The sequence below is a fragment of the Mustela nivalis genome (assembly GCF_964662115.1).
Source record: "Mustela nivalis genome assembly, chromosome: Y".
NCBI lineage: Eukaryota > Metazoa > Chordata > Mammalia > Carnivora > Mustelidae > Mustela > Mustela nivalis.
This window is the reverse complement of record NC_139041.1, coordinates 36,091-108,179: the sequence shown is the minus strand read 5'-3', so window position 1 is coordinate 108,179 and position 72,089 is coordinate 36,091. Positions and strand designations below refer to the sequence as shown.

At 41.7% G+C, this 72,089-nt stretch overlaps 1 protein-coding gene across 1 annotated transcript; it reads right to left on the bottom strand.

Annotated features, from left to right (window-relative positions):
- Positions 1 to 31,415: 31,415 nt before the first annotated feature.
- Positions 31,416 to 33,938, bottom strand: LOC309856970 (disintegrin and metalloproteinase domain-containing protein 21-like). Its single transcript, XM_082718807.1, has one exon. It carries the CDS (start codon positions 33,779 to 33,781, stop codon positions 31,571 to 31,573), a length of 2,211 nt encoding a protein of 736 aa, XP_082574933.1. The 5' UTR covers positions 33,782 to 33,938; the 3' UTR covers positions 31,416 to 31,570.
- Positions 33,939 to 72,089: the final 38,151 nt, after the last annotated feature.

Below are 72,089 nucleotides of genomic sequence, written 5' to 3'. Positions count from 1 at the left end.
GAGTCTGGAAATTTTCCTTCTGCTTCAATTTTTTGAAACAGCTTCAGGAGAATAGATGTTATTTCTTCTTTGAAAGTTTGGTAGGATTCCCAGGGAATCTGTCATGTCCGGGACTCTTGTTTTTTGGGAGGTTTTTGATTACAGCTTCAAGCTCATTACTAGATATCGGTCTATTCAGGTTGTCGATTTCTTCCTGTTTCAATTTTGAGAGTTTATAGTTTTCCAGGAATCAATCCATTTTATCTAGGTTGCTATGGTTATTGGCATATAACTGTTAATAATAACTTCTGATGATTGTTTCTCCTTCCCTGGTGTTAGTTGTAATCTCTCCCTTTTCATTCATAATTTTATGAATTTGAGCTTTCTCTCTTTTCTTTTGGTTTAATGTGGCCAGTGGCTTATTGATCTTATTGATTCTTTCTAAACACCATCTTCTAGTTTCATTGACATGTTCTGGTGTATCTGTGGTTTCTATCTCCTTGATCTCAGCTCTCATCTTGATGATTTCCCTTGTTATGTGTGGAGTTGGTTTGATTTGTTGTTGATTCTCCAGTTCTTTAAGGTAAAGAGAAAGCTGCTGTGTTCTGGACTTTTCAATTTTTTTTTTTTTGAGGGAGGCTTGCATGGCTGTGTATTTCCCCCTTAGGACCACCTTTGCTTTATCCCATAGGTTTTGGACTGAAGTGTCTTCATTCTCATTGCTTTCCATGAATTGTTTCAGTTCTTATTTGATCTCCTGGTTGATCCAAGCATTCTTAAGCAAGGTGGTCTTTAGCTTCCAGGTGTTTGAGTTCCTTCTGAACTTTTCCTTGTGATTGAGCTCCAGTGTAAAAGCATTGTAATCTCAGAATATGCAGGGAATAATCTCAGTCTTTTGGTATCAGTTGAGTTCCAATTTGTGACCCAGTATGTGGTCTATTCTGGAGAAGGTTCTGTGTGCACTTGAGAAGAATGATTATTCTGTTTTTTTTTTTTTTTTTTTTTTTTTTTTTAGGGTGGAATGTTCTGTATAAATCTATGAGGTCTATCTGTTCCAACGTGTCATTCAATGCTCTTGTTTCTTTATTGATTTTCTGCTTTGATGATATGTCTAATTCTGAGAGAGGCATGTTAATATCTTCTACAATTAGTGTATTCATATCAATATGAATCATTATCTTGATTAACAGTTTTCTTATGTAATTGGCTCCTCCCATAATGGGGGCATAGATATTTACAATTGTTAGATTATCATGATTGATAATGTTAGGGTCAAGAAGACCTCAACCTAGGGAGGCACAGGGGAACAACAGTAAGGCTGATCTTCCTGCAACAGCACGGGCTTTATTTTCCAGCATGCTGGGGCTCTGGAACATACCCGAAGATCAGGCAGAGGCTGTGAGCCCCGATCCAAGGGAGTATGGGGTTTTTATGCATTTTTTAGACAAAGGCTTGTCACAAAGCCATAATCATAGTGACCTCATAGTTACAATTCCTGGTATGCTCTGCACAGTTTACATTTTTCAGTTAGCCATATCTTATTGTCCGTGTGTAGCTGGGTGTCTGTGAAACTAGGACAAAACAGTTCTCTTCTTTGTTAACCACAAGTATAATTCAAGGACATCTCTTAAGCAGGGAACGTGCTCAGGATTTGGGACATCGTGGGAATGGAGGGGAACACAAAGGGAAGACCATGCTCCTAATTCTCAAGGTTCAACCCACAAAGCAGCAGAGCAGTTACAGAAAAGCAAGTTAGCAGAAGCTCTACACAATTTAACTCTTTCGGCTCTGGATCTCTTCATTCCCCACTTCTTCTTGTAGGTATCTCTAACATTAGAGATTGTGAAAATCATCCGAGTGTAATGCTTCTTACTGTTGCCTTATTACCATTAACTTGATCTGTCCTATTCTATCTTGCACAAAGACTATCAACTTATTAAAAATACAGGATCCTATGTATCTTCCATATGACCTGGCCCATAGGATTCGAAATCTCCCATGCCATTTGTTGGGGCGCATGGGGATTGCTATAAATCATTCTAACTTGGCTGCACAGAGTTAGTGCTGCCAGAAGCGAAAGGACTGGCCCGAGAAGCAGAGTCATGTTATGGGATTCTTATGGGCCAGCTTGATGTGGAGGGGGATGGTTGGGTGCTGATGGGCAATCTACCATTTTCTGCCATTGGATTAGAGCCTGTATACTGGTGAAGGTCGTTGGTGCCACCTGGTTGCCCAAGTCTGTTAGTCTCTGGAGGGGACAGGAGTCTGCCGCTCCAGTGTCGATCAGCAGGAGCAGGTCTGAGCTGACTAGCATGGATCCAGGCCGCGATGCCATCGACCTTGACAGCAGTTGGCGTGGAAAACAAGATCAAGTAGGGTCTCTTCCACCGAGGCTCAAGGTTGCGTACCTGGTGTCGGCGGAAGCAGACCCAATCACTTACAGAATAAGAGTGGGGAGTAACAGTACCCGGTCGGTAGGCCTCTGATAGGCCCTTCCAGATATATTTCTGGATAGCCTCCAGAGCCTTAATTCTGGTTATCAGCATGGCAGAGGAAGTAGCATATGTCACATATCCATGTTCAGTCATGCGTTTTAAAGGAGGGGGTCCCCCATAGAGGATTTCAAATGGGGTCAGTTTCTTCCTAGAGGGGAAAGGGGTATTACATGCACAGAAGAGGGCATAAGGAAGGACCACAGTCCAATCTTTCAAGCCAGTCTTTATAGCTAATTTGGCTAAGGTCTCTTTTATAGTTTTATGCATTCTTCCTACCTGCCCTGAACTCTGGGGTCTATAAGCACAATGCAATTTCCAATTAAACCCCAAGACCCTGGCCAATCCCTGACTTACGAGGGCCATGAATGCAGGTCCAATATCAGATCCCATTACCTTAGGCAGCCCAAATTGGGGAAAGATCTCTTCTAGGATCTTCTTGGCCATGACCGTAGCTGTTTCCTTCTTAGTAAGGAAGGCATCAACCTATCCTGAAAAAGTGTCTATAAAGACTAGCAGATACTTATTTCCATATGTTGCTGGTGTTACCTCGGTAAAGGCTACTTCCCAGAAGATTCCAGGCCGGTTTCCCCAGTCCCTGGTTCCGGGGGAGCCATCTGCTCATTGCACGTTTGTCACTGTGCAGGCTTCGCAGGAGGAAACAATGTCTTGAGCCAGTTCCTTTGCCCTACCCAGAGGTAGGGACGGTAGATTTTGGTCCTTCAATAATTCCAGCAGCACTCTGGTACCTAGATGGGTGAGGCGGTGGGTGAAAAGTAAAAATTAATTTACCTTTTCTGTTGGGGTCTCCAGCTTAGTGACTTCTTCCAATGTAGTCAGGATGTTTGCTACTAGGGGGTCACGCAGGGCGGCCGCTCCTGATTCTTCATCTGCGCGACGGTTGTCCTGGGCAACTAGGTCTTCACCTTTTTGATGTCCAGGGCAGTGTATGATGGCTATCTACTTTGGGAGGTTGATAGCCTCAAGGAAATCTATAATCTAGTTTGTTATTGATTTCTTTCCCAGTGGAGGTGAGAAGCCCCCGCTGCCGGTAGGTGTCACCATGTACATGAGGAGTGGCAAAGGCATAGCGGCTGTCTGTGTAGATATTAGTCCGCTGACCCATCGCCAGGCGCAAGGCTTGGGTTAGAGCAATAAGTTTTGCTTTCTGAGCATAAGTTCCAGGAGTTAAGGGTGCCGACCAAACCACAGTTCGAGGCCCAGGGGCAGGGGTCTGTCCTTGAGGTCTGGCCTCGCGCCTGTTTCTTCAGCCAGGATATCCTGGCAGGAATGGATTACTGGGTCATCCGTCTCCTCTGGCAGCAGGGTGGCGGGATTAAGGAGCACAGGATTGCCAAAAGAAATGTGGCCTTTATCTAACAGGAGGCTCTGATAAAGGGTTATGCGAGCATTGGAGAGCCAGCGGTCTGGGGGTTGCCGGATCACACTTTCCAAAGTGTGAGGGGCAGTAAGAGTGATTTTCAGTCCCAAAGTCAATTTTTCAGCATCCCTGACAAGTAAAGCTGTGGCAGTGATGACTTTCAGGCACCTTGGCCATCCGACAGCAACAGGATCCAATCTTTTGGATAGATAGGCTACAGGGCGCTTCCAGGGGCCCAAGAATTGGGTCAGTACTCCTCTTGACATTCCGTTTCTTTCTTCCCAGTACAGGGTGAATGGTTTTTCTACATCTGGTAAGGCCAAGGGGGGAGCTGAAAGCAGTGCCCACTTTATCCCATCAAAAGCCTCTTGTTGTTCCTTCCCCCATTCATAGGGGGCCTCATTTTTGGCGAGGGGATAAAGCGGGGCAGCTAAGGAAGCAAAGCCAGGTATCCATAAGCAACATAAGCCTGCCATCCTTAGGAACTTCTTTAGTTGTCTTCTAGTCTGAGGATGCGGTATTTGAGTAACAGTCTTTTTCCTTGCGTCCGTGAGCCACCATTTACCTTCCTTGATCTTATAGCCTAGAAATGTCACTTCTAACTGGCAGAGTTGAGCCTTTTAGGCAGAGGCTCAATATCCCAGGGTAGCCAGAGCCCTTAACAGGGCCTTAGTCCCATGGAGATATTCCAGTTGGGTCTCAGCAGCCAGTAGGAGGTCATCCACATACTGCAAGAGAGTCAACGTGGGATGTGTCTTCTTGAAGGATTTCAAGTCCTTATGCAAGGCTTCATCAAACAAGGTGGGAGAATTTCTAAAACCCTAGCAAAGCCGTGTCCAGGTAAGTTTACCCGAAATTCCAGCATTGGAATCGGTCCACTCAAAAGCAAAAATGTGCTGGCTGTCAGGATGCAGCCACAAACAGAAGAAGGCATCTTTTAATTCTAGCATAGTGTACCATACCCGGGAGGGACATAGCACGCTGAGGAGATTATATGGGTTTGGCACCGTAGGGTGTATTATCTCCACCTGAACATTCACTTCTTTTAGGTTTGGACAGTGCGATAGTCATTTGTTCCAGGTTTCTTTACAGGGAGTAAGGGAGTGTTCCAGGCTGACTTGCAGGGCACTAAGAGTCCTTGTTGAAGGAGCTTGGTGATGTGAGGGCAGATGCCCTCTCGAGCTTCCTTATTCATTGGATATTGTTTTACCTGGATAGGGGTGGCAGGAGGTCTTAACTGCCACCACTACAGGGGGTTGGGCAGTTGCTAAGCCCAATCCCACAGTTTCAGCTCAAGCCTCAGGGAAGTCCTGTAGCCATCCTTCCAGATCCAGGAGGTGGTTAATAGGGTTGGGCCCTTCAAACAGCTTGTACTCAACTTCTAGGTTGACGGTCAGGGTATTGACTACAGGCGGAGTTGTGGAGAGGAAAGATCCTTATCAGAATGGCATAGGCCCACAATGGAGTTAAAAATATCTATCAAAGACCCTGAATCAGTGAAGGTAATCCTGTCTCACAATTTGGTCAGCAAGTCTTTTCCCAACATTGGGGCAGGGCAGTCAGGGAGCACCAAAAAGGAGCAGTGAACCGTCCCGTTCCCTAAATTCCGGACCTAAATCCCATCTGCTTGGTGGTCCAGGGGTGGTACCTGCTCCCGTTCTCCCCCCCTGACAAGGACCCTTTGGATGAGAGGAGCCCTAGGGCCTGCTGCAAGACTGAATAAACAGCTCCAGTATTGACCTCAAATTCTAAAGGAGTCCCCTCCACCAGAAATTTTATCCTGAGCTCGGGGAGGGGGTCCGAGCCCCATCCCCCCTAATCATCATCTTCAAGAGCCAGGAGGTTGGTAGTGTGGGGTGGTGGCTTGTTCTTCTTTTTAGCCCAGTGTCCATGCTCTTTATAGTAGGCACACTGGTCTGAGGCCAAGTTCAGGCGTCGCCTAGGTGAGTGGCCCAGGGTCTTATCTTTCCTGAAGTCTTAGTACCTGATTTTCTACCAGTTTCTACCACTGCGGCCAGGATCTTAGTCAACTCTTTGTTCCTTCTTTTTTCCCATTCTTTTTCCTTTTCCTCTTCTCTCTCTCCTCCTCTGTTTCCCTTTTATTAAAAATTTTGTTAGCTTCTCTGACCAAATATCTAATAGCTAATTCTTGTAATCCCTCCAGCCTCCACAGCTTCCTTCTTATGTCTATGGCAGATTGCCCAATGAAATCCATGGCTATTGATGCCTGCTGTTCCTCCGACTGATGGTCAAAGGGAGTATACCTCCGGTAGGCATCAAGAAGCATTTCTATAAATAGAGAGGGGCTTTCAGTAGGGACCTGGATTACACCAATTACCATAGCCAAATTAGTGGGCTTTTGACCTGCTGCCCTGAGACCCACCGCTAGAGTCTGGAGATAGATTTTGAGGTGTCTCCTACTTTCAGGCAGATTAGAATCCAGTCAGGGTGCATCAGAGGTGAATATTCATCAATCAGATTAGGAAGCTGGGTAGGTTGACCGCTGGGGCCAGGCACATTCTTTTGGGCATTCAGGAGGCTGATTTCATGGGTGATCAGAGTTCTTTGGTAGGTAATCATCTCACTTTTTGGTAATAGTTGAAAAGGTACCTCCTCCTACTTCCCCGCCATCTTGTCCCCTTCCAGTAGTAGATATTAATTAAATAAATTATTCTTGAGTTTCACTGTGGTGCCACTTGGGTTGGACTTAACACCACAACTGCCCTCTTAGCTTATCCTTGTCCACAGCTCTTGGGAAACCTGTTCAGATCCAGCCTTCCATGACCTGCCTCTGTGCAGTCATCTGGACCTGGTTGGTTCACAGGGTGCTGCTAGATACTCAGGAAACATGGACAAGTATCAGCTGGCCTTCCCATAAACCTCTCATTCCTTTGTAGCAAACAAGCCCAAGCTTGAGGGTGCCCTTTTACTATGTGCTCTTCACCTTGTCTTCATCATCCATGTATATCAATACTTGCTTTTGAAAGGAATTTTCAGACGAATGGAAAATTCATTGGTGGTTCAGACTAAAAATATTTAGCAACAACGTAGGCACAATATCAGATTTTATGTTCATGCAAAGGGGACCTTTGCTTTCACTCTCTAAAAACGGATCAGAGATTAATACCAGAGATTTATACCACAGGGTCTCAAGAAAAATTCATTTCAGGAGAAGCAGTTGACCCTCACCTTACTGAGAAGCTACATTTCCTATACAATTGAACCTATGACTTTAAAGCACCTTGAGGGAGAGAAATCAGAGTCTTGAGGACACCACACTAATGGAAGGGACATTCTCATTATTCCTCACATGAGGCCCATCCTGTGCCACTTCCACTGAGTCTCATCATGGTAAGCCTTGAGGGTGGTCATTGGTACTGGTATAACATTCCAGAACCCAGGTTGTAGGGTTTCACCCATCCTCCACAGAATGGAGTCCTAGATTATCCAATCAAGTCTGCAATAAACCAGGTCCACCCTAGGCCCAGGAACCCTCATCCAAATGCAGTGACTCCTTTACATATATTCCCCTGTTATTACCTGCAAAATCTCTTTGCACCTCATGTTTTGAGTTTGCTTATATGTATATCTCGGGTTCATTTAGATTCTCAGAACCAGAAGGAGTCATGGAAATTATAAAAAAAAAAAAAAAGTGTCTGCACTTGGTGGTGAGTTTTTCACCCTCTGATTTGAAATATGTCCCCTTCCAAATTTGTGGGATCTTTAGTGACCCTTATCTGCAGGCCCAAGATGGACAGAACATGAGTGCCCTTATCTGCCTCAGATTCAGACCCAGACTCATACACATGGTAGTAATATCAAGATCTCTATATTACTTAAATGTGACAAAGTCTCCTTCACACTTAAGATATCATTCAGAGGTTCAGGAATGACTCATGATCACAGTGCACACTCAAACCTGTCAATAGTCACCTCAATCCAACATAACAGTAACCTTTACACACAGAAACATCCACCCAAAATGCCAAAGCCTTAAACATTAAATTAAGTGCAAAAATCACCTAGATATCATTCACCTTTAAAGCCACAAATCTGAACTCATAGCTCTAACAGAGTGAGACAGTGTGTTCTTCCATCCAGGGTAAAAAGCTCTTAATCAATACACCTGTGATAGCACACTATAATATTTCTTTCAATAACATACTACTGCAAGTATATGATGGCATGTACTGACATTTCTGCTCCAAAGGAGATAAACTGTAATTTAAATTGGGGTCGCCAAACAATTTGTCCATCTTGGCAAACTTCAGTAAGTTTCAGAGCCTCATAATGTTACTTCTTAGACTTCAGCTTCTGGACTTGTTGTTCGTCTGGAATCAGCCCTTCTTTTTTGTTGGAAGCTGCTACATGTTTGAATATGAGCACTTTATCAGCCTGCTTTCTGTCAATGGAATTTGTGAGTCCAGAAATCTTTCATTTCTTTTCTGTGCTATTAAATAAGAAATTATTCTGACACTTGGAACATAATGAGAAAATTTTGATGCAATATCTCTGCAGACCTCTGAATATAGAAACTTATAGATGAGTATTTTAAGACAAGGAGCATACTGAGGGGACAAAGATGGGGAATAGGTAAGAGGAGACATCTTCTGAAAAGAAGGGTCTGTAGTGTTCATGATGGGAGGGTCTCTTTTTGCATGTGGTATAAATGGGGAAGGGAGAAAATGCATCCCTGTATCTCTGCAGAGCTCTGTGACAACAGCAGGTAAACTGGAAGCATCAGAGGATGCTCCCTACCACCAGGGGTTTCAGAAGTTATGGATCTAATGATCCAGGACAAAAGGATGGTTGAGGGCTTGTCTCTTCTCAAGGGTTTTCAGCTCCATGCTCTGAAAACCTCTTCCTGACACAAACAGAGTATAAAGTTTGGAAAAAACTGTCAATATACAGAAGAGTTTTCCTTTCTTGAAATTAATAATCATGCTTTAATACACAAAGTTGTGAAGTGCTGGGTAGTGAGAAAAGTTTAACTTTTGTGATCATGGCAATAACTTGAGATTAAAAGAATGCTGATCTCCATTTCATGGGAGAGGTAATTTCCCTAAATAACAGCATTCGTTCTTATCTTAGGTGTTCTGAGTTTCATTGTTTACTAATGATTTCACTATTTTACTTTTACTGAGGCTTTCCATGGATGCACACAGAGAGATCATGTGTAAATGCTGATCATGTTGAAAATGTACAACATCTCCAACAGTCCCATGACTCTCTCTCTCTAGGATTCTCAGTATCTCTAAGTTCATGCTTCACTCTATTCAGGAATCTTGAAGCTCAGGAAGGATGCAAATCTCACTACATGTAGCCAACTCTGACCTGAAGGTGGTTCAGGGAAGCAGGCAGGTCCCATAGTGGGGAGCATACGTCCAATATGGGTTAACTTTAAACTTATATGTGCTCTTGGACACTCAGAAAGCCCTTCTGTTATGCAGTGTGGAAGTATTCACCTGAACAATGGTGGTAAATTGAAACCTACATCACGACTGGGATGCATACGTGGAAAAAAGGAATCAAATGTGTGCTAAGCAATGATACCAGCAAAATCAGATAATAATAAAGAACAATTTCTGGAGGATATCATGACTACAAAATTCTGCCACGACCATCACACTTGCTCTGAGTGAGTGCGATTTTGAGGTACTGCCTGCCATATTCGCTATGTACTCAGAAGAGGTGCAAAAACCAGTGCAGCACAGATCTTTCAGCTAAGAGAGGAGCCCCAGCCCTGGGATGACAAGGTGTTCTTATTTATTGATCACCATAAAAAAACCTACTTACCATGGTGTCTGTGGTTGGCTGGGTTTTCTTTGTTCCTCTTTTATTTTTTTAAAAGATTATATTTATTTATTTCACAGGCAGATATCACAAGAAGGCAGAAAGGCAGGCAGAGAGAAAGAAGGTAGGAAGTTCCCCCCTGAGCAGAGAGCCCAATGCGGGGCTCAATCCCAGGACCCTGGCACCATGACCCAAGCCGAAGGCAGAGGTTTTAACCCACTGAGCCACCCAGGCGCCCCATTTGTTCCTTTTTTAAAAGGTCATTTGTGAAGAACAAAATACATTGAGTATGAGGGCGGATAAGAGTAAGAGAAACAGTGGATGTGTGGGAGTTTCCTGACCAGGATGTCTTGTGTCTGCAAGTGTACAGTATGAGGTGCAGCTGGTGGAGTCTGGGGGAGACTTGGTGGAGCCTGAGAGTGGTCGTTGAAACTCTCCTGTGAGCATTTGGATTCACCTTCAGTAGTTACTAGATGAGCTGGGTCCACGAAGCTCGAGGGAAGGGGCCTCAGTGGGTCACATATGTTAGCAGTAATGGAAACACATACTACACAAACTCTGTGAAGGGCTGATTCACCGTCTCCAGGGACAGTGGCAAGAACATGCTGTATCTGCAGACAAACAGCCTGAGAGCTGAGAACACAGCTGTGTATTGTTGTGTAATGGACACAGTGAGGGGGATTTGCTATGATCTCAGAAACAAACCTCGCTATAGAAAGGGATCCAGACCACCAGGAGCTGCACACCACTCACCAATTCTGTCTTTAAGTCTCAGGAGCAGATGATATGGGCAGGTCTCCTGTCAGGATCTTTGGCTTTTGCTCCATAATGTCTTTTTACCCAAGGGAGCCTCTATGGACACATGATTCTGTGCTTCCACTTCAGCCTCTGACTTAGAAACTTAGGAAAACAACTATAGTAATAAGCACAAAAGGCAGTGTCACTTACTCTTGCTTTTTTCCATCCCTAAATACCAATGAACTACAAATATCTCCATGTATGTTATCTGAAACTTATAGGAGTCTCATTTACACTCTCTGTCCATCAGAGGACCACACAGCTCGGTGTTCAAGCTTGTTAGAAGCAGCTTAAAGTACACACTGGATATGAGATTAAGGGCCCAGAGAACACCTGGTGAGTATGACTACCCTAGACCTGAATGTCGGGATTAACTCCTCCCCTCTTCAGTCCCAGAGCAGGTCAGTCCACTCTTATGGACCTAATACAGGGTCCAGATGTGTCCTCATAAGTAGGTCTTCCTTTGGATGGTATCCAATCCCACCATCAAGGATAGTCTATTTATTATTTAATTCACACCAACAATTTAAAGAAACCCAGGAGCCAGTGGAGCAGCTCTGACTTACCAGAATCAGTGGAATAACCAGCTTTGACAAATTTCAACATAATTTGTAGAATGTAGCTACTCTCCTCAAAACTACATACCCAGGTCTTGGATCAAAAGAAGATGGAGGAGAAGGTGGTGCAAAGAGGTCCCCAAACAGTGTGGGTCCTCTGGACTTGTAGTGTGGGCTAATTAGTGTCTAACTTGCAAATTACAGTTGGTATTAAATTGTAATGTTTTATGCTTTTGTTTCTCCAGTAGGCGATCACACCCTATCTTTGGAAACCGGTGCTGTAGAAAATGTGACCCTCTTGGCTCCATTGAAAAGCTGGGGTTGACTGGGTAGCAGTAATGTAGTGTGTGTCTGCTGTGGCCAAGAAAGACTTCAGCAGTTGCCTAAGTTTCCTGATCAGAACAGTGATATCATTGAACTCTTCCATGTAGAGTCTACTTCCACTCTTCCCAGTACACTCCACTGCTCTACTTAGTTGTCAATCGTTAATGTGGTGGAAGGAGTGGGACCACAAGGTTGATATATATATATTTTTTTTCACCGTAACAGTATTCATTATTTTTTTAAATTTATTTTTTATTTAATTTTAGCATAACAGTACTCATTATTTTTTCACCACACCCAGTGCTCCATGCAATCTGTGCCCTCTCTAATACCCACCACATGGTTCCCAACCTTCCACCCCCACCCCTTCGAAACCCTCAGATTGTTTTTCAGAGTCCATAGTCTCTCATAATTAACCTCCCCTTCCAATTTCCCCAACTCCCTTCTTCTCTCTAATACCCCTTGTCCTCCATGCTATTTTTTATGCTCCACAAATAAATGAAACCATATGATAATTGACTCTCTGTGCTTGAGTTATTTCACTCAGCATAATCTCTTCCAGTCCCGTCCATGTTGCTACAAAAGTTGGGTATTTGTCCTTTCTGATGGAGGCATAATACTCCATAGTGTATATGGACCATATCGTCCTTATCCATTCGTCTGTTGAAGGACATCTTGGTTCTTTTTAACAGGTGGGCACCCATGGTCATTGCTGATATAAACATTGGGGTACAGATGGCCTTTCTTTTCACGACATCTGGATCTTTGGGGTAAATACCCAGGAGTGCAAGTGCAGGGTCATAAGGAAGTTCTATTTTTAATTTCTTGAGGAATATCCACACTGTTCCCCAAAGAGGCTGAACCAATTTGCATTCCCACCAACAGTGTAAGAGGGTTCCCCTTTCTTCACATCCCCTTCAACACATGTTGTTTCTTGTCTTGCTAATTTTGGCGATTCTAACTGGTATAAGGTGATAACTCAATGTGGTTTTCATTTGAATCTCCCTGAGGGATAGTGATGATGAACATTTTTTCATTTGTCTATTAGCCATTTGTATGTCTTCATTAGGGAATATCTGTTCATATATTCTGCCAATTTTTTGATATAATTGTCTGTTTTGTGTGTGTTGAGTTTGAGGAGTTTATTATACATCCTGGATATTAACCTTTTGTCTGTACTGTCATTTGCAAATATCTTCTCCCATTCCGTGGGTTGCCTCTTTGTTTTCTTGACTGTTCACTTTGCTGTGCAGAAGCTTTTGATTTTGATGAAGTCCCATAAGTTCATTTTCACTTTTGTTTTTTGCTTTTGGAGACATATCTTGAAAGAAGTCGCTGTGGCTAATATTGAAGAGATTACTGCCTATGTTCTCCTCTAGGAGTCTGATGGATTCATGTCTCACGTTGAGGTCTTTAATTCATTTTGAGTTTATTTTTGTATACAGTGTAAGAGAATGGTCAAATTTCATTCTTCTCCATATAGCTATCCAGTTTTCCCAGCACCATTTATTTAAGAGACTGTCTTTTTTCCACTGTATATTTTTTCCTGTTTTGTCGAAGATTATTTAACTATAGTGTTGAGAGTCCATATCTAGGCTCTCTACTCTGTTCCACTTGTCTATGTGTCTGTTTTTATGCCAGTACCATGCTGTCTTGGTGACCATATCTTTGTCATAAAGTTTGAAATCAGGTAACATGATGTCCCCAGTTTTATTTTTGTTTTTCAACATTTCCTTAGCGATTCGGGGTCTCTTCTGATTCTACACAAATTTCTGGATTATTTCCTCCAGCTTTTTGAAGAATACCAGTGGAATTTTTATCTGAATAGCATTAAAAGTATAGATTGTGCTAGGCAGTATTGACATTTTAACAATGTTTATTCTTCCCATCCAAGAGCATGGGATGGTCTTCCATCTTTTTGTGTCTCTTCAATTTATTTCATGAGTGTTCTGTAGTTCCTCAAGTACAGATCCTTTACCCCTTTGGTTAGGTTAATTCCCAGTTATCTTATGGTTCTTGGTGCTGTAGTAAATGGAATCGATTCTCATTTTCCTTTCTGTATTTTTATTGTTAGTGTATAAAGCCACTGATTTCTGCACATTGACGTTGTATCGTGCCACGTTTCTGAATTGCTGTATGAGGTCTAGTAGTTTGAGGTTGGGGTTTTGGGTTTTCCATATAAAAAATCATGTCATCTGCGAAGAGAGTTTGACTTCTTCATTACTAATTTGTATACCTTTTATTTTTCTTTGTTGTCTGATTGCTTTTGCTAGGACTTCTAATACTATGTTGAATAAAGAGTGGAGAGAGTGGACATCCTTGTCGTGTTCCTGATTTCAACGGGAAGGCTGCAAGCTTTTTCCCATTGAGGATGACCTTTGCTGTGGGTCTTTCATAGATAGATTTGATGAATTTCAGGAATGTTCCCTCTATCCCTATACTTTGAAGCGTTTTAATCAGGAATGGATGCTGGATTTTGTCAAATGCTTTTTCTACATCAATTGAGAGGACCATGTGGTTCTTCTCTCTTCTCATATTAATTTGTTCTATCACATTGATTGATTTGTGAATGTTGAACCATCCTTGTAGCCCAGGGATGAATCCCACCTGATCATGGTGGATAATCTTTTTAATGTGCTGTTGGATCCTGTTTGCTAGGATATTGTTGAGAATCCTAGCATCCATATTCATCAGTGAAATTGGTCTGAAATTCTCCTTTTTGGTAGGGTGTTTGCCTGTTTGGGGATCAGGGTAATGCTGACTTCATAGAAAGAGGCAGGATGTTATCCTTCTGCTTCAATTTTTTGAAACAACTTTAGGAGAATAGATGATATTTATTCTTTGAAAGTTTGGCAGAATTCCCCAGGGAATCCATCAGGTCCTGGGCTCTTGTTTTCTGGGAGATTTTTGATCACTGCTTCAATCTCATTACTAGATATTGGTCTATTCATGTTGTCAATTTCTTTCTGGTTCAATTTTGGGAGTTTATAGTTTTCCAGGAATCCATCCATTTCATCTAGGTTGCTAAGGTTATTGGCATATAACTGTTGATTATAACTTATCATGACTGTTTCTATTTCTTTGGTGTTCATTGCAATCTCTCCCTTTTTATTCATAATTTTATGAATATGAGCTTTCTCTCTTTTCTTTTTGATTGGTCGTCAATGGTTTATCAATCTTATTGATTCTTTCAAAAAACAAGCTTCCAGTTTCATTGATACGTTCTAGTGTTTCTCGGGTTTCTACCTCATCGATCTCAGCTCTTATCTTGATAATTTCCCTTCTTATGTGCGGAGTTAGTTTGATTTCTTGTTGATTCTCCAGTTCTTTAAAGTATAGAGACAGCTGGTGTATTCTAGATTTTTAAATTTTTTTGAGGGATGCTTGGATGGCTGTGTATTTCCCCCTTAGGAATGCCTTTCCCATATCCCATAGGTTTTGAACCAAAGTGTCTTCATTCTCATTGTTTTCCATGAATTGTTTCAGTTCTTATTTGATCTCCTGGTTGATCCAAGCATTCTTAAGCAAGGTAGTCTTTATCCTCCAGGTGTTTGAGTTCCTTCTAAACTTTTCCTTGTGATTGAGCTCCAGTTTCAAAGCATTGTGATCTGAGAATGTTCAGGGAATAATCTCAGTCTTTTGGTATCAGTTGAGTCCTGATATGTGACCCAGTATGTGTCTATTCTGGAGAAGGTTCTATGTGCACTTGAGAAGAATGAGTATTCTGTTGTTTTAGGGTGGAATGTTCTGTATATATATGAAGTCCATCTGGTCCAATGTGTCATACAATGCTCTTGTTTTTTATTGATTTTCTGCTTTGATGATCTGCCTATTTCTTAGATGTGTGTTAAGATCTCCACATATTAGTGTATTCATATCAATATGACTCTTTATCTTGATTAACAGGTTTCTATGTGATTGGCAGCTCCCATATTGGGGACATAGATGTTTACAATTGTTAGATCATCCTGGTGGATAGTCCCTTTAAGAATGATGTAGTGTCCTTCTGTATCTCTGACTACAGTCTTTAGTATAATGTCTAATTTATCTGATATGAAAATCACTACCCCAGTCTTCTTTTGAGGCCCATTGGCATGAAAGATGCTTCTGCATCCCTCACTTTCAGTCTGGGTGAATATTTAGGATCAAAATGTAGTGTTTTTTTAGACAACATATAGATTGGTCCTTCGTTATATACAATCTGCAACCCTGTGCTGTTTTATGGGCACATTTAGGCCATTTACATTGAGAGTGATTATTGATAGATACGTTTTTATTGACATCGAGTTACCTTTGAAGTCTTTCTGTCTGTAGATTGTCTTTATATTTATGTTGAATGCTATTCTTAGGATTTTCCTCTTTTATAGAACCCCCCTTAATATTTTCTGCAGTGTCGGCTTCGTGGTTGTATAATCTTTACACCTTGCCGGTACTGAAAACTCTTTATCTCTCCATCCATTTTGAATGTCATTCTTGCTGGATAAAGTATTCTTGGCTGCCTTTCTTCTCATTCAGTGTCCTGAATATGTCTTGCAAGCCCTTTCTGGCTTTCCAGGTCTCTGTTGTGTGTTCTGACGTTATTCTGATGGGCTTTCCTCTGAACGTAAGGATCTCATTTTCCCTAGCTGCTTTCAAGAGGTTCTACCTACATTTATAAATTTTTATTCTTACTCTTAGGTGTCTTGAGGATTTTTGAGAATCTGTAATCTTGGGGGTAAACCGTTCGGCCTCTAGTACATGAACGCTGGTTCCATTCACAAGATTCAAAGAATTTTCATGAAGAACTAGTTCCAGTATATCTCCTAGACTTCTTTCTTTCTCCTCCCCTTCAGGGATTCCAATAATTCTGATGCTGAAAGATTTCATGGCATCATTTATTTCCCTGATTCTGTTTTCGTGGCTTCTAGGCTGTTTGTTCCAGGCTTCCTCCTGATCCTTTCTCTCTATTTGTCCTCCAAATCACTAATTATATCTTCTTTCTCCGTTACTGTAGCTTTGGGAGAATTTAGATTAGATTGGAACTCATTGAGAGCATTGTGAAGCTCATCCCTGGTAGCTTTCAGCTTTTCCCTAATATTGAAAACATGATCTCTGGTTGTTTTCTGTTCAGCCCTAATCAGTTCTGTTTGGTCACCCATGGCTTTCTCCAACCTAGCGATTGATTGAATAATTGTTAGCCTGAATTCTCTTTCTGACTCATTGTCTATGTTGATAGCCATTAACTCTGGTGAAGAAGGTCCATCCTCTGTATATTTCTTCTGTTGGGCATTCCTCCTTCTCGTCATTTTGGTGAGAGATGGCTGAATGAGTGAAGCTGGATGTATTGACTGTTGTGCAGTCAAGGTGCACCCTTGAACACTTCTGAGCAATCAGGGCTCCCCACCCAAATGAGAAGAAAAAAAAAAAGGAGAGAGAGAGAGAGAGAGACAGAAACAAAAGGTGACATAAAAAAGAAGGTTCAGCTCAAATAGGCCCCAAGGTAAGATTTATGAAGTATACAAACAAAAAAAGACAAACAAAAGGACTGATAAAAGTACATGACAAGAGGGGACAAGATGGTGGGGATTTAGGAGGAGGCGTCTTTTCAACTTGTACCCCAAAGTGAAATGATTACCTACCAAAGAACTCTGATCACACATGAAATCAGCCTGAGATCAGATTGGGGATTGGGAACCTTGACTGATATCAGAAAATAAACAAAAGGGGGAAGGAGCCACCATAGGCAACCAGTTGGAAAGTAATACCCCATTACGAGTGAAAGTGCCCTGCCTCTGAGGACCAGCATTAACTTGGAGACTGGTTGAAAGCACTCCAAAAGAGCAAAGTATCTCAGGAATAAATTGTGGGAATCCAGAAGACTAGAGACAGGAGCTTAAGTCCCCAGTCCCAGGACAGCCTCCCCTGGCGCTGAGGCAGAGAAAGTGCGGCAGAGAAACCAGCTCTTGGTCCTGAAGCCACCAGCCTGCAGAGAATGCATGGGATCCATTTCCTGTGAGGGTATGGGAGCCAAGCTGGGTGGCAGCCCTACTATAGAGCCTGAGATACTCCCCTGAGAGAGGTATAAAGGCCCATCTGGTGCCTTTTGATATGCGCTATTGTTACAGAGCCTGCACCAAACTCTCCTTCCAGAGAGGTGCTTGAAGGCCCAGCCTGGTGCTCTCAGACCTGTGCCCCATTCTCAAAGCCTGAGTCCTGCAAGCGAACCTCAGTCTCCCCTGAAATTGGTGCGTGCAAGCTGGGCGCTCTTGGACACAGAAAGACCAGGCACCCCCAGCCAGGGCCAGCGAGAAAATCTCAGTGTGTGATTGCTGCTTGGAACCTCCAAGGCAGTCTGGAGGCATCAAGACAGCTGCCACTGCCTTGGCTTTGGGTACAAGCAAAAGATCCTGCATCCCCAGGGACTGCAACTTGGAACCTGCTCTGCCAGTGGCCAAGGCGGAACTTATTTAGGCTCTTCAGCCATACTGAGGTTTCTCTCTGAGAGGGAGATCAGGGTGTGGTTTGTTTTCCTCTAAAACTAGAAAAACCATCAAAAGAGGTCAAAGTGAGAAAAAAAAATGAACAAACATAAAAACCGCCAGAGAACAAAAGCCTCAACAACAAGAAGAAAAAGAGTTTCCTCAGAGCCCACCCCCTTGAGGGGGGCGAGAAGACTTAAGTCAGGGAACATTATTGACTGAAAAACTATGGTGTCAGGCCCCTCCTCCAGAAAACAAATCAAAAAAGGAAAAAAAAGAGGAAAAAAAAAGGACTACAAGAGAAAAACCACTACTTCATAGAAAATCTTTTATTTTTCATTCATTCCCACTACTCTGGTTCATAATTTTTTTATATATAGGTAATTTTTTTAACGCAATAACCATTACAGAGAGCTGTCCAGTATATCAAATTCCGTAATAACCTCTAACCTGAACTTTTTGATACATACACCTATGTTTTTCTTTTGCATTTTCATTTTCTGAATTCCTTCTTTTTTTGTTTAAATTTTAGTTTAGTTTAGTCTAGTTTAATCCTTTTTTTATTTATCTTCTAATATTCATATAGAGCTAACCTTCAAAGTAATCCCCTTTCCCCAATCAATACTACCCATATAGGTAAACTAATTTTTAATCCCTCTTTATCTTAGGAAAGTTGAGTCCTTTAACAAAGATATCAAGAGACATCCAGGAACAATCAAAACAAACTTCCTTGCACACACTGAGAATTTATAACCACTCTCCCATCCTTTTCTTCCACCAGTGTTTCTATGATTTTGTGTTAGTCCTGATAGCATATAAATCTAACACCTCATCTTTTTGATGAGGTTCTTCCTTTATTTGCATATATATATATATATATATATATTTTTTTTTTTTCTCTTCTCATATACTTTTATCAGTCTTTTTGCTTGTCCGTTTTTGTTTGTCTACTTCATAAATCTTACCTTGGGGCCCATTTGGGCTGAACCTTTTCTTTAATCTTCCCTTTATTTCCTGTCTCTCTCTCTCTTTCTCTCTCTCTTTTTTTCTTTTCTTTTGTCTCTCATTTGGGTGGAGAATTCTGATTGCTCAGAAGTGTTCCAGGGTGCACCTTGATTGCACCATGATTAATACATCCAGCTACGTCTGTTCAGTCATCTCTCACCAAAATGCTAGGAGGAGGAATGCCCAACAGAAGAAAAATAAAGGATGAACCTTCTGCAAAGAGCAAACAGCTATCAACATAGACAATATGTCAGAAAGAGAATTCAGGCTAACAATTACCCAAGCAATAGCTAAGTTGGAGAAATCCATGGATGACCAAATAGAATTGATTAGGGCCGAGCTGAAAGCGACAAGACAGGAAGTTCACAATGTTAGGGCGGAGCTTAAAGCTACCAGGGAGGAGGTTCACAATGCTCTCAACGAGTTCCAATCCAATCTAAACTCTCTCAAAGCTAGGGTAACTGAGACAGAAGATAGAATTATGATCTGGAAGACAAACAAATAGGGAGAAAGGATCAGGAGGAAGCCTGTAACAAACAGCTTTGAAACCATGAAAACAGAATCAAGGAAATAAATAATGCCATGAATCGTTCCAACGTCAGAATTATTGGAATCCCTGAAGGTGAGGAGAAAGAAAGAAGTCTAGAAGATATAGTGGAACAAGTCCTTCATAAAAATTTTCCCAATCTCTCGAATGGAACCAGCGTTCATGTACTAGAGGCTGAACGGTCTCCACGCGAGATTATACATTCAAAATAAAAATCACAACACCTGATAGTCATATTGAGGAATTGAATTTTTAAGTAAAATCTCTTGAAAGCCAGTAGGGCAAAAAGGCTCATTACCTACAGAGGAAATCCCATCAGAATAGCATCAGGCGAGTTCACAAAGACCTGTCAGCCAGAAAAGATGGCAAGATATATTCAGGGCACTAAATGAGAAGAACATGCAGCCAAGAATACTTTATCCAGCAAGACTGATATTCAAAATGGATGTAGAGGTAAAGAGTTTCCAAGACCAGCAAAGCTTAAAATACTATGCAACTACCAAGCCGACACTACAGGATATATTAAGAAGGTTCTATAAAAGAGAAAAAATCCCAAGAATAGCACTGAATAGAAATATAGAGACAATCTACATAAAGAAAGACTTCAAAGGTAGCTCGATGTCAATAAAAACGTATCTATCAGTAATCAGTCTCAATATGAATGGCCTAAATACACCCACAAAATGGCACTGGGTTGCAGATTGGATAAAATGACAGGACCCATCCATATGTTGTCTACAAGAGACCCATTTTGAACCTAAAGATACACCCAGACTGAAAGTAGGATGGAGAAGCATCTTTCATGCCAATGGGCCTCAAAAGAAGGCTGGGGTAGCAATTCTCATATCAGATAAATTAGATTTTAAACTAAAGACTGTAGTCAGAGATACAGAAAAACACTACATCCTTCTTAAAGGAACTATCCACCAAGATGATCTATCAATTGAAAATATCTATGCTTCCAATATTGGAGCAGCCAATTACATAAGAAAACTATTAAACAAGATAAAGAGTCATATTGATATGAATACACTAATCTGTGGAGATCTTAACATGCCTCTCTCAGAAATAGACGAAGCAGAAAATCAATAAAGAAACAAGAGCTTTGAATGACACATTGGACCAGATGGACCTCATATATATACAGAACATTCCACCCTAAAAACAACAGAATACTCATTCTTGTCAAGTGCACATGGAACTTTCTCAAGAATAGACCACATACTTGGTCACAAATAAGGACTCAACTAATACCAAAAGACTGAGATTATTCCTTGCATATTCTCCGATCACAATGCTTTGACACTGGAGCTTAATAACAAAGAAAAGTTCAGAAGGAACTCAAACACTTGGAAGCTAAAGACCACCTTGCTTAGAATGCTTGATCAACCAGGAGATCAAAGAAGAACTGAAACAATTCATGGAGAACAATGAGAATGAAGACACTTCAGTCCAAAACCTATGGCATACAGCAAAGTCGGCCCTAAGGGGAAAATACATAGGCATCCAAGACTCACTCAAAAAAGTTGAAAAATCCAGAATACACCAGATTTCTCTACACCTTAAAGAACTGGAGAATAAACAACTAATCAAACCAACTCCACACATAAGAAGGGAAATCATCAAGATTAGAGCTGAGATCAATGAGGTAGAAACCAAAGATATACTAGAACGTGTCAATGAAACAAGAAGTTGTTTTTTTGAAAGAATCAATAAGATCAATAAACCATTGACCACACTCATCCAAAAGAAAAGAGAGAAAGCCCCAAATCATAAAATTATGAATGAAAAGGGAGAGATCATAACGAACACCAAGGAAGTAGAAATAATTATGAGAAGTTATTATCAGCACTTATATGCCAATAAGGTTAGCAACCTTGATGAAATGGATGGATTCCTGTAAAACTATAAACTTCCAAAATTGAACCAGGAAGAAATTGACAACCTGAGTAGACCGATATCTAGTAACGAGACTGAAGCAGTAATCAAAAACCTCCCAAAAAACAAGAGCCCTGGACCTGACGGATTCCCTGGGGAATGCTACCAAACTTTCAAAGAAGAAATAACACCTATTCTTCTGAAGCGGTTTCAAAAAATTAAAGCAGAAGGAAAGCTTCCAGACTCTTTCTATGAAGTCAGCCTTACCCTGATCCCCAACCAGGCAAACACCCTACCAAAAAGAAGAAATTCAGAAGAATATCACTGATGAATATGGATGCTAAGATTCTCAACAAGATCCTAGAAAACAAGATCCAACCGCTCATAAAAAGATTATCCACCATGACCGGGTGGGATTCATCCCTGGGCGACAAGGATGGTTCAACATTCACAAATCAATGAGTGTGATAGAACAAATTAATATGAGAAGAGAGAAGAACCACAATGTCCTCTCAATTGATGCAGAAAAAAAGCATTTGACAATATCCAGCATCTGTTCCTGATTAAAATGCTTCAAAGTATAGGGATAGAGGAAACATTCCTATAAATGTAGTAAAAAGAAGGGCCATCTGTTCCCCAATGTTTATAGCAGCAATGGCCACAGTCGCCAAACTGTGGAAAGAACCAAGATGCCCTTCAAATGATGAATGGATAAGGAAGATGTGGTCCATATACACTATGGAGTATTATGCCTCCGTCAGAAAGGGTGAATACCCAACTTTTGTAGCCACATGGACGGGACTGGAAGAGATTATGCTGAGTGAAGTAAGTCAAGCAGAGAGAATCAATTATCATATGGTTTCAGTTATTTGTGGAGCATAACAAATAGCATGGAACACATGGGGAGTTAGAAAGGAGAAGGGAGTTGGGGGCAATTGGAAGGGGAGGTGAACTATGAGAGACTATGGACTCTGAAAAACAATCTGAGGGTTTTGAAGGGGCAGGTGTGGGAGTTCAGGGTACCAGGTGGTTGGTGTTAGAGAGGGCAAGGATTGCATGGAGCACTGGGTGTGGTGCAAAAATAATTAATACTGTTATGGTGAAAAATAAATAAATTTAATTAATAAAAAGAAATTTAAAAATATATATCTACTACCAGCTAGTAATCAAATGGGTAAATGGAAAAAGTATAATCTCATTACCTTAGATCCCCAAATTCATGACCTTTCTAGGTGTAATTTCTCCCTTTCTGCCTGAATTTCAGCAAAATATTAAAATTATGTTGAAAATTAAATATATATATGTATATATATATTTACATTTACAAATATATGATGGGAGATTTACTATGCCACTTGATCAAAATGCTTATTTTAATTATTTCATTTCAGAAAAAACACACCACATTGTATGCATCATCTTAATATTTGTTACGTGTAAAGCACAGAAATCTTCAGCATGTGCACTGCATGATTTTACCCTGAGCCACTTTCAATGTAGCTTTATTTATTCCAGGGAATATGACATGTGGATCAGCACTTCTGTGTTAGTGCCTCAGGATTGGACTTTAGTTCTGTCCTCCACAGGACAGTCTCTGCACGTGTGGGAGCTTCTTGGCACTACTGATGTAATTGAGCAGAGTTGAGGCAAATTTAACACTTACTTTTAAAATGCTCAATTTTTCCCTCACATGAAAACAAATAAACAGAATACCAATTAAGCATCAGTTAAAAATAAATCAAATGAGAAGTCAAAAATACATGAGTAAAGTAGTCTGCATTGTGATGAACACCAAGTGTTATGTGCAACTAATGAATCATTAAACACTGCATCAAAAATAAAATACTCTATGGTGGCTAACTGACATAAAAATAAAAACAAAAAGTAAATATCTGGCAAATAGTGTTTTGAAGGGAAAACATAGTCTATCTGCTGGTGGGGAGAGTTATGGTGGTGGTTGGTTAATGTATTCTAAGCTTGTCTCCATTGTCTAACAAAGCTGAGTATTTATCAAATAATTCTGAATACCTGATAAATCAATTGGACGTCTGAGAAAACAAAACCTGCAAGTCTACCATTAGAGAACAATCAGTTTTGGAAGGTAGGAGGTGCAGAAAGTTGACTTATGGAGATATAGATGTAGACAGAGCATGGGGAAGAAGACTGCATATAAATGTTATCACAAAGTATAAGAGGCCAAAATCTGAAATTTTAGAAGTTGGCTACCATTGGCTATCGTGTCTGGTTTAAAGGAACTCAGGTCGTGAACAAGGCAACATGCCAGGAGTGAGGGTGTGTTCTGAGAATCCCCTGGCTTTCAAGAAGAACAGGTGGTGCAGCATGCTGCATGGTTTTCAGGCATATGTTCAGGCAACCCAGCTGAGAACAGTGATCTATGGCCCAACTTTCCATGTTGCCATAAACTGTGAAATGTTATGGGGTCCTGTGACCCCTTTCCAGGGACTTGCCAGCAAGGGGGAAAAAGTGGTGATACCCTATCTTGGAGGAGCAGTAGGTGACTGTGCTGTGAAAATCTCTAAAATTTGGAGTTTTGCAATAATCACCATCTGAGATAGAAGTGTTCAGACACAGGCAGGTGAATGTGGGGTTCTCTGAAAACTGAGAAGTAAAAAGTGATTGATTACTCCTCTGTGAATTCTCCCTTAAAAGTATAGGGTACGATAATCAAGAACGGATGCTGGATTTTGTCAAATAATTTTTCTGCATCAATTGAGAGGACAATGTGCTTCTTCTCTCTTCTTTTTTTGATTTGTTCTATCATATTGATTAATTTGGAAATGTTGAACCATCCTTGTAGCCCAGGGATGAATCTCACCTGGTCATGGTGGATAATCTTATTAATATGCTCTTGGATGCTATTTGCTAGGATCTTGTTGAGAATCTTAGCATCCATATTCATCAGTGACACTGGTCTGAAATTCTCCTTTTTGGTGGGGTCTTTGCCTGCTTTGGGGATCAGGTAATGCTGGCTTCATAAAAATGGTGGAGGCTCTCCTTCTGTTTCAATTTTTTTCAAACAGCTTCAGAAGAATAAGTGTTATTTCTTCTTTGAAAGTTTGGTAGAATTCCCCCAGGAAATCAGTTAGGTCCCGGCTCTTGTGTTTTCGGAGGTTTTTGATCGCTGCTTCATTCTTAAAACTAGATATCGGTCTATTCAGGTTGCCATTTTTTTTTTTCTGGTTCAATTTTGGGAGTTCATAGTTTTTCAGGAATGCATCCTTGTCACCTATGTTCTAACTTATTCTGTTGATAATCACTTCTTTTTTAAAAGATTTATTTGACAGAGAGAGAAATCACAAGTAGGCAGAGAGGCAGGTAGAGAGAGGAAGGGAAGTGGCATCCCTGCTGATCAAAGAGCCAGATGCAGGGCTCCATCCCAGAACCCTGAGACCATGACCTGAGCCAAAGGCAGAGACTTTAACCCACTGAGCCATCCAGACCCCCCTTGATAATAACTTCTGATGATTGTTTTCTACTTCCTTACTGTCAATTGTGATCTCTCAATTTTCATTCATAATTTTAATAATTGGAACCTTCTCTATTTTTTTTTTTTAGATTAGTGTGGTCAGTGGTTTATTGATTCTTTAAAAAAAAACTTCCATTTTTATTGATACATTCTACTATATCTCTAGTTCCTATCTCATTGATCTCTGCTCTAATCTGGATTATTTTCCTTCTTGTGTTTTGGAGTTGGCTTACTTTGTTGTAGATTCTCCAGTTCTTTAAGGTGTAGAGAAAGCTGGTGTATTCTGGATTTTTCAAATTTTTTTTGAGGGAGGCTTGGATGGCTATGCATTTCCCCTTAGGACTACCTTTGATGAATCCCATAGGTTTTGGGCCAAAGTGTCTTCATTCTCATTGGTTTTCATAAATTGTTTCAGTTTTTCTTTGATCCAAGCATTATTAAGCAAGGTGGTCTTTAGCTTCCAGGTGTTTGAGTTCCTTCTGAACTTTTTCTTGTGATTGAGCTCCAGTTTCAAGCATTGTGATATGAGAATATGCAGGGAATAATCTCATTTTTTTGGTATCAGTTGAGTCCTGATTTGTGACCCAGTATGTGGTCTGGAGAAGGTTCCATGTGCACTAGAGAAGAATGAGTATTCTGTTGTTTTAGGGTGGAATGTTCTGTATATATATGAGGCCCATCTGGTCCAATGTGTCATTCAATGCTCTTGTTTCTTTATGGATTTTCTGTTTGGATGATCTGTCTATTTCTGAGAGAGGCGTGTTAAGATCTCTTAGTATTAATGTATTCATATCAATATGACTCTTTTTCTTGATTAATAGTTTTCTTATGTAATTGGCTGCTCTCATATTGTGGGCATAAATATTTACAAGTGTTAGATCATCTTGGTGGAGAGTCCCTTTAAGAATGTTGTAGTGTACTTCTTTATCTCTAACTACAGTCTTTAGTTTAAAAATCTAATTTATCTGATATGAGTATCACTACCCCAGCCTTCTTTTTGTCATGTTGCTACAGAAGTTGGGTATTCATCCTTTCTGATGGACGCATAATACTACATAGTGTATAGGGACCACATCTTCCTTATCCATTCGTCCATTGAAGGGCAACTTAGCTCTTTCCACAGTGGGCAACCATGGTCATTGCTGCTATGAACATTGGGGTACAGATGGCCCTTCCTTTTACTACAGCTGTATCTTTAAGATAAATACCCAGTAGTTCCATTGCAGGGTCATAGGAAAGCTCTATTTTTAATTTTTTGAGGAACCTCCACACTGTTTCCCAAAGTGGCTGCACCAACTTGCATTCCCACCAACAGTGTTAGGTTCCCCTTTTTCCACATTCTCTAACACATGTTGTTTCCTGTCATGCTAATTTTGGCCATTCTAAGTGGTATAAAGTGGTATCTCAATGTGGTTTTGATTTGAATCTCCCTGATGGCTAGTGATGATGAACCTTTTTTCATGTGTCTGATAGCCTTTTGTAGGTCTTCATTGGAGAAGAGTCTGTTCATATGTCCTGCCAATTTTTTAATATGATTATCTGTTTTGTCTGTGTTGAGTTTGATGAGTTCTTTATAGATCCTGGATATCAACCTTTTGTCTGTACTGTTATTTGCAAATAACATCTCCCATTTTGTGGGTTGCCTTTTTCTTTTCTTGTGTTTCTTTTGCTGTGCAGAATCTTTTGAAGTCCCAAAAGTTCACTTTTGCTATTGTTTCCTTTGCTTTTGGAGACGTATCTTGAAAGAAGTTGCTGTCACTGATATTACAGACTTTACTGCCTATGTTCTCTGCTAGGATTCTGATGGATTCCTGTCTCACGTTGAGGTTTTTTATCCATTTTGAGTTTATCTTTGTGTACGGTGTAAGAGAGTGATCGAGTTTCATTCTTCTACATATAGCTGTCCAGTATTCCCAGCACCATTTATTGAGGAGACTGTCTTTTTTCGACTGTATATTTTTTTCCTGCTTTGTCAATGACTATTTGGCCATAGAGATGAGGGTGCATATCTGGGCTCTCTACTCTGTTCCACTGGTCTATGTGTGTGTTTTTATGCCAGTACAATGCTGTCTTGGAAAGAATGAACACCCAAATTTTGTAGCAACTTGGATGGGATTGGAAGAGATTTTGCTGAGCGAAATCAGTCAAGCAGAGATTATCATATGGTTTCACTTATTTGTGGAGCATAACAAATAACATTGAGGACATAGTGATATGGAGAGGAGAAAGGACTTGAGGGAAATTGGGAGGGGGGGATGAACCATGGGAAACTAAAGACTCTGTAAAAATAATCTGAGGGTTTTGAGTAGGTGGGGCCTGAGAGTTTGGGGGAGCCAGGTGGTGGGAATTATGGAGGGCATGTATGGCATGGATCCCTGGGTGTGGGACTTAAACAGTGAATTCTGTTAAGCTGAAAAGAAATTTAAAAAATTAGAAAACAAAAACAAAACAAAACAAAACATGAATTACCATTCAAAAATCACTAGGATAGTTGTAAACAAACAAACAAAAAAACCCTGAAATTAAGTGTTCAACAAGGATGGGGAAAATGGAATTTCTGTCTATTTGTGGGCTGGGCATGCAAAATGGTTCATACACTGGGGAAAAAAGAAAATTTCTTAGAAAGTTATGATGGGAAGATCATATCACCAGTATACAGCACTGGGTCCACCTGTGCATGAGCTTGCATAGCTCCGAACTTCCCTGATAAGTCTGCTTAATATCTTGAGTTATATAAAACTGGACCAAAACTCTGCACTAAGTCAGTCAGGTGAGGAAAATGGTCTTATAGCTGTCAAAGTAATTGCAGGCCTCCCAGGTATCACAAAGTGGCAGGTGAACTTGGGAATTCGGGTTGCAGATAGCAGCATGACCAGTGACAGAGGGCCTCAGTTGTCCAGACCAGGAGAACAACTGACCCCCTCCCTAGACCTGGAGTGGCAAACATCATGGTGATGTTGATGTTGTCAAGATTTTCCACAGGCAGCTGGACACAGGGGTACAGGGTGAAAACAGATCTGGGTTTGACTCCTCTGACATACAAGCTGAAAGGAACATACTAGCTAGATCAGTTACTGCAGTGTGGTCCCCTGCAGCTTCTTTGAGGTCCTCAGCTGCCTGCACAGTATTGGGAATGTGCACCATTAGAGGGGACCTTGGCATTTAAATTTTGGTAGTGAGCTGTAAAGTGCCATATGCTAGTAGGGGCTATAAGGTCTGGCAAATCAAACTGAATAGAGACAAAGTTTGTTTAATGACCACTCCCTTCAAGCAACCTTGAATTATGGGCTCAAATATTCTGTCCCCTATTACAAACAATATCAAAGGGGTATATAGAGTCTTGATCTGGCAGAGGTGGGTTTGGCAATCCTACAGCCTACTGATGGGCCATCCTATCAGAAAAGGCCACTGGGATTTTTCCCGTGGCCTTGAGGATGTCAGTTCATATATACCTTTACCTCGAAAGGGCAGGACCAAAGGGGCCACTGTTGCTCAGTTTCAGTAAAATTTTTTTTCCAAGAGTGACATCCCATGAAAGTTGAGACCCTTCTGCTATCCTGTTTGTTCTACTGGTAAGCTAAAATGTACCCCTTGCCTATGTTTGGAGGGGTTCCTGGAAAGCTTTGTTACTTGGCTCCAGGATCAATGAGAGCAGCAAAGCTTGTGTATGAGTGGAGGTAACTGGAGGTAAGTAGAGATGTGTATAGATGGTTTTACCCAGAAGAGTGACAGGATCTCAACTGTCAGGTCCTGAGGCAACAGTCTGGGCAGCAGCCTATCCCTCCATCCACTTCAGGTCAGTGTTGGAGTTCCATTAACTGCCCCTCCACCCAAGCTAGGGCTGTTTTGTTCAGAAGGGTGATGCACCCACCTGAAAGCTAGGGCCAGCAGTTTCTGGAGGAACCCCAGGTACCTGAGGAAAGTTCAGCACTGCGTTCCAGCAGCCCTGAGATGAACTCATTAGGGAACCCTGATCTCAGAGCTGCCATACAGAGAGGTGTGGGGGTCATCCATCTCCAGAGGAAGGGATATGGAATGAAGTTCCAGCCCTTGACTGGGTCTGATAAGATGTCCTTAAACCTCTTATGCCATTGGGACTCTTTATGGTTTCCTGTCTGTAGAGGTGGTGGGCACACTGGGCTTTGTGGCAAAAAATAACTTGGGCTTCAGGAAAATTATTTTTTGTCATATCTGGCTATGGCATCCATGATGTCTAATGCTTGCTGTCCTGAATCTGCTATTACCATTAATTATAAAGGCACAGGCTTATATTTAGAGCTGTGATTTATGAAGAACTTCTCATATTCTGGCAACAATGGCATCTTCTCAGGACTGGCAATGGTCTAGGGTTCATGGGAGCATGACACTAGGTAAAAGGACACACTCATTGTACTTTCACAGTTCTACCTAGACAGGAGGCATGCCACATCCAGGCTTATCATCTGTCAGTGTGCCTGAGCTCTCATGTCACAAAAATCCAAGTCCATCAATAAGAACATCTTTCTTCTTATCTCAGTGGGCTCTGCAAGCTCAGGGAGTCTCATCCTGCGATCACGTCCCCTTTTTATGGGGTCTGCATCTCCTTGCCTGGTGGTTTGATGTGCTTGTCATGGACATTGGAGCCAGTGACAATGTGTGGAGGGTCTTCAAGGATCTCCTTAAAAAAATAGACCTCTTATACTACATTGTTTTCAATGAAGGTTGAATTTGGGGGGTTTTATCCACCCCACACAGTGGATACAAGCAACAGCATACAGTCATTTCCACAGACTCATGAGAGCGAATCAATGTCCTTTCTACCTCCTTGAGGACAAATTATTCCAGGGAATCTCTCATATCCATGACATACTTACCAATTTCTGGGTCTCACCCACAGTGGTCCTTGGACATATTAACATAGTGGATGGTGACAGGGAATATCTGGGATGGATGTTGCCTCTTCCTCAACTAACTTGTGGTGACCTTCTGCACTATAGTGTCCCACTCAACCTCTGAGAGGTTGGGTATTATTGGCTATAGCACCAGGGATTGGACCCACAGGGTATGCTTACCTTGGCCATATTTTGCACTGATAGAGTTGCTACTGTCATGGGCTAGACCTGTCTCTCTAAGCTATACACCTGATTCTCAGCTGCCACACAGTGTATCCAGCAGCTGGTATCCACTTTGGCACTAACTTAGGATAACTTTCCTTTGTCCCAAAGAACCAAATAGACCCCACTACAGGTCCTTTCCTGGGAAAAGTTGCAGACCCCACCATACATGTTAGATTCTCTGTTGTCAACCCAGGACTGTCCCAAATGATTATAGCCCATCTCAACCAGATCCAACAACTAACTTGGATTTGTTTAGAGATGAATAGGAAATACACACATCTAGGAACTCTCCCCAGACTAGTTCCTACTGGTTGGTCTCTGCCAATAGTCTGACCTGTTAGAACACTCACTGTTTATGGTGGGTTTTCCTGGCAACACCTGGCATCAACCCAAGCAAATCTACAGAACAACAATAAGCATCATCTTCTTCCAGAGAGTCTTAGATGTTGTGGTGAACAGGTGAGTCATTGTTAGCTCTAAAGCATTACTGGGGCACAAGTTCTGTTGCCAAACCCCAACTTTGTGGACAATTTTGTTGGGAAGTTACAGCTGTTTTGTTGAATTTAGAACATGCAGACTGTGTCTTAGAGGAAATAGGCATCCATTGACCACACTGTGTTAACAGGTGGCTGCCTTGGCATCTGAGCTCCCACTCTGGGAAAAGGAAACACACCTGTTGATTTTGACTAAAGTTGGTGTTTCAGTACACCCTGCAATGGAAGTGGGGTCCCAGAATTTATGATGAACAAATCCCAGAATAAAGGAGACACAATGAACCAGGGAAGGGTTGGTCTCAACCTAAATTCCCAGTCAGGAGGATGTAGAAAATAGCGTAGCAAGCACCAAAATACACAGGAGGTGGACGCAGCTGAAGTCCCTAATGTTTCCCAGGCCCAGTTCTGTATGGTTATTTTTAAAGGTTCCCTTTAAAATCAGAGTGGAAATATCAGACAGGCCTTTATGTAAGGGTCATGGGGGGGAGTGTACATGGGACTCTGTGCCCCATGCTCAGGCAGCAGGTCAGAACAACTTTTCTCACCACATATGCTTAGCGACTGTCACTGCTCTGTTCCCTGGAATGCAGACTAAGAGGGAAGAGGGGATGATATTCCTAGTGTTCTTTCTTGATGCCAGAGATATCAATGAGAACTTATACTTATTTTTCTGATTGATTTCATGGGATGCAATGTTCAGGATCATGGTCTCAGTATTCCATATTCAGGAACATGTTCTCCAGGGTGCTATAGCTTATACTGGGTAGGATCACACACCAGACACCCTCTCCTACTTCCCAAAGGCAGCCCAGTGTGTTACAGGCAGTATGGGTGGGGAATAGCCCTCCATTGCCCTGAATTCTCCTAGGGACTGCAGAAGGAGAGATTACCTAGATAATGAGAAAATCCTCAGTACTCAAGAGCATTGTTTTGGAGAAATGTAATAAATTTTCTCATGCAGAAGCCTGTGAAAACTTCTTAATTCTTCACCACAGGACCCTTAATTCTTCACCACAGGACCTCAGCTCAAGTCCCACCTGCTGACTCAGGTACCTGGACATTGTCTTGGGATCAGTGTGGGCTCCTACAGTCTTACAAAAATATAAAAAAGCCAGAACATGTGCTTTTAATGATTTATTTCAGAGTGCTGGTCACAGACTTAGTGTGAAAGTTGGGTGACATGTGTTGATAACACTCTGTCTCTTGCAGATCCCTGGAAATGTGGGTGTCAGCTTTGTCACTTCCTTACTGTAGAGTTTCACTCATGCTCCTGTGGGTTGCCTATTGTTGTTTGGAGGTCTGGAGTCTAATTCCAGAATTGGCTTCATCAGCTTTCTCTTTCTTAACTCTAACTGTCTTGATTGTTCTTACATTTGTGGCAATGCCAAACAGGAATACAGCTATTAAGGCATAAATGCGACCAAAGATCACTCTCAGATACACCAGAGATTCATCATTTTGCCGGACTGAACGCATTCTACGTGGAGGAGGTCCACTGTCTGTGCTTCCACCAGCACCTCTATCAATGCAGTGTGGAGGATCCCATCCTATGTGACAATGACAGTTCCTGTTATTGTTGCAAATTCCCCTATGGCTGCATTTTTCAGGTAAACAGTCATAATTCAGCTGAGCTGCACTGCCATTGCAGTAGGTATTGCTACAGATCTTTCCAGGACCACAGGGTGTACCTGGTCTCACATGACCAACATCATTTGCTCCTGTGGAGCGATGTGAGTCCAGCCCAAAACACCAGAATCCTGAGATTAGAGACTGATGGAATCCCACATGTTCTTGCAAGCGGGGGAGGTGTGTGACATTACCACACTGCAGCCTTCCACAATAAATGTCTTCGGTGGCACAAATGTCAGCTTTCATCTTCCCTTCAATTCTTCTGCAGTGTCCATATCTATTGCCTCTTTTATTTATGGTATAGCAGGCATCTGCCCCTTTTACAGCATTTTTACCAAAGATTTCTTGGCAATGCACAGTGCGGTCAGTGCAATTTCCATGATAACAGTAACCCTCTTCTGTGCATGGGGTTCCATCTTGCATATAGAAATCACCAGGGCATGCCAAGGACATCCCACGGCAGTACTCGGGAAGATCACATATATTTTGGATTGGTCTGCAGAGTGTCCCAGGAGGGGAATAGGTGCAATTTGTACAGCATCGGCCTGTATTACATTTGCTGTCTATGGTGAAGGTACAATCATTCGTACAGCAGGGGTTGTTGTAACACTCTTTGAAGGAGCCACAGTCACACTCCTCACCTGGATCCAGTATGTAGTTTCCGCAACGATCATGGGTCAGGCTTTTATTTAAATATACCATTTCAGCACTGAATAGGCACTCACCTGCGCGACGACTCAATATGTGCTGTACATGTATATAGGAACAGTTACTGAAGGAATCTGTTAGAGATACTGGTCTATGCATAATACACAGGGACCTTCTCTGGCAAGTACAAGTACTCTGATCATAGTAGAGACCTATATTTCTTGCCACCTTTTGTGTTCCTGCAATCGACAATAGTAAAAGGTGTCTGCCTAGGTAACCAAGCATGACAAGGTTTCGATTATTGCATATACCATATAAGACAGGTTCATAATCAATATCCTTTGGCCCATCTTTAATCACAATTATGGATGAATGTGGTATAAGAAGTCCATACACAACAGACTTATAGTGTCTAACAAATGGACTATAATGCACATGATAATTATTCATGATAACTGGATCTCTCTGGTTATAAATAATAATTAATCCAATATAGTAATTTGCATCAATACCTTGAAAAAATGAGTCAATTAAACTACACATCTTTATCAGGAATTGGGCACATTTTGACACGTTGTTGAACACAGTATACATTGAGTTGGAACTTAGAATAAGTCCTTTCATAATTCCGTGATGGGATGAATACATCTTACTAGAGATCCTGGGGACAACACTGGCATTTGCTTGAGAGAAAAGGGGGTCCATAATCTCCTTATGTTCCAGTTTATAGGTAGGTCCCGTCACATTTGTATCTGCCACTATCTGAGAAACAATGTGCTCAAACCTCTGGGAATTGCTGAGGGGTTTGATTTCATAAGCAAGGTCATCCAACTTGATGATACCTTCAAGACCCCCATAACATGTGTCCACGGTGACCATGGAAAGAGGAATCTCCTCCAGGTAGCCGAGGTAGTAACAGTCTGGAGGGAAGAAGGGGTAGTCCATCTGCAAGGCTCCTTGGTCATCCTGAGTCATCATCAGCAGATGTCTGGACCAAAACAGTTTCTTGCGTCGCATGTGGATAATGTGTCTCTTGTCCCCAAAACGCAGACTGTAGGACAGCCAGCCTGGCATCCGAACACCTTTGCCATGGTGCAACTCCTTCCTGGGAATGACCACCTCAGAGGAGATGTAGCGCCATGATGGACGGCCTTGAGAACATTGCACAGGAGCCAGCCCTTCCCAGACAGCAAGGATCAAAAGGAATGCCCTCATGGTGACTGGACCAGCCAGGCTCAGGCCCCTGCTCAGGGATATCTCTCAGTGAGAATGGATCAAGGGAAGATCCTCAGTGAGGGCCTGGCCTAGAGCATCTGACAGAACAGAGGGCTTTTTCAGGCTACCAGCACCCCACACCTGGGCGTCACCTGTAGAGATGAGGTCACAGTCACAGGGTGTGGCAGTGGGTGGGCCTGTACATCACCTTAGCTAGGGTAATGTGTGAGAGGTGGGTGGACTATGTGTATGAGTACTTCCTTGGAAATGGGAAGGAAGTTGGATCCAGTAGCATCACTATATTCAACACATTCAATCTTTCTTCTAGATATTTGAATATGTAATATACTTTTTAAAATTTTTTTTAATTTCTTTTCTGTGTAACAGAATTCATTGTTTATTCACCACACCCAGTGCTCCATGCAATAGGTGCCCTCCATAATACCCACCAACAGGCTCCCCCAACCTCCCACCATCCACCCCTTCAAAACCCTCAGATTATTCTTAAGGGAGTATGCTTCCCTCTCTCTCTTTGCCCACCTCAGTGCCTACTAGTGATCTCTGTCAGATAAATAAATAAATAAAATCTTTTAAAACAATATCTCTCATCCATCTTGAATTTATTTTTGTGTAGGTTATACAAAAGTGGTCCAGTTTCTTTCTTACACATGTGGCTTTCCACTTTTATCAACCCCTTGTGTTGAAGAGACTGTCACGCCACCCCCCCCCCCACTGGATATTCTTTCCTGCTTTGTTGAAGATTATTTGACCATATAGTTTTGGGTCAAATGCTGAGTACTCTATTCTGTTCCATTGATGCATATATCTCTTGCTCTCCCAATATCACACTGTTTTGATAACTGTAGTATGGTAATATACCTTGAGATCCAGATGGGTTGATACCTCCAGCTGTGTATTACTTGTTCAAGATGGCTTTGGCTATTTGCAATATTTTTGGTAGGACGGTATGGTCACCTCTGAAAAATGCCAGTTATATCATTAATAATATCACTGAATGAGTAGACTACTTCTGTTATATACACATTGCTTATTTATTTTTATTTTTTCTAAGATTCTTAAATTATCTTTCAGAATAAGAGAAAGAAGTGAAGGAGAAGGGAGTTGAGGGAAATTGGACCATGAGAGACTATGGACTCTGAAAAACCATCAGAGGGGTTTGAAGGGGCGCAGGGTGGGAGGTCGGGGTACCAGGTGGTGGGTATTGGAGAAGGCACGGATTGCATGGAGCTCTGGGTGTGGTGCAAAAACAATGAATACTGGGAGGAGTCAAGATGGCGGAGAAGTAGCAAGCTGAGACTGCTTCAGCTAGCCAGAGATCAGCTAGGTAGCTTATCTAAAGATTGCAAACACCTGAAAATCCATCGGCAGATCGAAGAGAAGAAGAACAGCAATTCTGGAAACAGAAAAACAACCACTTTCTGAAAGGTAGGACCGGCGGAGAAGTGAATCCAAAGCGACAGGAAGATAGACCCCGGGGGGAGGGGCCGGCTCCCAGCAAGCAGCAGAGCAACCGCGCACAAAATCAGGACTTTTAAAAGTCTGTTCCGCTGAGGGACATCGCTCCAGAGGCTAAACCGGGGCGAAGCCCACGCGGGGTCAGCGTGGCCTCAGGTCCCGCAGGGTCACAGAAGGATCGGGGGTGTCACAGAGCTTGCGGGTATTGGAACGGGAAAGCCGGCTGCAGAGACAGAGCCGAAAGTAAGCTCGCAGCTCGGGGTGACCTTGAACCGGTCGCAGGCTTGGTGAGCTCGGAGCGCGGCCGGAGGTCAGGCAGACAGGAGTGACTGGGCGCTGTTCTCTGAGGGCGCCCTGAGGAGTGCAGCCCTGGGCTCTCGGTTCCTCCGGGCTGGAGACCAGGAGGCCGCCATTTGTATTCCCATCCTCCGGAACTCTACGGAAAGCGCTCAGGGAACAAAAGCTCCTGAAAGCAAACCCGAGCGGATTACTCACCCCGGCCCCGGGTAGGGCAGTGTAATTCCGCCTGGGGCAAAGACACTTGAGAATAACTACAACAGGCCCCTCCCCCAGAAGATCAACAAGAAATCCAGCCAAGACCAAGTTCACCTACCAAGGAGTGCGGTTTCAATACCAAGGAGAGCAGCAGATTTCCAGAGGAGGAGAAAGCCAAGCACGGAACTCATGGCTTTTTTCCTGTGATTTTTTATAGTCTTGCAGTTAATTTAATTTTTTCTTTTCTTTTCTTTTTTTTTTTTTTATCGCCTTCAGGTAAATTTATTTTTAACTGTTACCTTTTTCTTTTTTAACGATTTTTTACTAGTTTATCTAATATATATATTTTTTCTTTTTTACATTTTTCTCAGGTGTTTTCTTTTTAAAATTTTTTTTTCTTTTCTTTTTTTTTTTCATTTCTTTGTTCTTTTTTTTTTCTTTCTTCCTTTTTGAACCTTTTTTTATCCCCTTTCTCCCCACTCACGATTTTGGATCTCTTCTAATTTGGTTAAAGCATATTTTTCTGGGGTTTTTGCCACCCTTTTAGTATTTTACTTGCCCCTTCATTTACTCTTATCTGGCCAAAATGACAAGACGGAAAAATTCAACACAAAAAAAAGAACAAGAGGCAGTACCGAAGGCTAGGGACCTAATCAATACAGACATCGGTAATATGTCAGATCTAGAGTTCAGAATGACAATTCTCAAGGTTCTAGCCGGACTCGAAAAAGGCATGGAAGATATTAGAGAAACCCTCTCGAGAGATATAAAAGCCCTTTCTGGAGAAATAAAATAACTAAAATCTAACCAAGTTGAAATCAAAAAAGCTATTAATGAGGTGCAATCAAAAATGGAGGCTCTAACTGCTAGGATAAATGAGGCAGAAGAAAGAATTAGTGATATAGAAGACCAAATAACAGAGAATAAAGAAGCTGAGCAAAAGAGGGACAAACAGCTACTGGACCACAAGGGGAGAATTCGAGAGATAAGTGACACCATAAGACGAAACAACATTAGAATAATTGGGATTCCAGAAAAAGAAGAAAGAGAGAGGGGAGCAGAAGGTATACTGGAGAGAATTATTGGGGAGAATTTCCCCAATATGGCAAAGGGAATGATCATCAAAATTCAGGAGGTTCAGAGAATGCCCCTCAAAATCAATAAGAATAGGCCCACACCCCGTCACCTAATAGTAAAATTTACAAGTCTCAGTGACAAAGAGAAAATCCTGAAAGCAGCCCGGGAAAAGAAGTCTGTAACATACAATGGTAAAAATATTAGATTGGCAGCTGACTTAACCACAGAGACCTGGCAGGCCAGAAAGAGCTGGCATGATATTTTTAGAGCACTAAACGAGAAAAACATGCAGCCCAGAATACTATATCCAGCTAGGCTATCATTGAAAATAGAAGGAGAGATTAAAAGCTTCCAGGACAAACAACAACTGAAAGAATTTGCAAATACCAAACCAGCTCTACAGGAAATATTGAAAGGGGTCCTCTAAGCAAAGAGAGAGCCTACAAGTGGTAGATCAGAAAGGAACAGAGACCATATACAATAACAGTCACCTTACAGGCAATACAATGGCACTAAATTCATATCTCTCAATAGTTACCCTGAATGTGAATGGGCTAAATGCCCCTGTCAAAAGACACAGGGTATCAGAATGGATACAAAAACAAAACCCATCTATATGTTGCCTCCAAGAAACTCATTTTAAGCCCCAAGACACCTCCAGATTTAAAGTGAGGGGGTGGAAAAGAATTTTCCATGCTAATGGACATCAGAAGAAAGCAGGAGTGGCAATCCTTATATCAGATCAATTAGATTTTAAGCCAAAGACTATAATAAGAGATGAGGAAGGACACTATATCATACTCAAAGGGTCTGTCCAACAAGAAGATTTAACAATTTTAAATATCTATGCCCCCAACGTGGGAGCAGCCAACTATATAAACCAATTAATAACAAAATCAAAGAAACACATCAACAACAATACAATAATAGTAGGGGACTTTAACACTCCCCTCACTGAAATGGACAGGTCATCCAAGCAAAAGATCAGCAAGGAAATAAAGGCCTTAAACGACACACTGGACCAGATGGACATCACAGATATATTCAGAATATTTCATCCCAAAGCAACAGAATACACATTCTTCTCTAGTGCACATGGAACATTCTCCAGAATAGATCACATCCTCGGTCCTAAATCAGGACTCAACCAGTATCAAAAGATTGGGATCATTCCCTGCATATTTTCAGACCACAATGCTCTAAAGCTAGAACTCAACCACAAAAGGAAGTTTGGAAAGAACCCAAATACATGGAGACTAAACAGTATCCTTCTAAAGAATGAATGGGTCAACTGGGAAATTAAAGAAGAATTGAAAAAAATTCATGGAAAAAAGAATAGTGAAAACACATGATTCAAAATCTGTGTGACACAACAAAGGCAGTCCTGAGAGGAAAATATATAGCGGTACAAGCCTTTCTCAAGAAACAAGAAAGGTCTCAGGTACACAACCTAACTCTACAACTAAAGGAGCTGGAGAAAGAACAAGAAAGAAACCCTAAGCCCAGCAGGAGAAGAGAAATCATAAAGATCAGAGCAGAAATCAATGAAATAGAAACCAAAAAAACAATAGACAAATCAACAAAACTAGGAGCTGGTTCTTTGAAAGAATTAATAAAATTGATAAACCCCTGGCCCGACTTATCAAAAAGAAAAGAGAAAGGACCCAAATAAATAAAATCATGAATGAAAGAGGAGAGATCACAACTAACACCAAAGAAATACAAACAGTTATCAGAACATTCTATGAGCAACTCTACACCAATAAATTTGACAATCTGGAAGAAATGGATGCATTCCTAGAAACATATAAGCTACCACAACTGAACCAGGAAGAAATAGAAAGCCTGAACAGACCCATAACCAGTAAGGAGATTGAAACAGTCATTAAAAATTGCCAAACAAACAAAAGCCCAGGGCCAGACGGCTTAACGGGGGAATTCTACCAAACATTTAAAGAAGAACTAATTCCTATTCTCCTGAAACTGTTCCAAAAAATAGTAATGGAAGGAAAACTTCCAAACTCATTTTATGAGGCCAGCATCACCTTGATCCCAAAACCAGACAAGGATCCCACCAAAAAAGAGAGCTATAGACCGATATCCTTGATGAACACAGATGCGAAAATACTCAACAAAATACTAGCCAATAGGATTCAACAGTACATTAAAAAGATTATTCACCACGACCAAGTGGGATTTATTCCAGGGCTGCAAGGCTGGTTCAACATCCTCAAATCAGTCAATGTGATAGAACACATCAATAAAAGAAAGAACAAGAACCATATGATACTCTCAATAGATGCTGAAAAAGCATTTGACAAAGTACAGCATCCCTTCCTGATCAAAACTCTTCAAAGTGTAGGGATAGAGGGCACATACCTCAATATCATCAAAGCCATCTATGAAAAACCCACCGCAAATATCATTCTAAATGTAGAAAAACTGAAAGCTTTTCCACTAAGGTCAGGAACACGGCAGGGATGTCCATTATCACCACTGCTTTTCAACATAGTACTAGAGGTCCTAGCCTCAGCAATCAGACAACAAAAGGAAATTAAAGGCATCCAAATCGGCAAAGAAGAAGTCAAATTATCACTCTTCGCAGATGATATGATACTATATGTGGAAAACCCAAAAGACTCCACTCCAAAACTGCTAGAACTTATACAGGAATTCAGTAAAGTGTCAGGATATAAAATCCATGCACAGAAATCAGTTGCATTTCTCTACACCAACAGCAAGACAGAAGAAAGAGATATTAAGGAGTCAATCCCATTTACAATTGCATCCAAAACCATAAGATACCTAGGAATAAACCTAACCAAAGAGACACAGAATCTATACTCAGAAAACTATAAAGTACTAATGAAAGAAATTGAGGAAGACACAAAGAAATGGAAAAATGTTCCATGCTCCTGGATTGGAAGAATAAATATTGTGAAAATGTCTATGCTACCTAAAGCAATCTACACATTTAATGCAATTCCTATCAAAGTACCATCCATCTTTTTCAAAGAAATGGAACAAATAATGCTAAAATTTATATGGAACCAGAAAAGACCTCGAATAGCCAAAGGGATATTGAAAAAGAAAGCCAACGTTGGTGGCATCACAATTCCGACTTCAAGCTCTATTACAAAGCTGTCATCATCAAGACAGCATGGTACTGGCACAAAAACAGACACATAGATCAATGGAACAGAATAGAGAGCCCAGAAATAGACCCTCAAATCTATGGTCAACTCATCTTCGACAAAGCAGGAAAGAATGTCCAATGGAAAAAAGACAGCCTCTTCAATAAATGGTGCTGGGAAAACTGGACAGCCACATGTAGAAAAATGAAATTGGACCATTTCCTTACACCACATACAAAAATAGACTCAAAATGGATGAAGGACCTCAATGTGCGAAAGGAATCCATCAAAATCCTTGAGGAGAACACAGGCAGCAACCTCTTCGACCTCTGCCGCAGCAACGTCTTCCTAGGAACAACGCAAAAGGCAAGGGAAGCAAGGGCAAAAATGAACTATTGGGATTTCATCAAGATCAAAAGCTTTTGCACAGCAAAGGAAACAGTTAACAAAATCAAAAGACAACTGACAGAATGGGAGAAGATATTTGCAAACGACATATCAAATAAAGGACTAGTGTCCAGAATCTATAAAGAACTTAGCAAACTCAACACCCAAAGAACAAATAATCCAATCAAGAAATGGGCAGAGGACATGAACAGACATTTCTGTAAAGAAGACATCCAGATGGCCAACAGAAACATGAAACAGTGCTCCATATCACTCGGCATCAGGGAAATACAAATCAAAACCACAATGAGATATCACCTCACACCAGTCAGAATGGCTAAAATCAACAAGTCAGGAAATGACAAATGCTGGCGAGGATGTGGAGAATGGGGAACCCTCCTACATTGTTGGTGGGAATGCAAGCTGGTGCAGCCACTCTGGAAAACAGCATGGAGGTTCCTCAGAATGTTGAAAATAGAACTGCCCTATGACCCAGCAATTGCACTATTGGGTATTTACCCTAAAGATACAAATGTAGTGATCCAAAGGGGCACATGCACCCGAATGTTTATAGCAGCAATGTGCACAATAGCCAAACTATGGAAAGAACCTATATGTCCATCAACAGATGAATAGATCAAGAAGATGTGGTATATATACACAATGGAATACTATGCAGCCATCAAAAGAAATGAAATCTTGCCATTTGCGACAACATGGATGGAACTAGAGCGAATCATGCTTAGCGAAATAAGTCAAGCAGAGAAAGACAACTATCACATGATCTCCCTGATATGAGGAAGTGGTGATGCAACATGGAGGCTTAAGTGGGTAGGAGAAGAATAAATGAAACAAGATGGGATTGGGAGGGAGACAAACCATAAGTGACTCTTAATCTCACAAAAGAAACTGAGGGTTGCTGGGGGGAGGGGTTTTGGGAGAAGAGGGTGGGATTATGGACATTGGGGAGGGTATGTGCTTTGGTGAGTGCTGTGAAGTGTGTAAACCTGGTGATTCACAGACCTGTACCCCTGGGGATAAAAATATATGTTTATAAAAAATAAAAATTAAAAAAAGAACAATGAATACTGTTATGCTGAAAATAAATTAAAAAATTAAAAAAAAAAAAAAGAAAGAAGAATGCATGACCAGAAGAGAGCAGTAGGCAGAGAGCAAGGGAATAGAAGACTCCCCCTGAATATGACGCCAGACACAGGGCTCTATCCCTAAATTCTGAGATCATGATCTAAACCATAGGTAGATGGTTAACTGACTGAGACACTCAGATGCTATGGGTAATACAGATATTTTAAAAATAGATTTCTTCCAGTCTGAGAATGGAATGTTTTTCCACTTCTTTGGGTCAACTTCAATTTATTTTATTTTATGTTATTTTATTTTTTCAGTGTTTCAAGGTTTATTTTTTTTTAATGCACCACACCTAGTTCTCCATGCAATATAAGCTCTCCCTAATATCCATCAGCAGGCTTCAATTTTTTTTATTAGTATGTAATAGGTTTCAGAGAACTGATCTTTTACAGCTTTGGTTAGGTATACTCCAATGTATCTTACTATATTTATTCACTTTTAAATGGGATTGATTCCTTGATTTCACTTTGTGATGATTCATTATGGGTGTATAGAAATGCAACTGAAGGGGTGCCTGTGTGACACAGTCAGGCATGTGTGTAATTTAAGAAAGAAAACATGAGAGCAAAGGCACAGGGGTGGGGGACCAAGAAACAAACTATGAGTTATAGGGAACAAATGGGTTATCAGAGGGGAAGTGGGTAGTGTGGTGGGCCACATAAGTTTTGGGGATTAGGGATTGCACGTGTTGTGATGAGCAGCAGAGGTTGTATCAAAGTGTTGAATCACTTGTTGAAACTAATATCATATTGTACCCTAACAGGAATTTAAATTCAAACTTAAAAGAAATGTCTTTACAGTTTCTGGAGATGGCCTTTTTTGCATACAACACATGAAAAACATTATTTCAGGAAATCTACTAACACAAGTAGCAGCTAGAGTATGTACATTAAGGTATGCTTTTTCCCTTCCCCATCCCAGCTCATCACATGTGTACTTACACTTAGCAATAGTGCATAGATAGGGGGCCTTGATGTGCTCTCTCTGCCCTGGGAGACACAGGTTTTTTCCTTATTCATCAGGCCATGGCTTCATAGGGGCGCTGGTCACCTGGTGTGGGGGGCACACAGGGGAGTAGATGGCTGGCTGCATGTTCATGCCCAGTCTCACCACACACCTGCACTGGATATGGCCTCTTTCTTGCCAGATCCTGGAGGAGTCCTCCATCCAAATTGTCCTCATCACTAGTTTAATTACATGCAGACATGGGACAGTTCTGGAACAGTACCATGATTGATACACATGTACTTCCATGCTGGCCAATATTGCATGGACTATTGGCTGTGGTGCATAAACAATGAATCTTGGAACACTAAAAAAAATAAGTTATTAAAAAAATAAGCTTCATGAATTTATAAAATTTTGGGATTTTGCATATAAAACAAAACATATTTTATTGCCTGTCTTGTCATTTTGTTATTGCTAGATCTTATGCAAGTGCAATGAATCTTTGCTCATGCAGCAGAGCCCTACACAGTACTTTCAAACTTGTAGCAATAGAATCACCCCCACCAGGGACTGCACAGGACAGGAAGAGGACAGTGTAAAAAATGGCAATTGGCTTCCGGATTTAGCCCAGCAGAGAACATATTGCTAAAGAAAAAAAACATAATAATAAATTCAAAATTAAAAAAAAAAAGAAAGAGAAAAGAAAGAAAGAAAGAAAGAAAGAAAGAAAGAAAGAAAGAAAGAAAGAAAGAAAGAAAGAAAGAAAGTTCATCCATTGGCAGATCCTAGAAAATAAAACGGACCACATGGGCAGATCCACAGACCCTGCGTTGAACCCTGAACTACAGAGAATCTGAGATTTTTGAACCTAATTGTTTCCCAGGTGTTCTTTGAAACTAATGTTTGCTCTTTTATTCACTCCATATGATCCCTGCTACAGGAGAGTGTACAGTTGGTGTCCCTTGTGTGATCCACCAGGCATTTTTGGAAAAGATAGCTTATTTTGGAGTGCCACGGGTTCTCAGATTAAGGGGAGGCTTTCCCATGATGAATCCTACCCAGAGTCCTGTGCATATTTGTTTTAAATGATGAAATAGGGGAATTTGGGGTGATCATATTTAGAAAGATTTTGGACTGCAGTTTATGCATTTCTAGGCTGAGGCTTTGGGGTCTATAGCGATATGATAAATATATGGGTATTTGGGATGGATGTGGAACTCTGGAGGTCCAACATTTGACTATGGTACCATGGTAATGTTTGGAAGTGGAGGGCGTTCCTTTATATTGTGATTTGGACTTTTGTATATCCTTGATGAAGAGATAATAATATTCAAATATTCAAGTATTTGAAGGTAAAATACATTAAAATATCTTGAGGGTAGATACACTTGTGGTGAGCATAGCACACCATATAATCATGTCCAATCACTGTGTTTTCCTCCAGAAACATGCACCAAATTTTGTCATTGACACTTAAGGAAAATGGAATAAAATCTCTGGAGCATCTGGGTGGCCCCCGATATAAAGTCAAGTAATTTTATGAGAGGCAGCAGAGTGAGGTTAGGCCCCAGCTGAACTGACTCATGTGACCATTGATGTTCTATGGTCCTCTAACTGTGAAGTTGGAGAAAGGAGTCATGAGTCTGAAAACGCAAGAGGCTCAGCTCTGGAAACCAGGAAGAACAGGTTCAACCCCAGAGCTTCTGCAGGGGTGTAGCCTGCCAACACTGACTGTGGCCTAGTGCACTTGATTTCACGTAGCCTGCCAGATGGTAGGAGAACAAATATGTGTAGATCTTTGCCCCGTGTATTTTATACATGGAAATGGGTGAGCCTGGTGCTCAGTATTAAGGAGGGTAATAAAACTTTTTATTTATCATTATTTTATACATGCATACATAAAATAATGATAAATAAAAAGTTTTATTACCCTCCTTAATACCGAGCACCAGGCTCACCCATTCCCCTCTGCCATCATCTCTAAAACTGTCAGTTTGTTTCTCAGAGCCCGCAGTCTCTCATGTTTCATCTTCCCCTCTGATTTCCCGCAACTCACTTTTCCCTTCCTTCTCCTAATGTCCTCCCTGTTTTTCCTTATGTTTCATAAGTAAGTGAAACCATATGATCCTTGACTAACTTTGCTCAACTTGCTTCATTCAACATAATCTCCAGCCCCATCCCTGTTGATGCAAAAGTTTGGGTATTTTACACACACACACACACATACACACACACACACACACACACACACACACTGAATCTTGGAACACTACATCAAAAACTAATGATGTTCTGTATGGTGACTAATGTAACACACTCACACACACACACATACACACACACACACACACACACAGTATTTTTTACATTTCATAGATGTATGTTTTATTTCAGTCTTTTTTTCACTCCATTACCCTCTCTCTCTCACTTTCACTCTCCCTCTGTGTGTGTGTGTGTGTATATATATATATATATTTTTTTTTCTCAAAGAAAGTGAAATTTTGGAATTTAATGCCCTTTGAAACACAGACCGAAATTCTCTCAGTCACAAGTGTATCACCTGGTTTTGTCCATCCTGTGAGATTATAGTCCTCGCCCACTTTAGTTTAGTTTAGTTTTGCTTTTCTGTTATGGTTGCTGACTGCTTGGATTTGTCTATGGTGTATTCTGCTTGGGTCATGGTTCATATTTTGGACTCTTCTCACACTCTCATACATACTTTTCTGAGCAAAATGATTGGAAGGAGTAATTCACAAACTCTGATTAGTATATTTTACTTACACTATTGCTAATATATAGGACTAACTGATGCCCCTTCCCTGGATCCTGATGGGTCAAGTTCATTGAGAAGCTACTGAAGGTGAATCTAGAGGTTGTACAGGAGAATATCAGGGACACACCCCACCCTCAGACTTCATCAGGTCTCTCCAGACTCCAATAGATGCACCTCACACTAGACAACTTCAGGCACAAAACATCCTGCTCATAGATCCACTATCACTCCAATCCACCCATATGCTCAATGTGTCTTTTCAACATTAAGGACCTTTTGAAATTGCAAAAAAGAATATCTGACCAAGGAATAGGGGCCAAATGACAGAGAAGTAGGAGACCCTGTTTCAACCCGTCCCCTAAAGTGAGCTAAATATCTACCAGAACACTCTGAAAACCCATAAAATCAGCCTGAGAGGTAGGATTATACACTCCTGGGTTTCCACAGAAACAGAAGACACCAGAGGAGAGGTAAAGCATAGTGGGAATGCTTGGACTGATATTATAGGATAAGCATAAGGGGTAGGAAGGCACCAGTAGTGATGCATTGGAAAGTAATACCCCAACTTGAACATTCCCTGTGGTTGGGGACAGCATTAACTTGGAGTCTGGTTAAAAGAACCCCCAAAGTGCAAAGGATCTTAAGGAGAAACTGGTGGAATTGGGTGGTCACAGGCATGGGCCTAAGCCCAGGTACCCAGGATAGCCACCACTGGTGACCATCCATGCCAGAAAGAGTGTGGCAGAGCCCCCAGTTCCTGGTCCCTGTGATTCTGGATGTGTGCTGCTTGCACTACCACTCAGCTTGGCTCCATGCATGGGAGGGTTGGCAGGTGCTCTGTAGTACCACAGCCTTTTGTCCTCTGTGCACACTGCACAAGCAGGGTCTGCCCACGCGCTCCCCACACGTGCCCAAGATAACTTGATGTGGATGCTAACCAGCAGTCTCTAGGACCACCTGGGGAACTGGATGCCCCCAGCCTGAGCCTTAAGGAACTTGGTGAGATCTATGCCTGGGATTCCTCAGCAGCAGCAGCCATGTAACTGGGCACACCCGCTAGCTTAGGCCCAGTTGCCAAACAGCTGTTGGAGCACAGGGAGCCACTGGAAGAGGGCTCTCTGGACCAATATCACTATTGGATTTAGTGGCACAGGGGTACAGAGACAAGCGGGGGATGGGAGTGTCCCCTGAGACAGTGGCTGGGAATGCACACCACCTGTGGAAGCTTGCACTGTTCAGGCAGAGTTTGTAGAGTTTGTGTTCTGGAACACCAAGAGGGGAACAGACTGAGGCTTCTCTTTGAGGCAGAGGTCTGGGTACAGTTTGCTTTACAATAAATCTCCAAAAAGCCACAAAAAGCTGTACGAAAAACAAAAACAAAACAAAACAAGAACAACAACAACAAAAATAGAACAATCCTCCAGGGAACAAAAGCCTAAAAAACTGTTTTTCAAAGCCCAGCACCTTGACAGGGGGCAGAACAACACAGCTCAAGCAAGACTGACTGGAAAATAATATGGCAGGCCCCTACCTCCAGAAGGAAAGCCAAAAGAACAAAAGGACAACCACCATAGGGTCCCCAGAAAACTGTAAAACCCCAACGTCAAGAGGAACTTATAGATTAAGCCCATGGTATTGCCCTAAAACCTGTATATTTTATAGATACAACTTTTTGTTTGTTTGTTTTAATTCATTCTCGGGATTCTTATTATTATTTTAATTTCCTAAGCCTACTGACAATTAGAACTAGAGGTTTAATACAACATATTCCATAATCACCTTTTAACTTGAACTTTTTCATATATACACCTGTGTTTTTCTTTTTCTTTCCATTTTCTACTTAAAAAAATACATTTAGATATAAGCTTTAAAGTAGTCATTTTTCCCTATTCAGTACTGCCCTGGTACAGAAGTCAGTTTTAATCTCCCTTTATCTCTGGAACATTGAGTTCTTTAACAAAGATACACCAAAGAAGAACCAAACTAACCTTCCTCGCCCACATTAAAATTTATAACCACCCTCCCACATTTTTCTTCTGTCAGTGCTTCCATGTATTTGTTTTTGTTCTGATATTATATAAATCTTATTCTTGGGGTTCATTTTGGCTGGATTCTTTTTCTTTTCTTTTTTTCCCTTGTCATTTAATTTTTTCAGTCTTTGTCCATTTCTGTTTGTATAGACAGCATGTGGAGGGGTCCTGTGGTTTTATCCAGTCTGCGCTCTGAGCCATTTTATGGGTGCATTTAGGCCATTCACATTGAGAGTGATTATTGAAAGATACATTTTTATTGACATCAAGTTGCCTGTTAATTTCTTGTTTCTAGAGATTGTCCCTGTACCTTTCTGTTGTGTGTTACTCTTGGGTTTTTTCTCCTTTTGTAGAGCCCCTATGAATATTTGTCTCCTTTTGTAGAATCCCTATGAATATTTCTTGTAGTGTGGGCTTAGTAGTCACATACTCTTTTAAACCTTAGCATTCTTGGAAACACTTTATCTCTCCATTCATTTTGAATGTCAGTCTTGCTGGATAAAGTATTCTTGGCTGCACATTCTTCTCAATTAGTACCCTGATTATGTCTTGCCAGCTCTTTCTGGCTTGCCAGGTTTCTGTGGACAGGTCTGGAATTATTCTGTTGGTCCTTCCTCTGTACATAAGGAATATCTTCCCCCTAGATGTCCTCAGAAACTCTTGTCTAAAATTATGGTTCATAAGTTTCACAATAAAATGTCTTGAGGCCTTTTTAGATTCGTTGACCTTGGTGGGTATCCTTTCTGCTTCTAGAACATGAACAGCTGTCTTAGTCGTCAGACTAGGGAAATTTTCAACCAGAATTTGATCAATGATATCTTCTAGTCTTCTCTTTTTATCCATCCCTTGAGGAATCCCAATGATTCTGATGTTGGAACATACCATGGTATCATTCATTTTCCTAATTGTGTTTTCAGGGCTTCTAAGCTGTTTGTTACAGCTTCTAAGCTGTTTCTTCCTGATCCTTTTTGCCTATCAGTTTGTCCTCTAGATCACTAATTCTATCTTCTGCCTCAGTTACCCTAGCTGTTAGACTGTTTAGATTAGATTGAATTTCATTGAGAGCATTTTTAACTTCTGCCAGATCAGTTTTCACTTCTGCCTTTAGAGATTCTATGTTGTCACCAATGATTTCCTCATCCCTAGCTATTGCCTGGATAACTATTAACCTGAACTCCCTTTCTGTAAGAATGTTTATGTCCATATCCTATATTTCTAATGGAGAGTGCACAGTCTCTGAATGTTTTCCCTGTTGGGTGTTCCTCCTCCTAGTCATTTTAGTGAAGGGTGGATGATTTGGATGTAGGCTGAATATATCAACTATGTTCCAGGCAAGGTGCAACCTGGAAAATCTAAGCAACTGGAAATCACCACCAAAAAGAAAGAAAAGAGAGAGAGGGAAAAAATAGAAAACCTCAGCAAAATAAGCCCCCAAAGTAAGATACATAAGGTACCTAAACAAAATAGGACAAAAAGATCCACAAAAGTAAATAAAAAGAAAAAAAAAAAGAACCCAGTCAAAAGAACTCCGAGAATAAGATTTACTTAATACCAGAACAAAAACAAATACACAGAAACACTGACAGACAAGACGGGTGGGAAGGTGGTTATACATCATTGCTATAAGCAAGAAAGTTTACTTTGGTTCTTCCTGGGTATATCCTGATATCTTTGTTAAAGGACTCAACTTTCCAGAGATAAAGGGAGATTAAACCTGGTTTATATATAGGGGTAGTATTCAATAGGAAAAAAAGGATTTCCTTGATATTTAAATATATATGCATATAAAAAAAGAAAAAAAAAGAGAAAAAGAAAAATGCAGGTGTATGTATGAAAGAAGTTCAAGTTAAAAGGTATTATGGAATATGTTGTTTTAAACGTGTAGTTGTAATGGTAAGTTGGAAAAAAATTTAATATCCTGAGATTGAATTAAAAGAAAACTTTGTGTCTATAAAATATACAGGTTTTCGGGCAATACTCTGAGCTTCATATATTTTTTTTCCCTGATGTAGGGGTTTTACAGTTTTATGGAGACCCTGTGGTAGTTGTCCTCTCATTCTTTCAGCTTGCCTTCTGGGGGAGGGACCTGCTTTTCAGTCAGTCTTGCATGGGTTGAGTCGTCCTTGCCCCTATTAAGAGGTTGTGCTATATTTAAACTAGTTTTCTAGACTTTTGCTCTCTAGAGGGTTTTGTACTTTTGTGGCTTTTTTTTCTTTTTTTATGCATTCTTTTTCTTTTTTTACTTTTTATTTTTTTAGCTTAATTTTATTTATGTAGTGTTCCAAGATTCATTGTATATGCACCACACCCAATGCAGTATGTGCCCTCCTTAATACCTACCACCAGGCTCACCCAATACCCCAACCCACTCCCCTCCAAAACCCTAAGTTTGTTTTTCTGGGTCCACAGTCTTTCATTGATCATCATCCCCTCCACTTTCTGCCCACTCACTTCTCCTCTCCTTCTCCCAGTATCCTCCCTGTTATTCTTTATGCTCCACAAGTAAGTGAAACCAAATGATAATTGACTCTGTACTTTACTTATTTCACTCAGAATGATCTCTTCCAGTCCCGTCCATGTTGCTACAAAAGTTGGGTATTCATCCTTTCTGATGAAGGCATAATACTCCATAGGATATATGGAACATAAGTTCTTAATCCATTTGTATTTTTAAGGGCATCTTGGCTCTTTCCACAGTTGGTGACTGTGGCCTTTGCTGTTATGAAAACTGGTGTACAGATGGCCCTGCTTTTCACTACATCTGTATCTTTGTCATAAATACCCAGTAATGCAAGTTCAGGGTCATAGGGAAGCTCTGTATTTAATTTCTTAAGGAATCTCTACACTGTTCTCCAAAGTTACTGCACCAACTTGCATTCCCACCAACAGTGTAAGAGGGTTCCCCTCCCTCCATTGTTTTGCTATTGTTGATAATGCTGCTATAAACATCACAGTGCTTATACCCCATTGAATGTGCATCTTTGTGTCCTTTGGATAAATACCCAGGAGTGCAATTGCGGGGTCCTATGGTTGTTCAGATTTTAGCTTTTGTAGGAATCACCATACTCTTTTCAAAAGAGGCTGCAACAACCTGCATGCCCACTGACAGTGCAGGAGGGTTATGCTTTAAGCAGAACATTACCTACCTGCAATTCCCTGGGAGGAAATGGAAAACCTGTGGGATAACATGACTCAAAGAGTGTCAGGCAAACAGCCCAGAAATTTACCCCAGGGTTCTGGATGCCAAGCCTCTTGAAGCCACCAGAATGTTTCTATCCAGGGGAATTCCCAAAGACTCTCCTTCTGACTTCACTACCTTAAAAACTGCAGAGAGACTCTTAATCTCACAAAACAAACTGAGGGTTGCTGGGGGGAGGGGGTTTGGGAGAAGGGGGTGGGATTATGGACATTGGGGAGGGTATGTGATTTGGTGAGTGCTGTGAAGTGTGTAAACCTGGCGATTCACAGACCTGTACCCCTGGGGATAAAAATATATGTTTATAAAAAATAAAAAGTTAAGAACACACACACACACACAAAAAAAAACTGCAGAGAAAATAAGGCATGTCTGCTATCTAGATGGTACATTTAGTGAAACTAGAAGGTCATGCTCCCCTTTAAATAATCCAAGCCTCCTCGGAATCATTTTGAATTTTCCCTCTACCTTCATTGGAACTCTTTGGATGGGATGATGAATCCATTAGGATACATCACATTTGATACATGAAAAGACATTATCCAAGCCACTATCTGACTATGAACAGCCACATAACTCTCAAAGCCTGCCATTCTACCACAGCCTATGCCCAATGGAATAAACACTGTTAGAAGAAGGAACACATTCTATGTTCACAACACACACCGAGTCAATCTCATCTGTGATTCATGAATTGGCATGAGTCTCCTAATGCAGCTCACAACACCCACAGGTCTCAAGCCACACTGGCACTGTCCCTCCAGACTGGGGAACCCTGAAACAGACCACAGGACTATTCTTGCCACCCAGGATGAGACCACGCCATTTGGTCCACACAACCCTCAGAGCAAGAAAAACCTGCATGCCTCCTGAAGCCACCACCACTTTCAGAGCCATTTACAGGCCACAAAATCAGTGACTGACCCCCATCCTCAACTATGCCCTCATTAGTGAGGGCTCTTAGGGAACCATGTGAGCCCAGCCCATGGTTGCAGATGGCTGCAACACAAACCTAGCAACAAAGCAATCCAAACACTAAGAGCATCCTCAACATACCGGCCAACTCTCACAAAATTTCTGTGCAAATCAATATTGATTTGGGCAGAAATCTCATGTGAATTTGCCAGAAAGCTCCTTTGAACTTGCATCTGGAGACGGGAGCCCCAAGAAGCTGCCTGGATTTGGGCCATTGTCCCAAGGGGTCTCAGCCCAAACCTCCCCAGAAAGAGCTCTAAACTCCAGATGCACACATGCTCAGAATTGCCCCACAATGCTGGCGATCCCGACCTCTATTCAGTCCCCTGGGTGACCAGCCTCAGCACTGGCAGAATGGGTGTGCCATTCCCCTAGGACCAAAACCCAACCCAAGGTTGGGTGTTCAGGCTTACATCCCCAGAGACCTGCCCTCAAGCCCTCCAAATTGGGAACCCCAGAGCTGCACCCTAGAGCTCCACTGCCACAAAGGAGAAAACAGCACTGTTTTGAACTGCAGAGAACCCTCAGAAGGGGAGAAAACTTCATACCCTCCTGAGGCCACCCCCAACTTTGGCACCCAAAAGGGCCACAAACATGGTTCAGCCTGAAAACCTGGAAATCTCCCATCAGCTGGGGACCTCAGGAGGGCTGTGTGGGCCCAGTCCAAGTTCCTGGATGGTCACTAACATGCACCTATGGAGAAATCAATCTAAACAGTGGGTGTGAGTGAGTGCATCCCAAATTGCCGCCCAATGCCGGCCAATTCTCATGAGCTTCTTCCCCAACTCAATATCCATTTTGGTATAATGCTCATGAGAATTGCCTGGAAAACCCAACAGTGAAACTGCTTCTAGAGGCACGGACCTGCAGGACAACCATCTGGGCCTGGCCCATGATCTCAAGTGGTTGTGGCCCAAACTCCATGATAAATCACTCTAAAACCCAGGTGCAAACATGGCCAAACCCTCCCTCTACTCAGCCCCCTGGGGTGCCGGTCTCAGCGATTTTAGATCAGGCCTGCCATTCCCCAGGACCTAACCCTAACCCTAGATTGGGTTTTCAGGCTTTCATCTGCAGGGGCCCCAAGATAGGGGACCCCAGAGCCACACCTCAGGAATCCACCTGCTACCCAGATGGAAACTGTGCCATTGGAGCTGTGCCCAACCCTCAGAGCAGGAGAAAACTGCATGCCTCCCTAAGGCCATACCCACCTTTGGTGGCACCCATGGTCACCAACCCAGAGACTGAGGCACTGCATGATGCCCATCCTAATCTCAGCCCACTGGGAAGCTAACCTCAGCACCAGTAGATCTGGCCTGCCATGCCCTTGGGCCCTAACCCTAAACATAGTTTGGGTTTTCAGGATTCCACCGTAAAGGCCTGTCCCCAAAGCCCCCCAGATTAAGGACCTTTAAGAAACACCCCAGAATTCAGCCCACAGTGCAGTTGCAAACTGAACCATTTGGAGCTGTGCAGAACTCTCAGAGTGGAAAAAACCTGCATGCCCTTGTAAACCCAACCCCACCTTCTGTGCTCTGCACCCTGGCCACAAAAATGAACTCTGATGCAATGTCTGACAAATACTCAACTTGGCCCTGAGCTGACAATGCCTCAGAAATGGCAGATCAGGCCTGCTATGCCTCTGCTAAGCCTAAATCTAAGTGAGGTGTACAGACTACCATGCCCAGAGGCCTGGGCCACAACCCCACCAGATTGGGGACCCCTGAGAGTTACATCACAATTCCACCTCCCACTTACGGCACAACTCTGCTGCTTGGGGTTGCACCGAACCCTCAAAATGGGAGGACCCCTCGACACAAACCTGGAATCTGATGCACATCCTCAACACAGCCCACCAGGGAACCTGCCTCAACACCAGCAGATAGAACCTGCTATTCCCCTAGATCCTAACCCTAATCTTAATTTATATTTTCAGGTCTCCACCCAAAAAGACCTTCCCCCAAACCAGACTCATTAAAAACCCCTGAGTGGCATCCCAGGGCTCAGCCTCCCGTGTGGTAGGAAGCTGTGCTATTTGAAGCTGCACAGAACCCTCAAGAGGAAGAAACCTGCATACCCCACTGAAGTGACCCTCCCCCACGATCTGCATCCCCCTCGCGCCACAATCTGGATTCTGAGGTGCTGCCTGACCTACACCCTCAACTCAGCCCTAAGGGGATCACGCCTCAGTGCTGTCAGATTGGGCCTTCCATGTCCCTATGTCCTAACCCTAACCCTAGGTGGGGTGTACAGGCTTCTGTACCCAGAGGCCTGGTCTTTAAGTCCGCCAGATTGAGGATGCCTGACACACATGCTGGGACTCTGCCTGCAATACAGCACATGTTTGGAGTGGCCAAACACTCCAAAATGCACTGTTTGGAGCTGCTCTGAAACCTCAAAGCTGTAGAAACATCCATTCACCCATTAAGTCACCCCCAGGTTATGCAAATGCCTGGACACAAACCCAGAGGCTAATGCGCCGCCTGACACCCGACCTCAACCCAGTGCACCAGGGCTCCTGCCTCAACACTGGCATATCAGGTCTACCATACCCCTAGGCCCTAACCCTATCCCTAATTTGGGTTTTCAGGCTTCCATCCCAAAAGGTCTGACCCCTAAGCACCCAAGATTAAAGACCCCTGAGTGACACCCCAGAATTCTGCCCACCATGAAGGAGGAAACCGTGCTGTTTGGAGCTGTGCCAAATCCTCAGAATGGGAGAAACATGCATGCTCTGCTTGAGGCCATCCCCCACCTTCTGTGCATTGTTGAGCCACAAACGTGGAGGCTGACACTCAGCCTGCCTACCACCCAGGAGGAAACCATGCCATTTGTAGCTGAGTAGAACACTCAAAGTAGGAGAAACTGTGTGCCCCCCTGAACACATTCCCCCCATTCTGCGGCCTCCTGGCCAGAAACCTGGACCCTGTCATGCCACCTAACCGCTGCCCTCAACTCAGCTCTCTGGAATCCTTCCTCAGTGCCAACAAATTGTCCTTCCATGTCCCTGGTCCTAACCTTAACCCTAGGTTGGGTTTTCAGTCTTCATCCCCAGAGGCTGGGCCCCCAATTCTTTCATATTTGGACCCCTGAACCACAACCTAGGACTCCGTCTGCCAGCCAGGAGGAAATTGTTCTGTTTGGAGATGCACAAAACCCTCAAAATGGGAGATACCTGCATGCCCACTGAAGCCACCTCCATCTTCAACAGCCCCCCCAGGCACAAACCCAGAGCGTAATGCACCACCTGACCCTGGCCTTCAACTCAATACCCCAGACATCCTGCCTCAGCATGGGCATATCAGGCCAGCCATGCCCGTGTGCCCTATCCCTAGCCCTAGGTTGTGTTTTGAGTCTTCTGTCCTCTGATGATCAACACCAAAGCCCCACTGATGGGATACACCAGAACTATACCAGAATATTCTATGGCCCCCTGAGGTTATCCCACTTTCAGCAACCCCCTGTACACTACCTGGATCCTAACACTCACATGTCCTAACCCATGTCCTCAACTCTGCTCCCCAGGTAGCTCCTCTCAGGGTGGCATCTTGAACCTAACATGACCCTCAGCCCTAACCTAACTTAGGTGCATTTTCTGTCTTGTGTCCCCTGAATACAGGTACCAAAGCACCACATATGTGGGACCCCTGAGAAATGCCAGAGGACTCTCCCTTCTACCCAGAATGAAAGAGTAGAATCAGAACTCTGCCAAGGACTCAGAGCCGGTGAAATCTGCCCTTCCCCCAGATGGCCTCCCCCATATTCTGTCGCCCCATGGACACCAACCCAGAGCCTGACTCAGCCTGACCCATGTTCTCCACCCAGTCCCCTTGAGAACTCTGCACAGCACCAGCAGTTCAAGCCTGTCTCGTTTCTGGGACCTAACTCTAACCCTAGGTTGGGTTTTCAGGCTTCTGTCCTCAGAGGAATGGCGCCCAAGTCCCACGGATAGGAACACCCGAGCAATATTTGAGATCTCTGCCTGCCACCCAGAAGGAAACCATATCATCTGGAACTCTGTAAAGAATTCTGAGCAGGAGAAACCTGCCATGCACCCCTGAGTTTACCCAGAGTCAGCAGCTCCCTGGGCACAAACGTGAACTTAACACTCACTCTATCTGTCACTCTGTACTCAGCCCTCTGGATAGCTTGCCACACCACCATAATATTGGGCCTTCCATGCTCCTAACCCCTAACCCCTAACTGAAGCTTAGTTTGTGTTCTGAGCATTCCATTTCTAGGGGCCTGACCTCCTGCCCCAGGGACTGGGGTTACCTTAGCCATAGCATAGGACTCAGCCTAAAATAAAGGAGGAAAACATGCCATGCAAACCTCCAGAAAGTATTCAAAGCAGGAGAAAATGCCTGCCCATCTGAGCCTATCCCAGCAAACCCCCACTTTAAGTGGCCTCTTGACCACAAACCCTGTCCCTAACCTGAACCGGAACTCTTATCCTTAATTCCAGCCTCTAGGAAGCATACACACTGTCAGTTGATTGGGCCTGCAATGCCCCTTGACCTTAACCCTATCCCTAGGTTGTGTTCTCAGGTATCCATCCCTCAAGGGTGGGCTCCAAAGCCCCACGGTTTGGGGATGCCTGAGCAATACTGGAGGACTCAGCTTCCCACCCAGAAGGAAATCTTTCCATAATGGACTCCAATAAGTATATAGGTCAGTAGAAATCTGAAGTACCATCTGTTTGAAGTCCCATCTGTTTCTATCACAGTGAATTCCCACTTTCAAGGGCTCATGGATTGAAACCCTGAGCTGGACACTCACCCTAACCCATGCCCTCAACTCAGTCCTCCAGAATTATCACCACAAGTTTGACAGTTCAGACCTTCCATGCTCCTAGGTCCTAACCATAACCCTATGGTTATGAAAGTTACATCTGTAGAGGCCTGGCTCCCAAGCCCCAGGTATTGGAAACACTTAGGCAAGACCATAGGATCAGCCTGCCACACAAAAGGGAACTCTTTTTTTTTTTTTTTTTTTTTTTTTAGTCATACTGGTTTCAGAGCATGAGAAGTCTGAATGAAAACCTGAGACAATGTCAGTAAACCTACACTTTCATCCACCTTCTGAACACAATCCCTGAGCTTCATACACACCCTAAAACTCCATTTTAACTCAGACATTGTGAAGTTTTCCACAGTTCTGGCTGATTGCATCTTCCATTGCATCTTCCAGGATAAGGCTTCAGGGCCTTATCCCAATGTAAGGTCTAGACATGGGTGAATATATGAACAGACATTTTTTCAATAAAGACACATATGTGACCAACAGATATATGCATAAATGTTCCATATCACATGGCTTCTTGGAAATACGAATCTAAACCACACTGAGATATCCTATCACACCAGGCAGAATATCTAAAATTAACAAGGCATGAAAACACAAATGTTGGTGAGGACGCAGAGAATGGGTAAGCCTTCTACACTCCTGGTGGGAATGCATACTGTAACAGCCACTCTAAAAAACAGTATGGGGTTTCCTCAAGAAGTTAAAAGTAAAGTTATCCTAAAACACAACAATTGCAATACAGTGCTTTTACCACAGAAATAGAGATGTAGTGAAAAGAACTGGCACCTGAACCCCTGTGTTCATTGCAACAATATCCACTGTAGATAAACTATGGAAAGAACCCAGATATCTATGGGCAGAGGAATGGGTAAAAAAGATGTGGTTCATGTAGTCAATGGAATATGACTCAGCCATCAGAAAGAATGAATAATTATCATCACATCAACCTGGATGGGTCTGGAAGATATCATGCTGAGTAAAATATGTCAATGAGAGAAACACAATTAGCATATTGTTTCACTCATATGTGAAATATCAGAAACAGGGCAAAGAACCATAGGAAAATAAAGGAGAAATAAAATGGGAAGTAATCAGAGAGGGGTAAAAAAAACATGATAGATTTTGAACTATAGCAACAAACTGAGAGTTGCTGGAAGGGAGGTTGGGGAAAGGGTAACTGGGTGATGGAAATTAAAGAACGCCATGTGATGCAATGAGCACTTGGTATTATACATATCTGATATATTATTTAACACTACATCTGAAACTAATAATGTATGATAAATTGGTTACTTGAATTTAAATTTTTAAAAAATGGAAGAACTCAAAGAAACTACCCTAAAAATTTGTATTGAAACACAAAAGATACTGAACAACCAACACAATATTACAAAGAAAAACAAAGCTGGAGGAGTAACAATTCCATACTTCAAATTATAGTACAAAGCTGCAGTCATCCTAACAGTATGAGACTGGCACAAAAATACACACAGCAACCAAGGGGACAGAATAGAAGCTCAGACATAAACCCACAATTATGTGCCCAATTAATCTTCAAAACAGGCAAAAATATTAAAAGGGAAAAGGACAGTCTATACAACAAATGGTGTTGGGAAAATTGGACAGCTATGCACAAGTGAATGAAAATAGACCACTTTCTTAGACCATATGGACAAATAAACTCAACGCAGTTTCAAGGCATCAATGTGAGACCTGAAATCATAAAAATTCTACAAGAGGGCACAGATAGTAAATTCTGACATGAACCATCCATTTTCTAGACATGTCTCCTAAAGCAAAGAAAACAAAAGCAAAAATAAACTGCTGGAACTACATCAATATAAAAACCTACTGCACAGCGAAAGAACAATGAAGATGTATTAAATAGAAGACAACCTACTTAATGGGAGAAGATGTTTTCAAATATCATGTGCAATAAAGGGATAGTGTCCAAACTATGTATAACTGATACAACACAACACCCAAAAAATCAAATAATCCAGTTACAAAATAGAAGACATGAACAGACATTTGTTCAACGAAGAAATACAGATGGCCAACAGTCACGTGAAAAGATGTTCACTATCACCCATCAACAGGAAAATGCAAATGAAAAGTTCCATGAGCTATTACCTCACACTATCAGAGAGGCTAACAACACCAACACAAGAAAACAGATGTTGGGAGGATGTGGGTAAAAGGGAGACCTCTTGCACTGTTGGTGGGAATGCAAACTGCTGCAGCCACTGTGGAAAATAGTATGACTATTTCTCAAAACGTTAAATAGAGAACTACCTTATGATCCAGCAATAACACTACTAGGTGTTTATCCAAAGAATATAAGAACAATAATTCAAAAGGATACATATGCCCTTATGTTTCTTGCAACATTATCTACAATATTACAATACAGAACCAACCCAAGTATTTCTTGAGAACTTGATAAATGATATGAAACATGTATACACACACACACACACACACACACACACACACACACACACACAGTGGAAAATCAGCCATAAAAAGAATGAAATCTTGCCATTTGCAGACACATTGATGGAACTAGGGAGTACTGTCCTAAGTGAAATCAGTCAGCTGGAGAAAGACAAGTGCCTTGTGATGTCACTCTTACATGGAGTGTAAGAAATGAACATACATAAATAAAGGAGAAAGAAGATACACAACAAAATACCGACTCTGTGGTTACCAGAGTGGAAGTGGATGGAGGAATGAGTCAAATTAGATGACAGGGACTAAGAATACACTTTTCTTGATGACCGCTGAGTAATATATAGAATCACTAAATCACTATATTGTACAACTTAAACTAATATACCACTGTATGTTAACTCTACCTGAATTAAAATAAACAATGAAAAAGTTTTTTCTTTCAGTAAACTATTTGAAAAAGCTTTTGCTATGCAATGTTCATAAGACTTACTTCAGAGTATTTACTGTACAATAATTATTCACTATATGCCTGAAATTCAAATTTTATTGAATTATTATACTTTTCCTGTTAATTGTAGCTCATAGGAGCCATGGTTCCTTTCCATCCGGGGTCAGCACCTATGCCTTCAAGACAGATGTCATTTCACTTTCCAGAAAGTTATTATTGTTTCTGTTTTCATGTGAGATTGTCATAGAGTATGGGACAGGCTTCAGAGCAGGTTTGTAATACACCCTGGATCTCCACTTCAGTGGTCATTACCTGGATCTGTTTGGCTGATAAGTTCCTGTGGATGGGCTTGCTTCCAAGCACATACCTGGAAGACAAATGTGTGTGGGCTTGGTGTGGGACAGGAAGAGGACCAAGTACAGACAAGGCTACAATCCCTCCCCTGATCTAGGAACAGCTATGGGAGTGGGTATGGGAGGCAGAAGCAACAGGAAAACACTAAGGTCAGCTGAAAGCAGGAAGCCCAGGTCACAGGATCTTGAGATGTAGGGCTTGAAGTCTGTTCTGAGCTACCTCTGGGCAGGAAGGGAGCAAGGAATGAGAAGGAGAAATTGCCTGTGCTTGGCCCATGCCAGCTTCCCACCACTAATGGTACACATCAGCCTACACAGATGACCCAGCCTGGGCTCAATATGGGCTGTCTTGGGTCCCTCAACCCTCAGTGGGACAGATGGCTCCAGGGCTCAGGGACATGCTGAGGGAGATGGGAAGGAAGGCTGTCCCTCCCAGGTCATACTCTCCTTAAGCAGACAGCCCTCCAGGACTGCTAAAAACTCACTGGCAGTTTTTAAAGACATGCCATGGATGAACTAAGGCATTGAGAAATATAAAACAATATTTGTTTTTAAGTTCAGAGCTGTCATCTCATGAAATGAGAAGATCTTCCCTGAGGAAGACTGAGGGTAGGGAAGGTCAGGCTAAAAAGAGAGAAATGGATTTCTTGATTGGGGACCTGCAGCCCCCTTCCAGGGCAAGGTGTTGCCCTCACCTCACAGGGGATCCATGGAAATGTTCCATCAAGGGACTGACTAAGCTGCCTCTTGAGAAGGTACCCTGGCTTTAGGTTACATAAGGCAGAAGAGGAGGGCCAGATGGAGGGAAAGCAATACCCTGGAGGCCATGGGACAAGAGCAGAGGCTCATGACCATAAAGATGATGAAAAATAGGAGGCAGCAGCATGTGAGCTGGCACAGTATTCACAGCTACAGTTAATGGATGCCTTCTGTGCCAGGTATGGTTGACTTCAGTGGCTCCAGATTAGTCCTGACCACAACCCTAGGAAGTGTGCACCACTACCGCCCTCCTCTCCCCATACTGCTGCCAGGAATCACAGTCACGGACCCTGGTCCATTTTTATGGAAATGAAGGAGTGGCTCCCCAGGCACACTGCCCAAGTACAACCCTTGTGCTTGGCCAGAAACTGCTGTCTACCTTTCTCCACACAACTCAACAGACAGGAGGGTGTCCCTGAGTTCCACAGGATCTTATGAGGCAGATTAACAGACCCCACTACCCCACCCACCACCAACAGCCAGTAGGTCACTCAGGACCTCGGCTTTTGTCATGAAGCTCACCAGGATCTGTTTTTGTCACTCTCAAAGAAAGTTCTGTTCCCACACAATACCATACATCCTGGTTGCTGACCTGGGGTCATGCCATGAACCCACATGGCACCTTTCTGTTAGAGAAGGCCACCCCTGAACCTCATAGAAATGTTTCTAATGAACTGCAAATCCATCAGGAATACAGTGTGAATAGTGGTACACTGCCTGCATGGTAGTCAGTAATTCTACCAAGGGTTGACCGTCCCCCACCACCTTGCAAAACCTTCCACTGTATGGAGCTCATTCTATGCCCTCAGAAAAGAAGCCCAGTAAGCAAACCTTTATCCTGAATGCTCCTTTCACATTCTGACTCAAATCTTGTCCAGCCACAATGGTATGAAACTAGAAATCAGTCACAAGAAGAAAATGGGGCAGTCAAAAATATGTAGAGATTTAACAACATGCTACTAAACTACCAACATCCAAAGAAGAAATCATAAGAAATTTTAAAAAATACTTTGAGACATAAAAGAAAACCTACAAAAACTTACGGGATGCAGCAAAATTAGTTCTAAGGGGGAAGTTCATAGAAATTCAGGTCCTCATCAACCCATGAGAAAGCTCTCCTATAAACATAATAATTTTACATGAGAAAGAAGTATAAAAAATAAAAGCAAAGTCCCAAATCAGTAGGAATAAAGAAATAACAAAAAGTAATATGAAAATTAATATAATGGTGACTAAAAATAAAAATGAAAATAAGAGCTGCCTTTGTCGGAAAGATAAACAAAACTAACAAATTTTTAGCTAGACTCACCAAGATAGAGAGAGGGCTCAAATACAGTCAGGAAACAAAGATGATTAATTCTTGTTTCACACCAAAATCATATAGAACACAGGCAACAACCTCTTCAACCTCCAACGCAGTGACTTCTTTCAAGACATATCTCTAAAGTTAAGGAAAACAGAAACAAAAATGAACTTTCGGTACTTCATCAAGATGAAAATCTTGGAAACAATCAACAAAACTAAAAGGCAACTTGTAGAATGGGATAAGATATTTGCAAATGGTATTACAGTAAAAGGTCTGATATCCAAGATTTACAAAGAATTTCTCAAACTTGGCACCCAAAAAACAGAGTCCACTCAAGAAATGGGCAGAAGACATAAAAAGGCACTTCTCCAAAAAAGACATACAAATGGCTAACAGACACATAAAAAATTTTCCACATCACTTGCCATCAGGGAAATAAAAATCAAAACCACACTGATACACCACCTTAAACCAGTTATAATGGCAAAAATTAAGAGACAGGGAATAACAAATGTTGGTGAGGATGTGAAGATGTAAGAGGGAACCCTCTTACACTGTGGTTGGGAATGCAAGCTGGTACAGTCACTCTGAAAAACAGTATAAAGTTTCCTCAAGACATTAAAAATAAAGCTACCCTGTGACCCACTAATTGCACTCCTGGGTATTCATCATATGGATCTGGTAAAAAGAAGAGGCACATGCACCCCAGTGTTCATAGTGACAATGTCCACAACAGCCAATCTGTGGAAGGAGCTGAGATGTCCTTCAACATACGAATGTATAAAGATGTGGTGGCTCAGTGGGTTAAGCCCCTGCCTTCGGCTCTGGTAATGATCTCAGGTTCCTGGGTTTGAGTGCTGCATAGAGCTCTCTGCTCAGTATGTAGCCTGCTTCCCCCTTTATCCCTGCCTGCTTCTCTGACAACTTGTGATCTCTCTCTCTCTTTCTGTCCAATAAATAAAATCCTTTAAAAAAAGAAGAAGATGTGGTTCATATATACAATGGAATATTACTCAGCCATTAGAAATGATGAATATTACCATTTGCATTGACATGGATGGAACTGGAGGGGATTATGCTGAGTGAAATAAGTCAAACAGAAAAAAAAATAAAAAACACATGCCCTCTTTCATGCCCATCACTCAGTTATCCCATCCCCCCACTCACTTCCCTTTCTGCAATTTGCTTCCCAGAGTCAAGAGTCTCATATTGTTTTTCTCCCTCTCTGATATCTTCCCATTCAGGCTTCCCACTCTGTCCCTATGATCCTCTGTCTTAATCCTTATATTCCATGTGGTTTCACTCATATGTGGGCATGTGTGGTGATAAGCACTGGCTGTTATACTCTATGAATTACTAAACTAATTGAATCATTAATAATGAATCATTGAACATTACATAAAAAATGAATAATGTACTATACCTTTCTCATTTTAAAAATGAGAAACTTTAAAAAAAGGAATGAAAGGTGATCCATGGCAATGAATACCACAAAAATACAAAGGGTCATAAGATTTCTATGAGCAGGTAGAGGCCAATACACTGGACAGTCTAAAAGAAATAGGTAAGTTTCTACCAACAACCTAGAAAGACTGAACAATGAAAGGAAAAAAAAATATCTGAACAGACTTATCACTAGTAAAATGATTGATTTGATAATCAAAAACTTCCCAAGAAACAGATGTCCAAGACCAAAAATTTTCACTAAGGAGTTCAGCCAGACACTAGAATATTGAATGCAAATCTTTCTCAAACTCTTTTAAAAAAAATAGGAGAGGAGGGCATCCATTCAAACTCATTTTAGGAAGCAAGAATTATCCTGATACCAAAACAATTCAAGAAAAGGAATCAAGAAACACTACAAGAAAAGAAAGCAGCTATATCGCTCAGGAATATAGATGTCAAAATCCTCAAGAAATTAATCTTCAAACTGAATTCAACAATACATCAGGAGAATCACACAACATGATCCAGTGGGATTGATTCCAGTGATTCAAGGGGGATTCCACATCTGCACATCCACCAATGGGATACACCACCTTAACAAAATAAAAAAATAAAATCATATGATTGTTAAAATAGATGTAAAAAGAACTTCTCACAAGATTAAATATGCATTGATGATAAAACTCTAAACCATCTGGGTATTGGGGGAACATACCTCAACACAATAAAGGCTCTATATGCTGCATGAAGCACTGGGTGTGGTGCATAAACAATGAATTCTGGAACACTGAAAAGAAATTTTTGAAATAAAAAAAAAATATATATATATATATATATATATTTTTTTTTTAAGGCCCTATATGAAAAGCCCATAGCTGACACCATACTCAAGAGTGAAAAGCTGTAAACTTTTCCACTAAGATCATGAACAAGACAAAGATAGATGCCCACTCTCACCACTTTCATTCAACATAGCACTGAAAGTCCTAGACAAAGCATTTAGACATTATATATATATATATATATATATATTTAGACATTTAGACATTATATATATACATACATATATATATATATATATATATATATATATATATATATATAATCTAAATAGGGAAATAAAACAGTCACTATTTGCAGATGACATGATACTATATATAGAAATCCCTATAGATTCCAGCAAAAAAAAAAAAAAAAAACTGTTAGAGAAAACAAATTCAGTAAACTTGCAGGATACAAAGTTGGTATACAGAGACCTGTTTCATTTCTTCTTTTAAAATATTTTATTTATTTATTTGATAGAGGAATCATGAGCACAAGCAGGAGGAGCAGTAGAGGGAGAGAGAAAAGCAGCCTACCCACTGATAGGGTAGCCCAATTAGGGGCTCCATCCCAGGACCCCAGAATCATAACCTGACCTGAAGGCAGGTGCATCACCAATGAAACCACCCAGGTACCCCAGCTAGCTGTGTTTATATCTACTGAAGACAAACTTTCACAAAGAGAAACTAAGAAAGCAATGCCATTTCTAATAGCATGCAGGAAAAGTATCTAAGAATAAGAGTAACTAAGAATAAGAAAGCCTGGAACACTGAACACATGGTGGAAAATAAAGGAAGTGCATGTATTTGTTGGGGTGGGGAGCAATGTGGGCCAATTTAATGTTAAAACCTGTTTAACTATTAGGGCCTGCTTAGCCAGAGCAACAACATATTGCCTAGGTAGTCATATTGTTGTTTATATCCATGGACTTTGTTCCAGGAATAAACGCCCCCGTAGTTCCTGGTGTGGTTCCGGGTATCGATTCCGGGAGTAAATGCCTTAACAATAGAAGCCACGTATCTTAGGTCTGCGGTTATGCCCTATACAACCAGCCTGTGAGACTGGGAGGGGGTCTCTCTCTTTGGAGGCAGCCCGGGCTGGTCAGTCTGACTTCTAATGCTTGGCATAGAATAAAGGTTCACATAACTTTCACTTTGTCTTATTCTTGTTCCTTTGATAACAGACCCCAACATTCTGGGGGCTGAGTCAGCATCAGAAGTTCTGGGAAAAGCCTCTGGAGGTAAGATCTTGAGATTTTATCCTGCAGGATCTGGTTGGTCTGTCTGGTTGTGGAGCTCCAGGGTATAGCCCACTGGGGAAAAGCTGGATGCAGCATTGCTCCCCAGAGCTGGAGTAGATGCAGGGACACCACATCCCTCCACTGGATGATTGCCAGGAGGTTCGAATCCCCCTAGGTGGTCAGGGCACCTGCTAGTGGGATTAAGTCCCCCTAGATGGTCAGGAGACCGAGAAAATCCCCACCAGTTTCAGGTTGCATTTTTGAGTTGGGATTAGATCCTACACACCCTTAGATTTGATATCTGATTGAGGAAAGGCTGCTGGGTCTAGTCTGTGGTTGTCTATGTCTTGTGTTTTTGTTGTTATTATTGTTGTTGTCTGTTGTGTTATTTGTTGTGTTTGGAGAAATGGGGCAAGTGGAGAGTAAGGAACCTATGAGACCCCTAAGTCCTTGTTCTCCAGCATTTCAAGGATTTTCAAGGTAAAATCATATATTTGGGTGACAAGGTTTACCTAGGAATACTCTCTAAAATTGGGAATTCTTTCTCTGCCTTTTAGCAGCACTCCCCCTTCTGTTTCTGCACCAACTTGAGTATGGTCTGCATAATTGGCCTCTAGACTGTCCTCACTGCATCCTGCACCACGGCTCCTTCCCTTTTCACTGTCAAGGAGCAAGAAGAGCAGCCCCTGGACCTAACGGCCCCACTCCAGGTCTTCCCACCCATGTCTCAAGTAAACATTAAAAGTGGACTGGGTCCAGGTGAAACAAATCAGTATTTGAACTAAGTTAAGTATGTTGGATTAATTAAAATAGACTTATCTTTAAAGTTATAGCAATAAATGTGAAGCTTCAATCAAAGTTCACTGAAGGTCAAATAAGTTCATGCTATCTTTAAAATCTGTTAGCAAAGAAATAACTGAACTGATGGTTAATTGTCTGTCTCAAAGTTTTAATGGGTAATTGTTAAAGTAACTTTCAAAATCTTTGGTAACCTGAAACTTCAAAGTTTTGGTTGGATGACAAATAGAATTAAGTTTTTTGGACATCTAGGTCTCAATCAAATGGATAAAATGCCAAAGCATTGAGTACTTGATGTAGGTTTGTGCTTTTGACTTCTTACTGCAAAGAAACTAAGAATATTTAAATCTGTTTGAATATTTAAACGTGTTTTGTGCTTAACTGATTCATAAATTTGCCATCTACAGAATTCTGTTGTAACTGTTCACAATTGGTTAATACTTAACCATCACTAGAAGCTGAAGTGTTTCTAAAAATAGAAAATTCTGCTAACTGTAACTAAGACTGATAGAAGTAAGGGAAATAACCCTATATGCTAAAAAGTAGGAGATACATAAGAAAGATGAGGAATGGGAATACATTTTGTTAAAGAAAAGCTAATTTTGTCCTAAATGAGATGGTTGTTTGAAAGGAAATGGCTTGGTACAAAACCTGGATACAAAAAAAAAAAAAAAAAGAAAAGAAAAAAGAAAAGAAAGAAAGAAAAAAAGTTGTAAAAGGTTTATGAAGGGAAATATTCAGAAAAATAAATAGGTATGGTCAGGATGGACTACCAAAAGAAAAACGCTGTAAGTTTTTATTTTAAGTTTTAATGTTGTCTGAAAAACCAGAGAGAAGGCAGTTGACTGATAGTTTAAAAAAAAAAAAAAAAACTGCACACAAAAAAAAAGAGGACCTAAAAGAGTAAAGAGTTTTGTCTTAAAGTAAAATTATCTGGTTGCACAAAAACATGAAAGGAGATAATAAAAACTAAACTTGAGTGTATACAGTAAGTAGTAGAAGGCTAGGGGAAAGTGACTTTTATTTGCCTTGGTTTGTAGGTTTGCAAGGAAACAATGACATGTGTTAAAAATTTTACCACATTAGATCAGTTTTGATGGATTTATTTACTAGAAGGAAAAAAAAGACTAATAAATCTTTTCCTGTAAAATATTTCTGTTCAAATGAGGCATAGTATTTAAGGAAGGAAGACTGAAGCCCTGTGTCATGGAAAATCTATATTGGTGATCCATTCAAGTAAATGTTAAAATCAGAAGGCAGTAAATCTTGCCTTTGCCAGTCAGCCCAGATATAAGGAAGAAACTTCAGAAAATTGAAGGATTTGAAGGGAAGAATCTGACTGAGTTGGTGGGAATAGCAGAAAAGGTGTTTAACCACAGGGATACACATGAAGATGAAAAACAGACTGAAAAATAGTTAAAGTTTTGACATTACATGAGGCGGGAAGGAGACAAGGTAAAAAAAGATCAGTGGAAAAGAAAAAGGCAGGTAGGTGATGGTCAATGAAAAAAAAAAAAAGTCTAAACACAGAGAAAGCAGGTGGGAAAGCTTAGATTCAGATCAGTGTGCTTACTGCAAGAAAGAAGGACACAGGGCCAGAGAGTGCCCTAAGAAGAAAACACAATGCTGGCCACCAAAGACTGAAGGGACCATAATTTGGGTCCCTCCCCAGACGTCAGGTTAAAATTAAGGTGGAGGGAAAAACAATTGATTTTTTGGTGGACACGGGAGCCCGATTTTCATCATTACTAAAGCGTATGGGAAAACTATCTGGGAAGGAAGTCTGTGTACAAGGGGCAAATGGCACAAAAAGACAGAAATAGACAATAGAAAGAACTTTAAATTTGACCTCAGGAATAGCCAAACATCAATTCCTGGTCCTCCCTAATGTCCTGTATAACCTGATGGGAAGAGATCTCCTCCACAAACTACAAGCTGGCATTCAGTTCTCAGAAGGAGACATGACTGTGACTTTGGGACAACCCACTATGCAGATGCTTGTGGCAGCAGTAGATGAACATCTCCTTTATGAGCCAGTCTCAAAACCAGAGGAGATAAGGGATGGAAGCCTTCTCCAAACCCTACAGGTCAAATTTCCTGAAGTCTGGCAGTAGGGAGACCTCTGGCCTGGCCAAGGGACAACCTCTAGTAGTGATACACTTAAAAGCAACAGCTGTGGCCTTTCAAGTCCGGCAGTACTCCATCCCCTGGGAAGAAAAGGAAGGGATCAGAAAACACACTAACCTCCTCCAAGGAGACGGGATCCTAGTTACTTGCAAGTCTCCATGGAACCCACCTTTACTGCCCATCAAAAAGGCTGAAACTGGGGAGTACCAACCCATTCAGGACTTGCGGGAAGTTAACAAACAGGTTAAAGATACTCACCCAACGGTGCCCAATTCCTATACCCTACTCTCCCTCCTAGGCCCCAGAAGAACTCTGTATACCATCTTAGATCTCAAGGATGCATTTTTCTGCATACGTTTGGCAAGGGAGTCTCAACCCCTCTTTGCTTTTGAGTGGTCTGACACACAGGAAGGATTCTAGGGCCAGCTCACCTGGACAAGACTTCTGCGAGGATTCAGAAATTCACCCACCATCTTCAAGGAGACCCTACACGAGGATTTGCGTGAGTATGGAATCATCATGCTGGGAGTCACTCTGTTACAATATGTTGATGACTTGCTAATAGCCGCTGAGGACTATGAGTCATACTTGTGGGGTGATGAAACCTCTTACAGACTCTGCAGGAAAAAAAAAAAAAAAGGTGTCTGGTGTCAGCAAAGAAAGCACAGCTTTGTGAGAGCCACACCACTTATTTTGGCTTTTATCTCCATGAGGAATGTGTTCACAGTCTGAGTCCAGGAAATAGGTAATCACCCGATACCCCCCGCCCCACCATGCCCACAAGTGCGGGAGTTTCTTGGGACAGTGGGCTACTGCAGACTGTGGATACAGAGGTTCGTGGAGATTGCCTGACCCCTCTACAAACTGATTAAGGGAGGACTCACTATGGTAGAGTAGGTGGCTGAGGCCAAAGGAGCATTTCAAAAATTATAAACAGCCTTACTGAGTGCCCCAGCACTGGCCATCCCAGATATTACCAAGCCATTGCACTTGTATGTAGATGAAAAGGCAAGGGTGGCCAAAGGGGATTTTGACTCAGACTCTGGAGCCTTAACAAAGTCCATTAGCCTATCTTATCAAGAAACTAGATCCAGTAGTGGCTGGGTTCCCCCCTTGCCTCTGCATATTTGCTGCCACGGCCCTCCTGGTCAAGAATGCAAGTAAATTAACTTTAGGTCAAAATATCCTCTGGACCACTACTCATGCTACCAAAGGCCTCCTCTGGACCCCACCAGACCGATGGATGACAAACAACAGAGTGACAAGTATCAAGCCCCCCTCCTCTATGAACTGGAAGTGATTTTCAGGCCCCCAGCACTGCTAAATCCAGCCATGTTGCTGCCAGAAAAGCTAGCTGACCATCCACATGACTGCAGGGATGTCCTAACGCAGATCACAGAAATAAGGCCTGACCTCAGAGACACATCCCTCCTGGATGCAGAGATGGTTCTGTTCGCAGATGGGAGTAGCTACATGGCCTATGGAAAGAGGTATGTGAGGGTTGTGGTGGTTTCTCCTGAACAGGAGCTCTGGAAGGCAGCCCTGCCACATGAACTCTCAGAGCAGAAAGCAAAGCTGATTTCACTCACCCAGACACTGCAGATGGCCAAGGGTAAGACCGCCAACATCTATACAGACAGCAGGCATGCCTTTGCTACTCTCCATATACATGGGGCTATTTATAAAGAAAGGTGCCTATTAACAGCAGAAGGAAATGAAATTAAAAACGGAAAAGAAATATTGGCTCTCCTCCAGGCTATTTGGGACCCGAAAGAGGTGGCCATTATGCATTGCCGGGGGCACCAAAAGGGCCTAATCTGGTTTGAAAAGGAAATCAAGTAGCAGATCAAGCCCCAAAGCAAGCAACCAGGGAAATGGCTCAAGAACTGGTTACACTCTTGGCTCCAGCCCTACCAGGAAAAAAAAAAAAAAAAAAAAAAAAAAAAAAAAAAAAAAAAAAACAGCAACAACAACAACAACAACAAAAAAAAAACAGATTATTCAGAGGAAGGCTTAAAATATTTACAGAAATGGACTAAATTAGACTATGAAGGGGATTAGACTAAGAATAGGGCAGGAAAGTTAATTCTTTCTCAAATACTAGGAAAGAAAAACGATTAGTAAGCCAAATAAATCAGAACACTCATTTAGGGACATTCAAGCTTAAGGAGCTCGTGGGTAAACAGTTCCAGGTTTCTAAATTAGGCTCAGGATGTATGTATGGCTCAATGTGTGGCTCAGGATGTGGTTGATAGATGTGCTCAATGCCAGGCAGTAAATGCAGGAGGAACTAGGTTGGGGAGAGGAAAAAGAGAAGGAGGAAGGGAACCAGGAATTTATTGGGAAGTAGATTTTACAGAGATAAAACAGAGAAAGTATGGACACAAGCATATATTAGTTTTTCTGGATACCTTTGCAGGCTGGGTAGAGGCTTTTTCCACCAAACATGGAACGGCAGGAATGGTAGCCTAAAATATACTAGAAGAAATAATTTCTAGGTTTGGGCTGCCTCTCCCAATTGGGTCAGACAACCGCCCTGCATTTGTGAGTTCAGTCTCACAGGCATTGGCCAAGGCCATGGGCACTAATTGGAAACTACAGTGTCTACTGGCCTCAGAGCTCCAGACAAGTAGAGAGAATTAACCAGACTTTTAAAGAATCCTTAACAAAGTTAATTCTGGAGACTGGCAGTGGATGGGTGAATCTTCTTCCCTTTGCCCTCCTTGGGGCACGATGTACACCCTACTTAAACAAGGTTACCCCCATTTAAAGTAATGTTCAAGCAACCCCTTCCACTCAGCCCATGGCTACAAGAGGTTGCCCTAGCGGAAATGACCAATCTGTGTGTACTCCAGTCACTGCAGGCATTAAAGTCTGTGTTTAAAAAAGCCGATGCAGGGATCCAAGTAGTCTACACTGAGATGAAGACGGAGGTAGAACTGCATCCTTACCAACCCAGAGACTTGGTTTGGATATGCCATCACCAAGTGGAAAACTTGGAGCCCTGCTAGAAGGGACCATTCAAGGTCATCATGACCACCCCCATGGCAGTAATAGTAGAAGGCATTAGGGTTTGGATTCATGTGTGACCGGTCAAACAAGCCAAAAACAAGGACACCCCCCATAAATGGGAGCCACTGCTGGTGGACCCCACTAACTGTGGACTAAAACTAAGACTCAAAAGGGTTTCATAACTTGGTCACTTAACCCTGTTCCTACTCAGCAGCAGCCAGTGGACAGCTCATAGGCCTGAAACAGCTCAGTAGAAAATCAGAAAAACAGCGGAGGGAACAACACTCAAGGTTAGTGACACCTCAGGTCAGCCTGTTTTCACCCCCCAAAACCGGCTGAAGAGTCAAAGAATTGACTAATCTCCAGAGAAAATGGGATAATATTAGGGCCAGTTTAATGTTAAAACCTGTTTAACTATTAGGGCCTGCCTAGCCAGAGCAACTCTTATTGCCTAGGTAGCCATATTGTTGTTTACGCCCACAGACTTCATTCCATGAATAAACACCCCTGTAGTTCCTGGTATGGTTCTGGGTATCGATTCTGGGAGTAAACGTCTCAACCATAGAAGCCACTTACCTTGGGTCTGCGGTTATGCCCTATAAAATAAGCCTATGAGATCAGGAGGGGGTTGCTCTCTTTGGAGGAAGCCCTGGCCGGTCAGTCTGACTTCTAATGCTTGGCATAGAATAAAGCTTCACATAACTTTCACTTTGTCTCAGTCTCATTCCTTTGATAACAGACCCCAACATGGGTCAAAGAAATGGAAGACAACACAAATAAACAGAAGTGTATGCCATGCTCATTAACTGTAAAAGTTAATAATGTTAACATGTTCATCATAACCAAAGCAATCTGCAGACATGATAAAATCCCTATCTGAATCCCAATGACATTATTCAAAGAAATAGAAGACAGTTTTAAAATTCATATGATTTCACAAAAGACCCCAAATACCCAAAGCAATCTGGAGAAAGATAGCTGCAGTCACCACACTCCCAAATTTCAAGCTAGAATACAAAGCTATGATCATCCAAACAGTACAGTACTGGCATAAACACCCACACACAGATAAAATAGAACAAAATAGAAAGCTCAGA

Excerpts from the sequence above, each read along its gene's own strand:
- LOC309856970 (XM_082718807.1), bottom strand. The coding sequence starts at position 33,781 with ATGAGGGCATTCCTTTTGATCCTTGCTGTCTGGGAAGGGCTGGCTCCT.